The sequence below is a fragment of the Hipposideros armiger genome, unplaced genomic scaffold, assembly GCF_001890085.2.
Source record: "Hipposideros armiger isolate ML-2016 unplaced genomic scaffold, ASM189008v1 scaffold_1214, whole genome shotgun sequence".
NCBI classification, from domain to species: Eukaryota; Metazoa; Chordata; class Mammalia; order Chiroptera; family Hipposideridae; genus Hipposideros; species Hipposideros armiger.
This window is the reverse complement of record NW_017732564.1, coordinates 228,310-300,398: the sequence shown is the minus strand read 5'-3', so window position 1 is coordinate 300,398 and position 72,089 is coordinate 228,310. Positions and strand designations below refer to the sequence as shown.

Sequence of the window (72,089 nt, the reverse complement as noted above, 5' to 3'; positions counted from 1 at the left end):
ATATATCATTTATTTCTACTTCCAGACCACTGATAAACACAACTCAACTGTTAATTCAGTCTGGTGCTTTTCTTCCTACTGCTTCTTGCTATTTAGTGGTGGTGTTGGGGGCAGGGGTAGATATAACGAGAGAACTCTGGGTTCTGTAACGTTTTTTCTGTTTACTTATAATTTCAGCAAAAAAGGTAAGTGGGTCAGTCAGCTCATATGATTCGTGGAAGAGATAGGTAGGTATGCTCCGTGAGAGAGGAGTTTGCTGATATGGTCTAGAAAGGGGTTTTGAGTTATTGAAGGGTTTCACTTTTTGTGAGCTTTTTAATCCCTCGTGACACTTAAAATTGAGGGCTAACTGGAGAAGAATAAATTTCCCAAACAGCCACCATTATTGCATGTGTGTCCTCCCATATAAGCAGGGCTTATGCAGTGGGCTTACTGACTGGTTAGTGAGTTAGGAGGACAGTTCTCTCTCTGAATCAACTAATCCCACCAGCCAATATGGTTGAACTGGAGTGTACATATCACCTACACCTATTAAAAAATAAGATTGATAACTTTTTTCTTCTTCTTAAAAGTAAAGCAATATAAAATCCTAGCATACATTAAAAACCTTAGTTGATATTCCAAAGAGAGAGTTATAAGCGTAGGATGGAGAGAGAACCCTGAGTGGAGGTGGGAGGCACAAAATGGGGTACATTTCTTTCACAAATTCTGAGCTTTGAATGAATAATTTGCATTGGAAAAAAGCATGAAGTCATGGAGTGCTTAACTAGAAATCTGTTTCTTTACCCACAGGACAGAACTCCATATTTTGAAAGGTAAAACATTACTTGCCCTGAAACAAGGACAGGAGATGTTGTTTTTGATGTGCCACAGACAGTATTAACTATTGTTAAAAAACTCTTGTTTCCTTTTCTCAGTTTCAGACTCACTTATCTGAGTAGATGGGCTTCTGTTCTTACAGAAAGAGAGAACCTGTATCTCATTTTCCATTTAGGTTGGTTTGGAAACTTTCAAGACTTTCTGCCTCTCTTTCCCTATGCCATCTGTCACCGCCATCCTCAACTTCACTTTTTGTTTTAGATCTGTTCCTCTGCTTTGGTCACTAAAAAGCCCCCTTGATTGAAATTTTTGTTCCATTCACAGGTACTGGAGATGAGCCTCCACTGAAATGGTGAGAAACAAAGTTTCGTTTTTGTTTCTAACTTTTCCACTGCAGGTGACCCCCGAGGAGTTTATGAACTACTATGCAGGGGTGAGCGCGTCCATTGACACCGATGTGTATTTCATCGTCATGATGAGAACGGCCTGGAAGCTCTAAATGTATGACTTGGGGACCTGGGCCTTGGGTACAACCACGTGTCTCCAAGTGATTAAACATCAGCTCAAAACCAGGATCATATTTTGAGTTCATGTTCATCCCAGTATTTCTTCCATGTCAACACACACAGCACTTTCTAGGGCAGAAATAAGGACCCTCAGTAGTTAACTGTGACCTAACTCTCTGAGGCTGTTTCCTTAGCTCTAAAATAGAAATTCATTAAAATAAGATCTGTAAGGCTCCTAGAGTCAGGATGATATACACAGGTGTAAAATAAACATTAGGTGTCTTCCTTGGCCATTAATAAAAATTTGAATATTTTTATTGTAATCCCCATCATGTATCCAAAGTCTTTCTCTACCTCCTTTCAGATGGTCTTTTTCTAGGTGGAAGAATTCATCTGTTTTTATGACTGACTGTAAATCTTTAAGGGCTTCAGTCACAATTTGGGGACTAGAAGGAGACCACACATTGGTCTCAATTTCTTTTCTTTTTTTAAAAGATTTTTTATTAAAAATATAGCTAACATACAATATTATATTAGTTTCATGGGCACAGCATAGTTATTCAACATTTATATACTGAAAGAAGTGATCACCATGATAAGACCAGCAACCACCGACACCTTATTATGCTATCACAATAGTATTGATTATATTCCCTATATTATATATTACATTCCCATGATTTATTTGTTTTGTACCTGGAAATCTGAACCTCTTATTCCCCTCTTCCCTTCCCCCCCCTTTTCAATTTCAATTGACATTCAATATTAGTTTATATTAATTTCAGGTGTACAGTGTAGTGGTTAGACATTTATATAATTTAAGAAGTGATCCCCCTGACTAGTCTAGTATCCACCTGGCACTATGCATAGTTATCACCATATCACTGACTATATTCCCTATGCTTTACTTCACTTCTGATGACTACTTTGTAACTACCAATTTGTACTTCTTAATCCTATCACCTTTTTCACCCTGCCCCAAGCCCCTGCCATCTATCACCCCAACAAATCTAGTACCCCTCTGACACCATATGTAGTTATTACAATATTATTTAGTATATTCCTTATGCTCTACCTTACATCCCCATAACTACTTTTTAACAACCAATTTGTACTTCTTAATCCCTTCCCCTTTTTCACCCACAACCCTAACCCCCTTCCCATCTGGTAACCATCAAAATATTTTCTGTATCTATGAGTTTGTTTCTGTTCTTTTTTGCTTGTTTTGTTCTTTAGAATCCATGTACAAGTGAAATCACATTGCACCTGTCTTTCTCTGTCTGACATCCTCCACTCAGCACATAACCCTCCAGGTCCATCCATGCCACCACAGATGGCGAGAACCCTTCCCCTTCCCTGGCTGAGCAATGTTCCAGTGCATATATGTACCACCTACCCTTTATCCAATCTTCTGTCAACAGACACCCAGGCTGCCTCCATATCTTGGCCATTGTAAACAATGCTGCAATGAACATATGGATGCACAGATTCTCTCGAAGTAGCATTTTTGGTTTCCTCAGATAAATACCCAGAAGTGGAATTACTGGATCCTTCTTTGTTTCTTGTTATAGCCTTTGTTTTAAAGTCTATTTTGTCTGGTATAAGTATTACTACTCTAGCTTTTTTTTCTGTGTGTTTTTCGTTTCCATTTTCATGAAATAACTTTTTCCATCTCTCTACTTTCTGTGTGTGTCTTTCAATCTGAAGTGAGGCTCTTTTAAGTAGCATATTTGTGTGTAAGGATTTTGTTTGCTTATCCATTCAGCCTTCCCCTGTCTTTTGATTGGAGCATTTAATCCATTTACATTGAAGGTAATTGTTAATAGATATGTAGCTATTGTCATTTTATTATTCATAATTTTGATCTTTTTTCTTTATTTCCCCATCTTAAAGAAGTCCCTCTAACATTCCTTGTAATATTGATTTGGTGGTAATGAACTTCTTTAGCTTTTTCTTGTCTAGGAAGCTCTTTATCAATCCTTTGATTTTAAATGATAGCCTTGCTGGGCAAAGTAATCTTGATTATAGGTCCTTGCTTTTCATCATGTTGAATATTTTGTGCCAGTCCCTTCTGGCCTACAAAATTTCTGTTGAGAAATCAGCTGACCATCTTGTGGGGGCTCCCTTATAAGTTACTAATTGCTTTTCTCTTGCTGCTTTTAGGATTCTCTTTGTCTTTAACATTTGCCATTTTAATTATAATGTATCTTGGGGTGGACCTGTTTGGGATCATCTTGTTTGGGACTCTCTGCAGTTCCTGGGCTTGTATATGTATTTCCTTCTCCAAGTTAGAAAAGTTTTCAGTAGTTATTTCTTCAAATAGGTTTTCAATTCCTTGCTTTCTTTCTTTTCCGTCTGGTACCCCTATGATGCAAATGTTCTTATGCTTGAATGTTCCAGCAGTCTCTTAAACTCTTTTCATTTTTGTTGATTCTTTTTTCCTTTTGCAGTTCCAATTGGGTATTTTCTGCTACCTTTTCTTCCAAATCACTGATTCAACCCTGTGCTTCAATCACTGCTGTGATTCCTTCTAGTGCATTCTTCATTTCAGTTATTGTAGTCTTCATTTTTGACTGGTACGTTTTTATGGTTTCTATGTCCTTTTTTTGCTTGCTATCTCTCTGTTGAAGTACTTACAAAGTTCCTTGAGCATCCTTATAACCATTATTTTGAACTCTGTCTCTGATAGGTTGCTTGTCTCCATTTTGTTTAGTTCTTTTCCTAGAATTTTCTCCTGTTCTTTCATTTGGGGTGTATTGTTTTGTTTCCTCATTTTTGCTGCCTCTCTGTTTGTTTCTATGTTTTAGGTAGATCTGCTATGTCTCCCAGTCTTGGCCAGGTGGCCTTATATAGTAGGTGTTCTGTGGAGCCCGTTGGCACAGTCTCCCTGGTCACTTGCACTGGGTGCTCCAGAAGTGTCCCTTGTGTGGTTAGTGTGTGCCCTCCTGTCATAGTTGAGCCTTGACTGCTATTGGCATATCACTGGGTGGGATTGGCCCTCACGCTGTTTGGCTGTGGGGTTTGGTCATGTCTAAAGCTTATGGGGGCTGTGTGTGTGTGTGTGTGTGTGTGTGTGTGTGTGTGTGTGTGTGCTTAACCCAGTGAAGGGATTTGCCCCAGAAGGCTCTGATGCCTGTTGAGACTGCCCTTTATGTGTGCCACTTGTGGGGCTAATTGGGTGGTGCACTGCAGTGGTTTGAAGCCAACCTACAAGTATGTTGGTTTTGGGGCCTTTTGGGAGGGGCTCTGGTGCAGATCCAGGTCATTCATTGCCTGTGATCAGCCAGGGACTGTCTAGTAGGACCTATATAGCTATCCATGGTTGTTTGCTGCCTGTGCTAAAGTTGGAGGCATGTAGGAGAGACACACTGCAAACTGAGGACAGCTACCACCAGTACCAGGTGTGGAGTAGTTCTGCAAAAAGCCAAGAGACCCCAGGCCTGCTGCCACCTGCTGGCTCCAGTAAGGTTCAGCCACTGATAAAGCCTCATGCAGTATGTGAGTTGGGTGAGGCAGGGTCTCAAGGAGTCACTAGAGTGGGAAGAGTGTGTTCACCAGGTTAATAATGTAGACTCTGGTTTGGTGCCAGTGCTAAGCCTGGAGTTACTCAGCAGAAGTCTCAGAGCACACCCAGGCCAGTTGCCAGCTGCCTGGGGCCTGGAGCCTATGATAGTTTCCCAAGAAAAAGTATAGTGTTGGTGGGGCTTGCTTCTCTCAAAAAAGTGCCTCCAGCATTGGGGGAATTGGGTAGTTTGGGTTCCCAGTGAGTCAGCAGGGTGGAGAAGAGGAGCTCATCAGACCAATAAGATTCAGATTTGGCCTTGTGGGGGTGGGCTCAACACAAGAAAGATCGCGCCCACCTGCTGGCTGCATGGTGGAGGACTTGCTCGCATGGAAATGGCGACTGTCCTCCAGCTCTCAGCCCAAAGTAACACAACTCAGTCTGTCCCCCATATGTCTATGACACCTCCCAAGTTACTGTCTTTCCACTGGAGCCCAAGGTGAGTACTTGGAAGTGAAAGAGTCTGTGTGTGGGCCCTTTAAAAGGACGCCTGGGTTTCCCGCCACCTTCCGTCCCACCTGGATGGTTGGAATCCCCTGGTTTTCACAGCCAGATGCTGTGGAGGCTCCTCTTCCTGGCACCAGCTCTGGGTTGGGGAGCCTGGAGTGGGGCTGGGGTTCCTTGCTCCTCTCAGGGGAAACTCCACGGCCGAGATATCCCTCCTGGTTCTCAACCACCACACGGAGGTTTGGGGTTAGCCAGTTCCGCATCTCCACTTCTCCTACGAGTCTCCACATGGCTTCTTTATATCCTTAGTTATAAAACTTTTGTTCACCCAGACTTCAGCTTGATTGTTCTATACTTTAGTTGTAATTTTAATGTGCTCCCAGAAGGATGCAGGCACAGTGTTTATCTACTCCACCATGTTGGATCTCTCTCCTCAATTTCTATAACTGAATCTTGAGTTTCTCTGCCCATAGTTTAGGGAAGTCTTGGTTTGGCAAATAGAATTCAAATGACATTTTTGGGTCATTTTAAAGGCTGGTGTGAGGCTGAAGGCCATTTCCTTGAGTAACAGAACCAGTTCAAAGTGTTTCTGTGGTTGAACTTTGAGATTGGGCTGTGTTCTCTGATTTTATGTGGGACATCTTGCCCTATGAGTGGGCAGACCATATAACAAGCCTTTGCCTGATGGAATGTTCATCTCTCCCCTCCCTGCCATTAGCTAACAATGTTGAAGTTCCCACCAGCACAAGGAGGTTGGTGTGACATAGACTAGGCATAGACACAGGCATAATCCGAAGCAGGCTTGACATTTCGTGTCTCAAAGCATTCTCCTCCTAGCTCTAAGCCTTGGTTTCATATTGTTAATGTGTAAGAATCTCCCCAGCAAAGTCTTCTAAGCAATGGCAGCCCCAGCTGTTGGAAAACAGATGTTGAAACAGGTCTTGCTCTGTGTGTTCTGTGTCTGGGCCAGGGATAAACACACGGTGACTTGCAAGTCCTCTGGCTATAGTGCTGGAGGTAATACTACTCTGCCTTGTTCCTCAGGGACAGCCCTCCTTCTTGTCACCTCTATCCCTAGCTGCACTCAACCACTGGTTTGGGGACATGTATTGGGGTAATGGTCTCCTTTAAAATCTCATATGTTTAAGTGACTCTGAACAAACTTGCCGTGTTTTGTATCAGTTCGCTTGTTTACTTTTTATTTTTCAGACTTAGAAGTTGAGACCAGGATATACATTGACTTAAAAATTGTGAAAACAAGTGTTTCCAGATGAGGATTATAGCAGTCATCAAGGAGGACACCTTGCTTTTTTCTTTGTTGAATAGCTAAACTCTCACCCTAGTGACAGGCTGGAAAAGGGACTTTTTTCTTGAAAATAGGGGCCTCCTCAAAGCTAACCTTTTTGGAAATTAATTACACAAGTTTGGTTTTCCATTGGATTTATTACCTAGGCTTCTATAGAGGTTGGGAAGCCAAAAGATTCCACGTATTATGAAGAAATACATAGAAATGATATAGAAAGCCAGAAGAAATTATTAAGAAATGTATAGAAGAAATATCCATATTTTCTGCAGCCTGCACCATGCAGATTGTAGCTAAGGAGATGTCCCCAGTTTCCTGGGCATGGTGGGTTTCAAGCCTACTGCTCTAGATAGATTTGTGTCTTTGATTCTGGGTATGACTCATGCCTCTGCTTAATGGGTGCCATAGAGTTAGCATGTGATTCTGAACAAGGACAAGGTTGCAGCTATCAGCTTCGTCTTCACCAGTTGTTCTTTGCTTCCTGTCTAATTGGGGCATAGGGCACAGCTATCAGATAACCCATGTCTCACAGTGTGTTTGGCCACATTCAGTCACCTCCCTTCTAGCAGGTTTGGTTCTGGGCCCACAAGTGAGGATTCCACCAAGTCCCTTTCGCCCTCCATAAACAGGATCTAACAACCTAGTGGTCAAGGGCTACTACACTCCTATTCTGAGTCCTAGCTATGATTTCTGGCCTTGTCAGGATTCACTCATCATTTAACTCTACTCCTAGAAGCAGTGGGAGGAACAGAGAAGGATCATTAAAAAAAATAATAATTTGCTAATACTTTTCTGAGTGTATTTCCTGCTTAATTAACTTATACAATTTCAACATTAACTCCATGTGCAATTTGAAAAGTAAACACTTGGGTCAGGAGAGAAAACACAATAAAAAGTCTCTAGAACAGCTCTTGGGAATATCTTACCTATTGGGCCTGGACCCCAGACAGGAAGCAAACAAATAAATATAGAAAAGAGGACGAAATTAGCAGCTTTTTATGAAATAGGAACAATGTATGTAAAAATTCTTAGAATCAATCAGGTTTGGTCAGAACAAGCCACCAAAATCGGTACTGAATCTGGGTTCTAATTCCCTCCCAAAGGCCAACTGAGGCAAGAATGGAGAGAACCCTGACTCAGCCTCTGGTTCACATCCTGTCTGAATTCCATTCATAATGCAAATGAGAAATGTAAGCCCTACTGAGTTGAATTGTAAGCTGAAGCACAATTCTTCCAACCAGTCTGCGGGCCTGATTTTCATAGACATTCAAAACTTGATAGGATTTCTTCCCAGACCCAGATGGTACTCTGGAGGACAGTGTATGGATCTTTGTGGTTTGGTGGCAGATATAGTCACATTTCATACCCCAGTAGCAGCTTTAAAGGCAGAGCTGGGCCCCCTCCAAGTAACTGCAGATTCACTTTGCACACATCATGGTTTTCGGTTGAAAATACATCCCATCAATAATTATTGACTGAGCTACGGCGTGTATCAGGTTCTATTCTAGGCTATGGGGGTACAGCAATGAGTTGGAATAAATGTAAACAGAACTGCTAGCTTTCAAACCAAACTACCAGCCCACAGTCGTGAAGTGATCAGCGAGGAAGGAACGTGTGGATACGGAGATTCCTGTCTCTGAGTCTCATCCACCTTCTGGAGTCAGGACAGTTGGGGCCCTTCATAGGACAGTGTGTTGGGGAGCTATGTAGTCACTTTGTTGAATGTAGACAATCTATCAAGACAGCGCAAGGAGGTAGATAATTGACCTTTCCATGCAGATGCTGCACTGAGTCTCGAGAGCACAAGTAGGTAACAATTTAACCCTTATCAGGCTACCTGGGGATGCCGTCTGTTCTGCTGATGTTTAATCAAGTGGAGAGATTAAATTAACCCAAAGGATTCTTGGATGGTGTGTGGGTGCCCTCTGCTCCTCCTTGAAATTCTACTAATACCCTCTGAGTGTTATACCTTTTCGGATTTATGCTTATTTCTTTTGGACATAGAATGAAAAACCTCACAACTTCCAGTTTTTGAGATTAGTCAACAGACTTGCCTTCCTGGAAATTATAGGCTCTTCTTTTAAATTAAAACCTTGTTGAAAGGTGCAGCAGCATTCTACATTTTAGAAATGCTTACAATTCAAGGAAAACCAAAGGTGCCAAAGGTCTGACAGATTGTCGTGTAATGTTATTGATACATAATGGATTCTTTGGAAAGCCAATGTTTCTAAGCACAGTTTTACTTCTCCAAGTTGCTCGTATACGTAATGTTGATGGCGATAGCTAGTTCCTTCATTGTAACAAAAAATACTCTGCTACGTGAATCCCCTAAAATTTTGTGCTGTAAAACAGATGACGGGTGAAATCTGTTGAAAGGAACCTAAACAAATGATTGATGGGGGCTCTGAGAACACTGCTGTGTGAGCAGCATTCTTTCTGCCATCTCAGTTGGTGTGGTGAGAGGTTGTGGTAAAACAGCTCTTCCTCTCTGAGAACAGCGTGGTCTTCTTGTTTCATTCTCACACCTGCTTTGCCAAAGCCAGTATTATCCCTTAGCAAAACAGAGTGGAAGGTGCTTCTTAGGAGTACACCCCCCTGAAAACATAAGCTAGCAACCAGCAGCTGAGGTTTTCATAAGGGACCTTGCAATGACCAGAAAGGTATATTGCGTCACGGAAAGAAAATCTCAAAATGTAATGGCCTGTTTTCTTTTGTTCTAGATTCTCCTCCCTGTGCTGCGTAAATGGAATTTATGTATTTATTCTTTCTTGGGAGTGTTAAACAAACCCTAACAGCCATTGAACACTGTTGATGCAATTTCTGTTTCACCAAAGTTGTCATGAGCACCTGTGGGTTTCTAGCTACCACTTTTGTTCCCAACTCTGGAACTGTGCGAAGCAGCTCGAATGTGCAAAGGGGCACACCCAGCTCTGTATTATGCTGCCCAAATAACTGTCATTCATCTCCAGTTTCCTTCTGCTCTAGAACCAGTAGTAAATTTATGAGGGGCTCAGAGCTTGAGCACCAGGAATTTGAAGCAAGATCTGAGTACGTAGTTTGTAATCCTGTCATCAAAGACTTGAGTAACTTTTTCTTCACTCACCTTAATGCTTGGCACTCAGGAGACTGGTATTGATTCTGGGAACATTTTGATCTGTAACTTGAAAGGCTTGAGTTGCTGGCCGCTCAGGCCACCTGCGGAATTGATGATAATCAGTGCTCCCAGAGAGAGCCTTAGAACAGAATGGGGGCCTGCAATCGAGAGAAAATGACAGATGGCAGAGTGGCTTGCTTCTTCTAGGGTTATAGTGAGCCTCAGAATGCGTCCACCTTGATGGGATAAAGTGCAATGCCAATGCTGGCCATTATCAAATGTCAGGCATTACCTTAGGAAGCCTAGACCTTTCCTCTAGTTACCAAAGAAACTAGGAAACAAAACACCATTCCATAAGTTTTATGTTTAGTCGTTCCTTAAATCTCATTTAGCATTATCATTCAACATCCATTTCCTATCTTTGAAGCTGAAAATTGAATATAGTAAATTACCAATAATTCAGGCTCCACTAAGTGAGCTCATTTAGATAGAATTTGAGTGAAAATTTACTTTTGTTTCATCTATACTGAAAAAAGGTGGATTGTTAAGCAAGTCAGTAATTTAAGGAGGATTATAAGGGCTGTGCCTAACTATAGTCATGTGTTTTACAGATACACGGAGATACCTATTTGCATATAAACGTAATTAGTATGATAGTCATAAAATGCTCCCACATACCTTTTAAAACAGCCCCAGGCCAAGTTCCATTTGACAATGCTTTATTTGCATAAGTGTAACCCAAACTATTTTCTAGATAGTGAGGCATTCCTATATGTAAATATTATCTTGATAGTATTTTAAAATACAAATGGAATACAAATTATACTCAAAACAATGTTAAAGCAGAGTTTCCAAGACTATCGTACAAATTTAAAAATATTTTGTTTAAAAAGCTATACATGCTTCTAGTGGTAAATGATGAATGCATTAAAAGCAAGAACTTGTCTCTAGTGGCAGTATTTAGGGTATCATTTCTAAGAACCAGAGATTGAGACGTTTTTAAGCTACAAAGTTAGATAATGATTTAATTTATAATAGCAACCTTGTCATTTTGTCACATTATCAAACTGTTCCTTGCCATTAACTTGGTTCTGATTTAATAGAATTTCCTCAATTTAAGGCTTAAAACATTAGCTACTCTTGTAATAAAAAGGCTCATCTAGGTTTATATTTCCATTAAAGTGTTTCCAAAATATATTTTTTTCTTAATAGCTAACATGTCACATATCATGCTTCTTTAAAAGTTCATTTCCTTGATGGTGCTTTTGGATCATTTAAAAATGTTACTTGTGTGGTGTTTCAGTTACAGGTAATGAAAATTCTTTGAAAATGATAAGGTCTTGTTCAAATTATATTCTCTTGTTGCTCTTAAAAGAACAAAAGGCAATTACCCATAAAACCATTATTTTAGCAGCCAAGAATGGGGGTTTGAAAATACAACATTAATATTCTTTTTCCTGCAGGGTTGGACTTCTCCCAGCTAGCTGGCCAAGCCTGTTCCCAGAATTCCCAGCCTCTGAGCGGTGCTTCTAGGACTGTGGGGAGTAGTGTTACTCTAGGGGCTGGTGTTATGGAATAGGGGAAGGAGGTTAGAGGGAGGAGAGATGGAAACTAGCGGTTGAATCCTGCTTTTTGTATCTTTGCTCTGAACTTTATTGCCCATTATAGGAAGCACAGGGCCAACCAGGAAACACTAACACATATCCTGGTCAAACTGAGAAGTGGGGAGTGTGCCCTCTGACACGTCCCCTGTGGCTGGTCCCCCCCTGCTACTGAATGCCAGGCATCGCGTACTCCTGGGTGGCCAAGGGTCCTGGGAAGTGCCCCATTCTCTAGTTCTGTCTCTACCTATGTGTTTGGTCTCAACTCCCTTTCCCTAAAGAATTTTTATCTGTTCTTTAGCTATTAATTTCTCTACCCTACAATATTAATAACATAATAATAAGTATGATCATACAAAGGGTACTCCAGAGCAATGCCGCCCCATAGAACTTTTTGTGATGATGGAAATGCTGTCTACCTGTGCTCTCCAAGGTGTCAGCCGCCGGCTACACATGGCTACTGGGTAGCTGCAAGTGTGACTGAGGAACTCAATTTTTCATTATACTTCATTTTAATTAAATTTAAAAAGCCACATGTGACCAATGGTTATTATATTGGATAGCACAGCTCTAGGGATTTTTATCTTAATGTAAAAAGTGATGGCTTTTATGGGGGAACTGTTTCTGGCCAGGGGACAGGTGGGTCTTTGGTGTCACTTGCAAATGCCCCACCTCAGAGGGCCACCTCAGACGGCAAAGGCAAGCCAGGTTCCCAGACTCACCTGATCCAGCTTGACTGCCAGTGGCAAGTTAAATTCAATAGAAAATGTACCAGGGAGAATGTAAAACGCTCCACTATGAATCACGTATTTTGACACCATTTCCTTCTCTTTCTCTTGCCTTTTATCCCCCTCAGGTTTCAAAAGAAGACTTTTTGAACTATTATGCTGGTGTTAGTGCTTCTATTGACACTGATGCCTATTTTGTTTTGATGATGATGAAATCCTGGAGATTATGACTTTTATCTGCTAATTCCTTTGGAAATCAGGGACTCTCAAAGAATGGGATGAGTTTGAAAGAAGTTCAATGCTATAGATTTTGATAAGGTGTGAACTAAAGTTTCTGAAAGATCTGGAATTGTAAAATCAATAGATCTTCAGTCATTTTACTTAATTACCTGGAACATGTTCATTTCCTTAAATGTCTGAGGATACATTTTAAAATCATAAATAAAGGAAGAAAAGGGAGGAAAGAAGGAAGAAATGAAGAAAGAAAACCATGACATGAGACTGGGAAGTAGCTCTTCCTTGAAATAATATACTTCTTAATATAATTGTTCTTATAGGTGTAAATGTAGATGTTTCTCCACATCTTTATTTACTGTCTTGGCACCTATAGTAGGAGGTGATAATAAAGGGACTGGAGGAACATCTGTGTAAATTTTCCTGTGCTTACTTAGTTTCATGTTTCTCATGGTGAAACATTTCCAAATGAAATTTATTTTATTCTGAAATTTCGTGACTTTTGGGGGCTATTTGAATATTTTAATTCAGGGATTTAAACTCTGTAAATTTTCATACTTGCATGAATAGGGAACACAGTGCCTCTGGTGAGAAAAGCAAGGTGAGTCCAGCTGGCCCGCCAGGTTGAAAGACGGGCTTTCATGGAGTGGGCTCTCTTCCTGAATCAGCCTATGAGGATGACAGAGAATGCACCAGGTAAAGGAAGTGCCTGTGTGAACCCTTGGAGGCTTTCTGGAGCTTTAGGGTAAACCAGGGATGAGGATTTTGAAACTGCTTCTAGGAATTCATCATTTTTTTTTTTTAAGATTTTTTATTGGGGAATTGGGGGGATGGGAACAGTGCTGGGGAATTGGGGGAAAGGGAACAGACAAGTTGCTGTTGTTTTTGTTCTTCAGTCTAGTTGTGGAGGACGTTGCTTCACTGGCCCAAGTTGGCACCATCACTGCGCTCTTCCCGGTTGAGGCAGATCAGTCGACGGCTTCTGGACGGCCGCTCACTGCGGCTGCTGGCCGCTCACGCTGGCTGCTGGCTACACACGGTAACCCATGGCAACCCACTGCCACAGGGGCTGCAGCCTACGCCGTCACCGGCGACTCATGGCAGCCCAGCTCCAGGTTGAGCTGTTGTTCAGCATCTTAGCTGTGGAGGGCAGTGTCACTGGCCCTCATATGTGGGATCCGAACCGGGGCCCTCTGGCGTACCAAGCCAGTTCTTAACCATCACGCCACTCGGCCGGCCCTAGGAATTCATCTTTTGAACCCACTTCTAGGTCCCTCCACAAGGCAGGTGATAGCAGGTTTCCTGACCCATTTCTCTTCCTCTAGTTAACTACTTTCGGGTAACAAAAATGGCTGTCAGGTGATTAGCACATGCCCACAGGCCTTTCATCTTGGAAAAGGGGTAGAAGTGAGGGTGGGATAAGAGTTGGAAGGCGAAAGCTGTGCTTCTCATACTTTGATGAACATACAAGTCACGTGGGGATCTTGTGAAAATGCTAATTCTGAGTCAGAAGTCTGGGGTGGGGACAGAACTTGGGCCTTCCTAACAAGTTGTCCTATGATGTTGATGGCTCTGGTCTGCAAATAACACTTTGAGTAGTGAGAGGTAGAGAGATACCAGCTTGTACATTTCTAATGCATTTGGCTCATTATCTGCCTACCTTTGGTTGGCATCATAATTTATGATTTTTGACTGCTGGGTCATCCTCTCCTTGTTGTCTCCTTGTTGAATTCATGAAAGTATAAGGGAAATATCCAAGAAAACGTGTCTCCCAGGCACATTTAGGAGAGCAATAGCAATTTTAAGAGGCCTTGGGTCGTGGCATTTCAATTGGAGAATTTTTCATAATCTGGGACTGAATCTTACAGCCTTCAGGACTTGAAGATCTAAATTTGTCAGCCCACTGAAAGTAGGTCCATATCTTAAGAGAGACCTACATTGAGAAAGCTCACAGCAACTGATGCTAAAACTGAAATGCCAAGCCGTTAATTTATCCTGGAAATACAATTCTCATGTTTGCTGAGACCAGATTAGAGAATCTCACCTGGGTTTGAGGATGTGAAACAATCACAGCGTAGCTCTCAGTACGAGGTGGCTTTAAGCCATTTATCCCCAGATGCTGCCAAGTAGGGCAAGAGGATATACATGTGGTATGTTAGAGTAATGCTCACTGCTATAATAAATAAACCGTCACACTTACAAAAACTCAAACACAATACAGTAACTCCTCCTTTAATGTCATCAATAGATTCTGTGACTTTAAGTAATATGATGTATAATGAAACCAATTTACCATAGACTGATTGATATAAGCAATGCTTAAGTTCCTACAGCATCTCATCACTGTTGTAGCGAAATTATGTTTAACCAAATGACATTATTCGAGGACCTGCTATATGCATTACTTTTCACTAATGAAACAATATTATGCATCTGCTGTTTGTGGTCAGTGAACAGCTTTCCTCCATGTAGTGATTCCTTTTTGCAGGATTCCTGTTGTTCTCTAGGGTTTTGTAATCAATGATATTCATGTGGCTGAAGGGGATGAGTGTGGAGAATACTGAAGAGCTTTCTGAAAAGCTTTGGTCTGGAGGTGACACATGTCAATTCTGCTTGCATTCCATTTTACAACAACTAGTCATATAATTATATCTAAGTTCAAAGGAGGCCAGAAGTGTAATCCCGGGCAGGAAATCTTACTGCCAGTGAAAATCTAGTTAATGGCAGGAGAATACAAATTTTGGTTGACAACTAACTATGTACAACTTGAAATAGCAGTTGTCTTCCAATTTTTTGACAGGCATGCTTGGTGGTCTTGGTAGCCAACATGGAGTGAGATATTTGCCAAGTTGGAGGAGTGTATAACTGAGGTGTCTCTGGCCTTAGCCATGTAAACAATTGAGCAAATGACTTCTACAGCTATGTAAGGTAATAATTCTCTAATCAGCAAGTCCTGCCACTTGGGCCTCATGGCCCTATTCCAGGCCTTGAAATTTGGGCTGCCACAACACTAAGGCAATTCATCTTTTATCTGCCTCTGTGGTACGGGGTCTAGTAATTTTCCATGTATGTCTACATAGGACAGTGGTTCTCAACCTTTCACAGGGGTCACCTAAGACCATCGGAAAACATATTTTCAATGGTCTTAGGAACCGAGACACTGCTCCTCTATCCGTGTCCAGGCCCACATACAGATACGCCCACATATGAGTACCCGGCGACCCCTGTGAAAGGGTTGTTCGACCCCCAAAGGGGTCACGACCCACAGGTTGAGAACCGCTGACATAGGGGCTTTCTGTGGGGAGTTATAGCTATATCCTATCACACATGCTGAAACAAGTTATTCATGTTGGTAAATGAGAAAATTTTTTGCCCTAGAGTCAGATCTCTTCTTGGAAATCTAATTATAATTATGATGTTATTTGGTCATTGGAATCAGAACAAAGGACATGAAGATTAGAATATTTAATGAAATTAGGCTGACACTTGATTGCATTCATCTTGCCAGTGAGACCATAATAATCCTTTCCCAACAGTCCTTGGAGGGGACTAACAAAGATGCCCTCACTGACCTCTCCCTTTTTCAATGCTTCATAGCTGGCTAATAGCCCATAGGAGGGACTGTTAATTAACAGGATCTAGACATGTCAATTAACGGGATCAGGCCTGTCTCTCCTGCCTGTGGGTGATATTTGTCTTTTTAGGGTACTTTCACAGATCTTTGTTTTAATTAATTGTGTATAAAATATCACAGTAATTTTAATGTTGCTCTGAGGGTTCTCTTATATCCCTGCTATTTGGAGTGTACCTTACTATAGCTCCAGTGAACTGACCACAGAAACCAGGTGCTTTCTCGTTTCCTATTAGAAGGGAAAATTAAATCAGAAGAGAATATAACTAATTAACATGGTTTAATGGAAGCAGGTGACTCAGGATAAGCACCTAGATAGTTTCAAGATGGGGGCTGGTCACCAGCAAGATTAACCACACAATTAGAGAGTTGGAACTTTGGGCCAGCCCAACCTCTGAAGAGGGGAGGGGTGCTGGAGATTGAGTTCAGTCGCATGGACAATGGTTTCATCAAGCATGCCTACAAAATGAACCTCAATCAAAACTCTAAACACTGAGACTCAAGTGACGCTTCTTGGTTGGTGAACACATTGATGTGCTGGGAGGGTGACACACCTTGATTCCAGGATAAGAGAAGAGAGCACTTTGCATTTCCTTTCTGTCTTGTCCTATATGTGTCTTCATCTGGCTGGTCCTTGTGATTTGTATCCTTTACAATAAAACTGTAATTTGTAAGTATAGAGCTTTCCTGAGTTTTATGAGTCATTCTAATAAGTTACTGAAACAGAGAGTATTGAAAAGACCTGCATTTTTAACCAACTGGCTATAAATTCAAGATTTCAATACAGAAATCCTACCCAAATTTCCAGCCTGCCTGTCCTGTCCTGTAGAATTCAGACCCAAGACCACAACATCAATTCTTACCTGATGCTAGTACTGCCAGACTGCCCTAGAAATTCCACATTTGTCAGCTCTCATAATCTTATGAACCAATTTCTTAATATATAAAGGTCTGAAAATTAAATTTGCAAACTCATCCTAGAAAAAATGCTACATACCTCATTGGTGAATATCATTACAGTCACCTTTGAAGTATGCCCCTTGGGAAGCTATGCACCAATGCCAGCACCTAGTCCAAACTTCAAAGCAATTTTGGAACTTTTTCTGGAATGGCCATCAGAGCTGTGGCCATATTACTCTTGTCCTGATATCCTGAATGTCCTGAATGTCATCAAAATGTCTTCCTTTCAATATGTCCTTTATCTTTGGGTAAAGAAAGAAGTCATTGGGGGCCAGATCAGGTGAGTAGGGAGGGTGTTCCGATACAGTTATTTATTTCCTGGTTAAAAACTCTCTCACGGACAGTGTCATGTGAGCTGGTGCATTGTCATGATGCAAGAGCCATGAATTGTTGGCAAAAAGTTCAGGTCTTTTTCACGCAGCCTTTTCAGTGCTTCCAAATAGTAAACTTGGCTAACTATTTGTCCAGTTAGTACAAATTCATAATGAATAATCTCTTTGATATTAAAAAAAGTTAGCAACATTGTTGCAACAAGTTTGCAAACTTAATTGGCAGACCTTTGTATATTCCTTATGCTATAGTTTACATATCCATGACTACTTTCTAACAACTAATTTGTACTTATTAATTTCATCCACCTCTCAACCCACTTCCCAAATGGTAACCATCAAAATGTTCTCTGTATCTGTGAGTCTGTTTCTGTTTTCTTTGTTAATTTTTTTCTTTAGATTCTTTACATATAAACGAAATCACACTGCACCTGTCTTTCCCTATCTGACATACTCCACACAGCACAATACCCTCTGGGTCCATTCATGCTGTCACAGATGGCAAGAACCCATTCCCTTCCATGGCCAAACAATATTCCTTTATATATATATATATATATATATATATATATATATATATATATATATATATATATATATATATATATATATATATATATATATATATATNTATATATATATATATATATATATATATATATATATATATATATATATATATATATATATATATATACCACCTCCTCTTTATCCATTCTTCCATTGATGAACACCCAGGCTGCTTCCACATCTCGGCTATTGTAAACAATGCTTTAATGAACATATAGATGCACACATCTCTTTGAAATATTGGGTTGTCAGAAAACTCATGACATATTTTTTCTGTTTCTCATTGCAAAAATGCATCATGACTTTCCCGACAACCCAATAGTATTTTGGGTTTCTTCAGATAAATATGCAGAAGTGCGATTACTGGGTCCTTCTTTGTCTCTTGTTATAGTCTTTGTTTTAAAGTAATTTTGTCTGGTATAAATTTTGTTATTCCAGCTTTTTTTTGTTTCCATTTTCATGAAAGAACTTTATATATCCCTTTACTTTCCATCTTTCTGTGTCTTTCCATCTAAAGTGAGTCTCTTGTAGGCAGCATATGTTAAGGTCTTGTTTTCTTATTCATTCAGCCCTCCTATCTCTTTTTTTGATTTTTTTTTAAGCTGAGCCATCCTGCCACCTGTTGGCATCTCAGCAGCTGCTCAGCTCGGGCCGGGAATCGAACCGCTGTTGCTCAGAGCTCACACTCTTGAGCGAGCTCTTAATCAACTGAGCCACTCGGCTGGCCCCCTCCTATATCTTTTGATTGGAGCAATTTAATCTACTTACATCAAAAGTAATTGTTGATAGATATATAGTTATTGACATTTTATTATTCATATTTTTTATTTTTTATTATTATTATTTTTTTGTCTTGAAGAAGTCCCTCTAAGATTCCTTGTAATACTGGTTTGTTGGCATGTGTTTCTTTAGTTTTTTCTTGTCTGGGAAACTCTTGATCTGTCTTTCAATTCTAAATGATAATTTTGCTGGGTAGAGTAATCTTGGTTGTATGTCCTTGCTTTTCATCATTCTGAATATTTCATGCCAATCCCTTCTGGCCTGCAAAGTTTCTGTTGAGAAATCAGCTGACATTTTTATGGGAGCTCCCTTGTAGGTAACTAACTGCTTTTCTCTTGCTGCTTTTAAGATTTTTTTCTTTGTCTTTAACCTTTGGCATTTTAATTATGATGTATTAATTTTATTTATGAATTATATTTTTATTTTATATCTTATTTAGGAATAATTTCTATACCAAAAAAATATAAAATGATTCACCAATGTCTTCTAGTATATTTATTTTCATTTAAAAAATTATTCATATTTTTTACCTATGTGAAATTTATTTTGGAATAAGAAGTCAGTACTTTACTCTTTATCTACAAATGGCTAGTGTATTGTTCCAATGTCATTTATTAAATAAGCTACCTTTTCTCCACTAATTAGAAATGAATGAACTTTTTGTAATTACATGGATCTAGACACATACAGGTTCTCTATTCTAGTCCATTGATTGCTTTGTGAAAAAGAAAAAGAAAGAAAGAAAATATAACCAGTGATATCTATAATTTCTTTACAAATAATTTTGCATTTTTGACTGATAATTATTGTTTTATCTAAACATATAATGAAATTAATTTATATTGCCTTTGCAATGAGTAAACTATTAAAATCGCTCATGTAGTTAGTCTCTTCTCTGCTCTTTTCTTCTCCAGAATTGTGAAGATTTTTCTTGAGCATATGTTTTTCTACATGGTATTTAAAGAAAAGCGCAGATGTGGATATGTATATGATGTGGAAGGCTACACATCAATGATTAAATATGATTATTTCTGAGGAGTGGGCATAGGGAGTGAGGTCTTTCCTTGTTATATTCTATTTGTCTGTGTTTCTTGAATTTTGGGGAATGAGCAAGTATTAGTTTCTTAATAAAGATTCCATGAAGATTTAAAGAAGTAACTCAACATATGAAAATATAATGGAAGACCTTATGAAGTCTGTGTCATTTAGTATACTTTATTTTATTTAATCCCCTGTGTTTTCCAGATATGCAATCATTTCATTTGCCAATAATGATCATTTGTTCCCTCCTGTTTAATATTTATGCTTCTTACTTTGTTTTCTTGTCTAATTGTGTTTCCTAACATTTCTAGAACAATGTTAAATGTGGTGACAGTGACAGTGAAATTTCTTTTATATCTAAATTGAATGGAGTACTTTTACTATTTTACCACTAAGAAGGACCCTAGCTTATGTTCTGTACTTATTATACTAAAGTTTTACGTTAAATAAAAGAAACTCTAAGCATCACTCAAATCTACATTGGCAACCTGACAATTAAATTCATGAAAGTTTATTAATATGTAGAAAGAATTTTATAACATATTCATCAGTCTCAGTCTATAGCATTAATTGGACTTCTATCTAATGAAACTAATTATTCCTTTGGCTATAAAAGTAACATTTCACTGTTATCAGTGGATAACATCTTTAGCTTAATATTAAAATGTTTTCTGATTATTTTGCAGTTGTTTTTCTAAAGACTAGTACAGTTTATACTTTGCAGCAACTAATTTGTCATTAAAAAAAGTCCTTCTCAGCCTTTGCAAGTTCTCTTCTTCTTAATGAGAAATCTTTACCCAGAGCAGAAAAGACTTGGCTCTCATAATTTACAGTTAAGGGGCCCACCAAGTTAACTCAAGTGGTTTTGCAAAATTCAGCACTGAAACGTTATTTTTCAAACCTCAGGGGCTTTGCGTGTTGCTTGCATTTAGTTTTTACCACTGTCTCAAGGAGTGTTAACGTATTCCTTGGACCCACCAGGTTTTCACATTTTTCTTTGAACAGCTGCCTCATTGCAAGCTATACACAAATCCCACATAAGTGCCACAAACCATTAAAATTCAGAAGTTAGATTAGACTTAAAAGTTGACCTAAAGTAAACTAAATAAGTGAACAAACAAACTTAAATGCAGATATTCATCAGAGAAATGAAACTTGGGAAAGTTCTCTCCCCACCCCACTCCACCCTATTGTTTCCCCACTTCTGTGGTTACAGTGGTTAAGAGTACAGCTGGGGAGGTAACTGTGGATGGGGAAGACAACTGACTTCTTACATGTGGCCACCCAGGTGCCCTAGTCTCTCAGGGATGCAGTGCCTACCTCTGTCTAAGCATCCTAGCCTGGCATTCTTCCATCCTGAATGGCAACGAGGAAGCACATCGATGAACATCATTCACTAACAAGTTGATTCATTTCATGTTTATGATTGAGTGCCTTCTAGACTTTAGGTACTGTGTTTAGCAACAGGCATAAACTTCAATAAGTCATAGTCCTCTCTGCCAGAGTGTTTAGAAGCCCATAGAAGAGTCAGAAAAATTAGGTAATCACAAATCAGGATGGAGACAATAGGAGGAAGTAGAAGGTGCTATTGGATTCCTCCTTAAATTATGATACATGCATGAAATTTATTATGCTACACCCTTGATTAACATTCTCTTAAGTACCCCTTTCCTTGCAGACTAAATAAAAACTTCTTAGGTTGGCATGTCAAGCGCTTAACCATTGACCCCACCAATTCTGCCAAGTGCCTTCTCCCTCAGCCACTGCTCAGCAGACTGTCTGGACTAGGAATCCTAAGCTAAGTAGATGCCTGCAGATGGCTTCCACTGAACCACCTGCTGAATAGACAGCACTGTCCATTCTCTCTGTGAGATGCTCTGACATACATTAAGACTTGGCTGCTAGCAGGCTGACCTCTAGTGCACCCTGCACCCAACAAGTGAAACATAAATGCATCCAAGTCAGCTGTGTGTGTTCCCAAACTTGTTTAGACCAGTTGTATTTGCTATTGTAATTATATTATGCAAGCTGAGGAAATATGACTAGTCAAGGAAAGACTTATGTTGATCTATGAAAACTACCTTGAATGGCTTGAAAAGACCTGATAAAGGCACTTTGAAAGAATATTGCTAGCATAGGGTTGGAAAAGTGATGGTAAAAGTTTGGCGTGGGGGATATCTTTAAAAAGGTAAACATCTATACTTAGATTTTTTGGAAAGTGTTTGAAAGCCCTATTCCTTTAAAGAAAAAAATTAGAAAGAGTAGATGATGTGTTATGGTGTGCGTTACCTAAAAAAGACAACATGGAACTATAATCAATGACCCCTCGCCCAAAAGAACAGTTTTGGCCTTGTAACAAGAGTGGTGAATGGACATACAGACATATGTTTGTAATTAAAATAAAATGTTACAAGCAGATACATATTATTTTTTATGAAAGTACCCTGTGTCTTACTTTTGGGAGTAACAACTAGCACCCTACTGTTTCCATTTGAGACAGATAAGGAGACATCATCCGGTGTATTTGTGACCCCCTAAATTGTCCCTACCTGTCACAGCTCCATGACTCTGAACATGCTGTTTCCTCTGCTAGAAAATGTCCTTTTGGTACTTTAGGCCTAGCTGGAACACACCTACTTGTTCCATGCTACCACATTAAGTGTGACTTCCTTCACCTTACCCTGCTTGGCGCTTCTTCCATAAGGCATCGTGTGTGTGTGTGTGTGTGTGTGTGTGTGTGTGTGTGTGTGTGTGTTCTCACCCAGCTGCAGAACCATCTGCTGTTATTTATTTGGGGAACATCCCATGCTATGAGGCTTATTCTAGAAGATAAAAATGGCAGCTCTTCTCTTCTCTGCCCCACATTGCTAGGGCTCAGGAACAAGGCTAGGCATAGCTGCAATCAATCACAAGCTTCAGACCTGCCCTTAAACTGGCAACCAGAGATGCGATGTCACAGATGCTGCTGTGAGTCTGCTCTGGAGATGGTGGTGGCAGTGTGGAGGTGGCTGTTCTCAGTTTCTGGAGGTGCCAGTGGTAGAAATAAGGAGTGACTCTGTGGCCTTCATGTTTGGTTCTTTGACCCTCCCAGATAGTCTGTGAACCCTCTCGTAACCTTTAATCAATTCCTTTCCTGCTCAAATTAGCCAAAATTGATTTTTATTGCTTAAAGCTAAGGTTCCTGGTGATACTTTGCCTAAAGTAATGACATAACCTTGTAACTGTTTCTATGTGTCTTTGTCCCCATGTGATTGCGAGCCGGGAACATCCCATCTCATCTGTGCAAGCCCAGTGCCCAGAACAGTGAAAGGTGAAGCAAAGCAGATGCTCAACAAACCTGCTAATTTATTAATTTGTGAATCAATCACTTAATTGATGAAAAAGTTTCCTCTGAAAATCCAAATCCATATAATGAGGGCAAATGACACCAGAATGTTCCCATTGGCTGAGGAGAACTATGGCCCATTGTGCGTATCCCTCTATCTATATTTCTCACAGAAGACAAGTACAGTCATGGAGGGTTTCGTAGCATTTAATTAAATATGAAATGGTAACATATATCGGATACTTATATACTTAGCAGCTCTGCAAATTGTTCGTAATGCACGTGGAAAATATACCGTCAAATCAGAGACCTTCACTGTAGTGAACAATGGATATTTGTTAAGAATAACGCCAAGGGAAAACCACTAAGCTGGCAGAAATGCCATCTGATCTGCATCATTCCAATTGTCCATCCATGTATTGTCACCACCTCCCTGGCCAGTTTCATCTTGCAGCCCCTCTAGAAATGCAATAAAAACACAAGTATGCACATCGGAAACAACCCGTACTTGCCTTTCTAAATCAAATTCTCATGGAAACCAGAATGATAGGAGATGCAAGTCTCGTAGAAAATCAGTCAAATAAGCCAGGGCTCCCTAGATCCAGATGTGGTTGTTTAATTAAGCAAATTAGCTGCCTATTTACCAGTTTTCTTTTTCATTTCATGCTATACAGAACTAGTAGTTTTCATCTCTGATTTATACCTTGTCTCTGAACAGTTTTTCTTGCTTGATAAAATCCAAAAGGGCATTGATCAGGGAAAATTTGAAACCTGACATTATACATGGTCTCTGAGTATATAATCAAGCATTAGCAGCAGTTATAAGAGTATCATATTATAGGGCCGGCCAAGTGGCGCGTTGGTTAAGAGCTGGCTTGGGACGCCAGAGGGCCCCGGTTTGGATCCCACATATGAGGGCCAGTGACACTGCCCTCAACAGTTAAGATGCTGAACAACAGCTCAACCTGGAGCTGGGCTGCTGTGAGTCGCTGGCGACGGTAGGTGGGTTGCCATGGGCTACTGTGTGTAGCCAACAGCCAGCGTGAGCGGCCAGCAGCTGCCATGAGCGGCCGTCCAGAAGCCGGCGACTGATCTGCCTTGCCCGGGAAGAGCGCAATGATGGTGCCAACTTGGGCCAGTGAAGCAACGTCCTCCACAACTAGACTGAAGAACAATAGGATAGCAACTTGTCTGTTCCCCTTTCCCAATTCCCCAATTAAAAAAAAAGTATCATATTATACATGGATATTAAATGCCCCCAGTAACAGAAAGACATTTACACACTACATGAATTCAAATTATAGCCTATGCCTCAGAGCACTAAAATGGAGGGGCCTTGACTTTTCTCCTCATTTCTTCAAGAGATTGTTCATTTTTTTCAGGGATATACATTTATGGCTTCCAGTCCTTACTTAACATGTAAGCTTGAGTGATTTACCTGTCTTCTCCCTGTACCAGTTTTCCAATAAGTCAGAAATAATAACAACAAATACATCATAGGGCCTCTCTGAATAAGGCACAAGGGAGCTAGGCTGGGCATGAAGTTTCACGGGATGACCCCCTCCTGGAGGTCACCTTGGTTCCCATTTCTACAAAGGTAAAGAACACATGCCTGCCTGGTAAAAGATGTCTTCTGCTACTTCCACACCAGGCAGAGGCTGGTTTTTTTCCAAGCAGATGTGTCACTTTTATGGCATTTTTCCCTGCTCTCCAACAGAATGCTTGGAACATGCCTCCATTGTAGCATTTCATATTTTTATAATCATTTGTTTACAAAGCTATCACTTTCATTAAAATTTTCACTTAATGAAGGCAGGGTCCCAACCTTATTTGTCTTTGAGTCCCTGTGCCCAACACAAGATGGTTGGCACACAGCAGGCTTTCCATAAATCCTTGTCAAGGAAATGAAAGAGATAATGCTTATGGGAGTGCTCTGAAAATCGCAAAGCACAGAGCAACTCTATGGGATTATGGGATTACATTCATTACTAGTGATTCAGGCAAAGGGACTTGGAAAGTACAACACCCAACTGAAGAATAAGGTTATATGATTACCCTTCAGTTTCCAAACCAACAGATGACTTCTATTGGTCCACTAATTAAACTCCCTTCACAGGTGTCACAAAACAAACAAACAGAATATTAAAACATGTAAAAAACAGTCTCTTTCCCAAACTAAAAACAGAACAAAGGAAAAAAATGCAAAACATAAACAACAACGACAACAAACCCCAAATAAAATCCAGGCCCTATGTGCTTCTTTACTTCCCTGGGCTGCCTCTGCCCTGCCTGGTTCTGCATACACCTGGGGTCTGGGCACCTGTGGGAGAGGGGCCAGCTGTACTCCCCCAAGCTGAGACTGCTCAACTGCCTTGACTTGCTCTCATCTAGACTAAGAAAGGCAAGAAAACATGTTACATGTTGACATTATGTCTCTTCTGTATATCTTCAGGAATGTGGCCATGATGCGTTCACTCGCTTATTTTGACTTCATCTCCCTAATGTTTGTGGCAACAGCTGTGGAACTTGGGATGGTCTGTGGATGAGTTTGGGTTGGGGCAGTCTCTACACATATAGAAGGGTTATCTCCTCACTCATTGCTCGCATGCACCAGTGTCCAGTGGGCAGCAGGTTCTTCTTCCATCCATGGGTTGCAGCTGGATGGTGGTAGCGAGGGGCTTGTGCTCTTGATAACTAACAGTAGAAATTCTGGGCTTCTAGTTTATCCTCTCTTTGAGCACTTTTCAGAAAAAATGAAATGAAATGGGCTTGTTGCATTTTGTTGCCATCTTCATTTTTTGTGGACATGGCTGGCCGTGGTACCTCACACATCGTGAGACCATTTCTCTCCCACTTTCTTCCTCATAGCTTTTTTAGTCGGGTGGCCGAACTCAAGGGTGTCCCATTTGTCTGGGAAACTCCCAGTTTATGCATATTGTCCTGGAGTGATTATTTATAACTTCTCCTTTTACTTTCAAAAGTGACCCAGTTTTCGACATGAATTATATAGTCACCCTGTTAATAGTGAGGTTTGGTACTTGAGAGTGGGGCAGCCCCTAGTTGAGAGGCAGGAACATGGCTCTGGGGAGACTGCAGTTAGACTTTTGAGCATCAGATCTTGGTTCCACCCCTTGCTGAGTGGGGAACATGGACAAGTTGCTTCAAGCCTCAGTTTCATCATCTGTACCAAAGAGAATAATAATAATAATTGCCCTGCCTTCTGGGATGATTGTGAGGACTCTGTGAGATTACATGTGCACTAGCAAGCATTGGAGATCTAGTAAGTCCTAATAATAGGCAGGCTCATTCTTGTCCCCCTTTCGTTCTTTCTTCCCTTTCTGCCTTCCTGCCTTCCTCACCCCTCCATCTCCATCCTTTCCTCCATCCTTTCTTTCACTCTTTCCTGCCTTTTGTACCATCTGAAATAATGGAACCATTTGGGTTGCCTAAAACAGAATGCTCTTGCCTCATCTGAAGGCCACTGAAGTGGGGGTGAAGCAGTGGGCAAAGCGATGTTTCAGAATCCTGTAGGTTGTGGAGAGGGTTGCGTTCATTCGGTCTTCTCAGCGAGGTGAGGGAGAGTAGGAGCTCAGTTATCTTTGTTGGTCACAATGATTTACTGGTTTTGGTAGAAGCTGGACATGGTGACATATGCTTCTTCTTGACTTGATCCCAAGGAAGTGAGGAGGGGTTGTCCTTGGGTAGCTGGGTTGAATGTCAGGATTTCTGATTGGAAAGGAAACAGAGGGGACAGAATGCCATTTGTAGTTCCAGGGCCACCCAGCAGGCCCTGGTACCCATGAGGCTCATTGTTGCTACCTGCCCTGCAATCTGGGGACCTGGAGGAGGAGACCTCAGAGGCATCACACACACTGACATTCCCAGCCAGGCACCCGAGGGGTGCATCTCCTCTGAAAGTTTTTGGGGTGATGACTGCATGATTGGATGGCCAGTTGGAGCCCTGCACACTCCCTCCAGCCCTCTGCTTCTCAGATTCCTCTAGTTGTGGAGAAAACGTGTCTTGCAGGAAGCTTTCCACTTCTTCTCTAGCTTGAATGCCATCCACCTTATGAATCTGGCAGTCCAGGAAACTTTCAGGATTGAAGCTCACATGCAAATTCTGCACCAAAAAAGAGAAAAGGCATTAAGAGTGCACCAGAGAGACACACCACCAAATGCTCTGTTCAAGAAAATTTCTAAAGAACTGCAATAGGTTTACTAGGGAATACCAGAGATAAACCCACATGTTCTAGCTGACTCTGCTTTTGGAGGTTCTATGTTGCCTCAGGGTCTGAAGCAACCACTGACTGTGCCCTCCACCCTGAGGAGGCCTGGGATTTGTAACTCATTTTAGTTTCCTATCTCTAGAAGTTGCAGCTAGGATCTTACAAGAGATTCTGGTTTGGGGTGAACAAAAGAGCATAACTTGAGGTTCAACTATTCCTTATCCTGCAGTATCATTCTTGGCTACTGGGACACCTCCAACATAGTGATAGAAGAACATCAGAAGCACTCACCTTTTTTGGTTTCTTGCATAGTTGCTCTAGAGTTTTCTTATGATCAGGGAGACTGGGCCATATGATAGGCTTAATTCTGAAATAAGAAGACATTGACATTGATAGATCAGATGCATGGCAGAGGGAGCAGGCACAATTGATCTTTCCATTTATTCTGATCCAGGAATCAGAAGAATGAGTTTCTAGTCTTGGCTCTGACACAGCTAGGTGAGTCACCTCGGGCAGGTGCCTTGCTTTCTCTGGTCCTCAGTGCCCTACCAGTCCATGGGAGAGTTGGACCAGAGATTGTTTTCAGTGATCTACTCAGTGAACAAGACATAACAATGATATACCTCTGAGACAGAGCCCTGGAGAAAAGGTACAATGAGGCTTGGCAATGAAGTGGTTTGGTGTACTTATGAAACTAAAATTTGCCCTGCTCCTTTACTATATAGATGCTGTCATCTTATTCCTTGTCTTGACTGGCAGCAAACCTTTATCTCTTATTTTGGTAGAAGTGAGAAACAGTTTCTATGTTACCCACAGGCATTGCTTTAAGGTGGTGCTTTTCAAGCTGGAATATTTGCAATTCTTGCAATACATGGCCCCATGCTGAGGGCATCTTTCTAGAGCATTACTAACTTGACTGGTCTGTATCTAAAACATCATTTTTATGATGAAACAGTCATGGCCCAATCGTGAGATAGAATGCAAAAATCCCATGTACTAAATGCATGTACTAAAAGTCAACACTTCAAATGTATTCTGCATTTTTCATGTGTGCCTCTAGTTGCTTACACATTCTGGAGGCATGGCTCCTAAACCTTTCGGAAAAAAATTTGGGAGGGGGATTTGCCCTATATTCAGTTTATATATTTTCACCTCTTAGGAAATTAATTATGGAAAGTCACCAGTGCCTGAGGATGAGAAGAAATGTTGGGCGTATAATTCCTGAAATGCCTTATTCCCCTTTGTAGTTTTCTCATCAATAAATAGGGTTAGAGCTCTGACTGTCTGGGTCCCTGCATAGCCACCCTCTTGATTAAAGAAATTCACCTTTTTTTCCATAACACACAGGCCAAGATGACCATCAGAGCCACACAGAAGAAACTCATCATGCTGATAATTAGTAGAACAGGATTCATTTCCCCTGAAATACAAGGATAATTCTAGGTTAACAATCAGTAAGCATGAAGTGGGAGAGGCTTCAGGATGCCTTGAGTTTACTTAGTACTTCGAGCCCATTTGTTAGTTCTTGAAAGTTGCTCTTCAGTGAACAGTATGATATAATAGCTTTATGGGGGACTTTTGGCTTTAGTAAATCACACTGACTTATGTTAGCAGATCTAGAACATCTGTCACTTGAAATGTAAAAATGACCCAGCATTAAAGATATCAGCATTCCCTCCCTGACTCCCATCGCCAAGAGAAAGAAGTTGAGCAGGGAATAATGAGATGGATACTCTATCCTGCATTCCCAGCCATTTCTAGAATATGGTAGAACAGTTCCCCTCATCCCTCAAAGGGAAGGTATATGCGCATTGCGCTGAGTCCCCAGAGGTCTGCCTGAGCCATGTCCTTTGGATTTTCTGGCCATTCTCACTTCCTAGACCCCCAGGATATCTTCATTATTCTGGAAAAGGAGGCATGGGAGAGCCACATCAGTCTGCCAATCTGCCATCAATAAAGACATTCCCTAGAGGGGCCTTAGAGACAACAGCCATTGGGGGGTCCCGGTCTAATTTGATAAGCTGTAGGTAGTGGGTGGGGATTTGGTTCAGAATTATTAGTAGCTCCCAGGAGCACCCAGGGCCACAGCATCTAGACAGCTACTAAAGATCAGAAACTAAAGGTCCTACTTCCACCACTTCCTTGTTCTTCACAGAATGGGAAAAGATGGCAGGTCTTCTCCAAAGAAAATGTAAAAATGCCCTCAGGGGAGTCATCTCTTTCACTCTCACTCACAAATGTGTTTTTAAAATAAAGTTTATTGGAGTGACAATTGTTAGTCAAGTTACATGGGTTTCAGGTAATACATCATCTGTATATCACATTGTGTGTCACTCACACAGTTTGATCTTCAAAGTGCTATGTGGGGAACAGAGATGCCAGTCATCTCTCACCTGGGTCTTTGGTCTCCGGAGTTTTGAAGCGGACACTTGGACTCCATTCACTCCAGAAGCCTCTGAAATAGTCAACACCAGGGATGGACCGGACTTTAATCTCATACGTTGCATCAGGTTGTAGCTTTCTCTGTAGGAGTGTCAGCTTTGTGCTGGATAAATTCACATGCTAAAGAGCAAAAAAAGTGCCACCATATTTTTAGGATGAAGATGCTGCCCAGATCTCCCAACTCATTCAAGTCAAGTGTCTTTAGTCTTGTGGACGTTGTCTCAAAGTTCTGTCATATTTGTTACAAGAAGGAACCCTGACATGTGGAGGGGCCAGGGGCAGAATTTGGGGCAGAGACTATGAGCTCATAAATGATGTTACAAACGGTGGAGGCGGGCAGTGGTACAATGGGTCTATTCAGGTGAGCTGGGCTCTCCTGTTTGGAGAGGATATAAATCACTCCCAGACTCCCACCTTTTTTTCTATACTTCAATCTCTTCCTTTCTCTGCCCTTTCACCACCCAAGGGGAGATGAAAGGGAATGGTGAGTTTAGAGAGCAAAAAATCATTTCCCTCCGGAAAGATGCCATTCTACATTGTGAATAGCAATATAGAGACAGCAGTCTCTCCAATACTGGGTATTACCCTTAAGAAAACAGGAGTTCTATGGATTTTCTGGTAAAAAGTATGTCCCATTTTTATTTACATTTATATTAATTTGATTATTAGTTTTCATGTTTATTGAATTTATATATTTCTTATTTTGTGAAATATTTCCAAGTTTCTTGCTGATTTTTCTATTGTTAGATTTGTTTTTTTCTGATGACTTTACGACTTCCTTATAATTAAGGATATCAACCATCTGTCAATTGTAAGTGTGGCAACATAATCCTAATATTTAATTTGCCTTACAATTTTGATTATTGTGTGTACTAACATTTAAAAAACTTTATTTTTATGTAGTCATCTGTATCAATCTTTTACTTTCTTTTACTGATTTTATGCTTAGAATGTTCTTCTTTATGTCAACATTATATAAACATTCACCTATTTATTTTCTAGCTTATTTAGACTTTTCCTTTGACATAATTTCCTTAAATCTTTTTTGTGCTTTTGTTGTTAAGTGGAGGGGTTTAGGCATTTAACTTAATTTTCCCCTAAACAGTTAATTGATTGTTCTGGCACTTTTTTTTTTTTCCCGAAGTCCTTCCTTTCCCCACTATAATTGCTTTTCTCTTGGTGCAATTTTCAAATAAAGACTGGAAGAGGGTAGGATCAAGTGCAGTCCAGTGAGTGTGTGTGTGTGTGTGTGTGCATGTGCGTGTGTGCATGTGCGTGTGTGCATGTGCGTGTGTGTGTGGGTGTGTGTGTAGGGGGTGACAGAAGAAGGGAGATGATGGTCTGGGGCAGGCGTTACACTTCTGTAAGCAGCATAAGGTAGCCTACTGCAAACAAAGCTGATCCTTGTCTTAGAAAGGAGAACGGTGTGGATAAGCAGGCACGCTATTTGTCTTGAGAAAGAGAACCTTTCATCTGTTTTCTGTCCATGTGGTGCAAAAAGGACGGAAGGTAAACCAGTGGGTTCAAAGGAATCCGACAACCTGGGACACTCTACCTTTTCCCCACCACCTCCCCCAAACAGATTGCAGGGGGCAGCCAGACCATTTCAACCACAGTGAATCACGAAGTCTAAATAACCCCCCAGATTATAAAGGGTGAAAATGTAGTGGTTATTCAAGAACTAAGGATTCAGACTTAAAAAACAAAAATGAAGAAAAATATTTTTCCTCCTCTCCTTTTTTACTCCTTTATTTTGCTCTCACAACTTCCATAAACCAGACTCAGTGATGTTTTTGCCTGATTTGCCTGTGAGAGCAGTGCTAAATGTGCTACTTTTTAAGGCCCCAAAATAAAGAGGATTGATTTGGTCTTGACTTATATTGTTAATCCATCAACCTAATTTAGAACCATTACAAAGACAAAAAATAGAGCAAGAAATAAATAAAAGCAGAGCTAGAGCAGGACTGGGCTAGAGACGATCCAGGTTTTGTGGGACTCGAAGCTTATACACTTGGAAGCTTCTTTCAGTAAAAGATAACATTTTGAGTGTAAAATTGCTAGTGGACCTCCCCAGTTAAATGTACCTCTGGGACAATAAAATCTATAATATTAAGAAGTTTCTATTTTATAGTTTTATATGTTTATATATTGTAATTTATATATATGTATATATATGTATATATGTATATACATATATATATTTGTAATTTATATATGTAATTTATTTATTAAGCACACTTATATATACATCTTTATAAATGTCATAATCCATAAATGTAGTTGTTCTACATACCATCCAGTCATTTTCATTGTTTTCCTGGCGGTAGGCTATCTCATGGATTAACTTTGTTACATAAGTCTTTTGTAAGTGCGATGTATTAAATGTCACCACAAAGTCATTTGCTTCCTTGCGATAGATGACTCTTAGGTCAAAAGGAGCCTCAGGTTTAACTGGAAAGGAAAAAAACAGGGCAGTCAAGGAAATAATTATAATTTTTAAATTTCATCTATCCTGAAAATGACAGTCATGTTCAGAACACCATTTCTTCTTCCTGGATCAAAGCCTGACTACGTTTTTCAGCCTCCCTTGCAGTTGGTTGTGGCCTAATGAGCCGTATGAGTGGGAAGTGATGTGTATCACCTCTTATCCTGGCTCAGAAACCCCACATGTGTGACCCTATGCCTGTTCTATTTTCACCACTTGGAGTCAGATATTTCAGATGGAGCCCCAGGATGAAGATGACCTGAATAGTGCTTGGAGGACTGCAATTCACAGGTTAGAAAGAAATATTAGCAAGAAATAAACTTAGGGTGTTTGAGCTATCATATGTTTTAGGGCTTATTTGCTATAGCAGCTGGTGTTACTCTTACACTAAAACACATTCTCTTTGCTTTTTGAGTACTTATTATTAACTAACCCCAAAGCAGGAATATTTAAACTTCGAGTCTTCGTTATTCCAATAAGATCAGCTATGATAAGCTGGGAGCCTTGCACCTCATGTCAGCTACGTAGTTGAGGCTGGGCACCCTGGCCCTGGCTCAGAACTTCCGGTGGGACCTCAGGCTGCCTCCTCTTCAACCTTGTTTGCATTAACTCTACACTTTTCTCTGGCCTCTTCCTTCCGCCTGCCTGCCTGCCTCACAGTTGCAGTTAGGGTCACACACACCTTATATGAAATGCTGTTGGAGGAATACAGGTATTACTTCAGGCAGAATACACCCTGAGAAAGGTATTGAGTTCCTCGATGAGCATGTGTGTCAGGGCTCCTCCCCAACATTGACTGGGGGGGCCTCCCTGTCGTGCGTGGCCTCTTAGCTGATCTTTCACCAAAGTCTTGGAGGGTAGTTATCGAGGGACGGGGCAGCCACTTTTTTGCATGGCTGATCTCAAATAGAGATGAGGGAACACCTAAGTTAAAATCTAACCTAAACCTCTTGTTAACAAGACAGTGTGGGCTCATGAAACTTTCACTTGGTAGACTGAGCGGGATTCTAGGCAGTCTAAGCTGGGCTTTAAGACCCATTTGCTGACCCAGTAAAATGAACTCACATTGGGGCGTTTGGCCCACTTATTATCATCAGTTTCTCATAGTGGTGTCTGCCTAAGTTTCTCCTGCATTGCCTCAGAGGTACTGCAAAGAAGAGGAAGTGGCTCCTTCTTTGCCTTTGGATGTCTTGTGAAAGAAGTTGATCCTGTTTTACCATTGTATACACTATGAAAAGGGAAGATGCCCTGAAAGGAAGCAGGGGCAAAAGGGATGGGTGTATAGAAACAGACCAACAGAGAATACTGTCAACCTTTTTACACCTGCCAAGACAGTTCTTACCCTTTATTCAAAGAAATAATTAAGAGTCACGTTCCCAACAAAACCTCTGACACTTGAGTTCCTTTTCCCATCCCCATCTCCCAAGGACTCTCAATGAAGGAAGAACTAAAGGAAGAATAGGCTAAGATTGATATGTATCTACTAAGGGCCAAGCTACTTAGGCCATTTCCATCAACAATAATTCATCTCCACTCTGCTGATGAGGAAACTGAGTCTCAGAGAAGTTGATTAACTTTAGTTCAGGCCCCTGTAGGGTGTTATAAGAGGATTTAAATTCAATTCTGTCTGATTCTGATGCCCACTCTTCTTCATTTAACTTTTGTTTCTGGACTCTGATATGTCCCACTGGCTTGTCCCCACATGTCTGCCTCTAGCCCAAATGGTGTCTCTGAATGCATTCGAAGACGGTGCTTATTCCTCGAGCAACATTTTAAAAAGTTAATTTATTCTTGCACACCCTGAACAATTATATGAATTTAACCTGCCAAGAAAAGTGGGAAGGCAGGAAGCTGTCCCTGTGGCCTTGTTAGGGGGTTCACACCTAAAGAAGGGGAGGTAAATGAGAGAGCAGGTGGTTGCAGGGGAGCTCTGGCTCTGAGGTTCAATAAGGGGCATCCAGTTTAAATTCAATTAAATAATAGTTCCCTTAATGAAACGTCACATTAGGAACCAGAAGAAGATGCTACTGTGAGACACACCTTTACCACCTCTTATCCTGCTTGCCCAGGGGTGCTTTCCAAAGCCCCACGGTGCTGACACCACCGCTTTCCCAAGGGTCCCTGTTACCAGCAATGTGGATCGCCTGTCTCTCTCCATTGCCCCTCTGATGAGACATGTCAGGTTTGCAATCAGCTGGGTGGTACTGAATGTGGACTGCAAAAAGCCCTGGGCATGTGAGATCTGGGGGTTGTGGTGTCACCTGCAGCCTGTGGGTATGCTATGAGGTTTCACATGTTTACTCCCTGGAACACGTGCAGACCCTGTTTACTGGTGTGGGTTTCTATAGAAGAGGCTCTCTCCTGATGCTCCAGGACTCTGTGGAAGGACTAAAAATCAAATCTCTACCCTCTCTGCCTGTTCTCAGAGAGCGAATATATTGATATTGGGTTGTCAGAAAAGTCATGACGCATTTTTGCAACGAAAAACATAGAATAATACATCAGGATTTTTCCGACAACCCAGTATATTTGCGATGTAAATGGTGAACCTTTAGATACAGTGCTCTTGTGCAGTGCACGAACTGAACATCCATCCATAGCAGTGTAGTCTTCAAACGATCAAAACCTAGCTTGCTTGTGTTGTATACTCAGAGATACCTTGTGGTTGTCATCCCCACCTAGACGACACTCACACCAGTGGTGTCTATGTCTCCTTCTCACTACCACTGCTTTTTTACAAGATAGTTGTTCACATACGAAACTTTTGGTTTATTCTTTATTTTACCATCTTAGTGAAACAAAGCTGAGATTAGATTCCAAGTTTCTCTTTGTTGTCTCTAATGAATATTGCTCTCATATTTAATTTTATTTTTGGAGGGTGAAGAGGGATGTTGAGAATAGGAAGATACAGAACAATATTATTTAAAACCAGCAAAGAAATTCATCACTTCAATCATTTTAAATAGCTTTTCATATTTATATAGTTTCACTTGTAAATCTCCATAGGTAGAATGCAGACAAGTAGTTAGTATTTTATTGCAGTGGTATATCATAATTGCCTTAGACCTTCTCCAGTACTAGGGTATCTCTGAGGTTTTGAAAAAGAACCTTATTTTCACCTCAGGGTCATAAATCTTGTAAGTAATGGAAGAAATATTTGTGTCTATAGTCCCAATCTTTTTGAGTGTTTTGATTTACTTGCCTGGTAACCAAATAGCATATTGGTAATTAATATTGACTTATAACCAGATAATTGAATGGATTTACTAATTCATGTTATTATATATATGGGTATTACATAGAACCAAAGAAAACATGCAGATGAGTTTAATAATTCAAATTATATTTTCTTTGAAATATAGTTATCATTTTTTTTGGCAAAGTATAATATGTGTATCTTAGGCCAAATCAGATTTGGCATCAATCCTCAAAAATAGGCCTTTTAGAAATGTGTGATGGTAACTTCATGTGTCAACATGGTGCCCAGTTGTTTGATCAAACACTAGTCTAAAAGTATGTTTTTTAAAAACACAGCTAATATTTAAAGCAGTAGACTTTGAGTAAAACAAAGTTACCCTCCATAACGTTGTAGGCTTCATTCAATTACATGAAGGCCTTAAAAACAAAGACTGAAGATGCCCTGAAGAAGCAACAAGCCTGTCTGAAGAATGCAACATATACTAGAAACACCGGCTGAGTTTCCAGGCTGCCTAGCTCACCCTGTGGAATTTGGATGCAAGACTAAAATATCTACTCTGACCTGAATTTCTAACCTTCTGGCTTGCCTTACAAATTTCAAACTTGGCAGCCCCCACAATCATGTGAGTCAATTTCTTAAATCTCTTTCAGAGGTTTATTTATTGGTTCTGTTTCTTCTGGAGAACTCTAATATAGAAGGCATATTTACTTTTTAAAGTAACTTGATGATTTAGCTAAACACACTCAGAGTATGGTAAGTGCAGGGGGAGAAGACTACATGAAATTCAGGAGAAGGTAGGGTGAAGGACAGGAGGTGGTGAGGAGGGAGGAGAGGAAAGGACAGGACATACATGGGTGGACGACAGGAGGCCCGGCTCTAGTTAGACACTTTGTGTGGTTGACCTCTTCTTTCAATCTGTAGGTGCCAATCACTGTCATTCGTAGTTGAGTTTGAAGAGCCTCCGAATTTGCTCACAGTAAGACTTAATAGCATAAGCGTCAAAACTTTCATTTATTTTAAAAATTATTTATATTAGACAATTTCCTATTCTCTATTGCAAATAGCTTTCATGATTTGTCTACTTTTAAAATCCAGAAAATCCAGAGAATATCAATGTCTTTAGATATCTGAAAAATGGCAACCATACCCCCATGTTCTTCTTACCTATATTGAATATCTTGATTTTTCTGCAGGTTACGATCTTTCTTCTAAGCTTCACACATACTTTGCTGTCTCCAATCAGTAAGAATTTATCTGTCTTGAGGAGATACACGTCTTGCAGTTTACTAAAAGTCAGACACTTTACAATCAAAAGGGCCTCACTGCAGAAACAAAAGGGGGATCTGTCTTAATTAAAGTAGGAGTTCCTGTATAGAATGGAATGGTATCACACGTACGTTTTAGTTGTTTGGCTGCAGCTCTGTTCACAGGTGTGTGAGTGGGTAGGTGCATGCTCAAGGGGGAGAAAGAATGAAAATAATGTAGCTTTTTGCTGTTTTTACTATCAGTGATGATTTACTGAGGTATTAGATGCAACTGAATCTAACATAGTCAAGCATGTTCATGAAAATAATGGAAAATTCTCATTTTTAAATAATTGATCACTGAAAAACAAATGCTTTATTTAGTTGGGAAGGTAATTATGTCTTTTGATGTGTTATAGGAATAAATTGAAGAAATAAACCTGGAAAGAAACATTGACCAAAAATGGGTTAAAGGTGATAAAATAGTCTAAAAGATTATATACATAAAACCATATATATTTAATAGGTAATTTAGGGCTTTTCATAAGTAATTTTGACTGTGCTCCAATTTTAGATCATCAATAGGTTTTATACAGCAAATATTATAACATTATTGTGACATTTATAAGGTATGTAGATGTAAAACGTATGACAACAATAGTTCAAAGGATAGGATAAGTGGAACTTCATTGTTGCAAATTTCTTATAATTTACACAAAATAGTACCATATTAAATCTAAATAAGCTCTGATAAGATTGAATATTATAATCTTTAGAGCAATCACTGAAAAGAGATATTGAGACTGGCCAAGTGACTCAGTTGGTTAAGAGCGTGAGTTCTGAGCAACAGAGTCACTGGTTCGATTCTCACATGGGCCAGTGAGCTGTGCCCGAGCTGAGCTGCCTCTGAGCTGCCTTTGAGCTGGAGAGAGCATGTGCTCTTAGCAGCAAGGTTGCCAGTTCTACACCAGTATGGGATGGTGGGATAGTGGGCTGAACTCTCCCTCCCCCCGCAACTTACCTCCCTCCCCCCACAACTAAGATTGAACACAGCACCTTGAGCTGAGCAGCTGCGAGTGGCCTACGGGCAGCCAGATGGCTCTGTGCAACAAGGTTGCTGGCTTGACTCCCGCTTGGGATGGTGTACTACGCTCCCCCCTCCCCCATGACTATTGGGTTGTCGGGAAAGTCATGACGTATTTTTCTATGTTTTTCAATGCAAAAATGCCTCATGACTTTCTCAATGACCCAATAGATTGAAAGTGGCGAGTAGACTTGGAGCTGAGCTCGCGCCCTCCACAACTAAGATTGAAGGACAACAACTTGGAACTGATGGGTCCTGGAAAAACACAGCGTGCTGCTTCTCCAATTCCCCAACACTGTCCCCCTCCGTAACTCCCCAATAAAAAAAAAATAATAAAAATAAATAAAGAGCTATTGCTCCAAAGTGAAAACAAGGAAGAAACTGAATATTTCAATTGCTCCATTTGTTTCAAAGAAATTAAATTTATTATTAATAAACTCCAAAGAAAACTCTACCTCCAGATGGTTATATGCTGGTAAACTCTGTCAGATATATAAGAAATAGTGCCAATCTCACATAAATTTTTCCAGGAAACAGGGGAGAAATGGACCCCTCTCAGCTTATTTTATGATGTTAGCTCAACCCTGATACCAAAAGCTGGCAAAAAAAGTATTATAGAAAAGAAATTTACAGGTAAATTTCCCTGAAGAATGTAGATGCAAAGTTCCTTAAGAAAATATTAACACATTGATGCTAATACATAGTGAAAAAGTAGGATGTATCCCAGAATATCAAGATAGGTTCAACAAAGATCGATCAATATAATTCATATTAACAGAATAAAAGACATTATCTGGTCATCTCAAGTGATGCAGATAAAACATTTGTTAAAATTCATCATCCGTTTATGATAAAAACTCTCAGTAGACAATTAATAGGTGGACACTTACTCAACCTGATAAAGGGCATTTACAAAAAGTCTATAGTTAGTACACTTAATGGTGAAATTGTGAATATTTTTCCCTAAGATAAAGACAACACAGGGATACCCACCTTCACCATTTATATTCAACAGTATGCCTAGCCAGTGCTAGACAACAGAAACAAAAGGCACCTAGATTGGAAAGGAAGAATAAAGACTTCCTTTATTTGCAGACAATGTTTGTTCACATAGAAAATAATAAAAGATTCTCTAATACAATGATAAGAACTAATAAAGTGAATTCATCAAGGCCATTGTACAAAAGTCAATTATATATTCTATAGGCTAGTTTCAAACAATTAGAAAACTGATTTTAAAAATAACAGCATCATTTATGATAGCAATAAAAACACAAAATGCCTAGAAATAAAATGAATAAAAGATGTTTAAGGCCTTTGCAATGGAAATTTCAAAACAGTCCTGAAAGCCATGAAAGGGGATCTAAATAAATGAAGTTACATTCATGGATGAGCAAATTCAGTAGTAAAAAGATGGAAAAGTTTCCCAAACTGGTATATATAATATTGATCAAAATCTCAGCAGTAATTTAAAAAAGTTGACAAGTTGATTCTAAAATTTATGTGGAAATACAAAGAATAGACAAAGCAACATTGAAAAAAATAGAACAAATATGAAGGCTTTAGTGTACTTGATTTCAAATATACTATAAAGCTATGATAATAGCAGAAAAAGGAACCTTTGTGTAAGTTTGCTTACATGAAAAGAATCCTCATTAATCAGATATTTAAAAAAATCATAGGGAACGTGTTCTAGAAAGGTTCTTTACTACCTACAACACAGAATGTGTGTTGGTTTCTTTGGTGAAAGGTTCCTTACTACCTACAACACAGAATGTGTGTTGGTTTGTTTGGTTTCTTTTGTGTGCACTTTTCTCTGCATGTGCTCAAAGTGAGCCCTTTGGAAGATCATTCCTGGACTCAACAGAAAGAACATGTCTGTATGGCTTGAGGTGAAATGGGCATGGAGTTAACATCTGAGAACTCCTCAACTGTAGGTGCAGAATCTCACCTTTGGGCTGCTGTGGTCTTTGAGTGACTGATTAAGCTCCATTTAAGTTTAATTAATTGGCTAAATATGCTTATTATTTGTGTGATATTACTTAAAATTACCCTTCCCCCCAAAATATTGCTTTTTCATAACTTATGTTTTAGGAGCATATGGTTGTTCTGGCTTTGGGGTGTGTGTGTGTGTGTGTGTGTGTGTGTGTGTGTGTGTGTGTGTGTGTGTGTGTAGTTTCCAGAAAATGTATTCCTTTTTGGGCTCGAGTAGAGAAAAAGTAAAAAGCCAGTATTTAAGGTAAGCTAAATGGATTACAGGGAAGAAACCTGGGAGCAGTATCAGATGGAAAATTTTGAAAATGGCAACACTCTCATGGTTTGATAACTAAGGATAAAAGGAGAGAATTGGAGCAGAATCCAATTTCTAAATTTTAGGTAAACATGTAATTGGAGAAATTAGAAGGATAATGGCTTTTAGTTCAATCTTTGAGTTTAGAATATGTTTGTAAGTCAAGTATGTGTGGAATATTCAGCTACAGATCCTTAACATATAGTAAATTTCTGCTGGAAGTTTAGGAAGACTCTAAAATGGTATTCTCAGTTCATTTCCACTTTTGGGAGAATGAGATTAACGAGCAACAAAAAAATGAAGATGACCATGTGGCTAATCTTATGAACCTGGGCATCCTTTTAAGGGCTCTGAACTCCAGGAGCTTCTGTATGTGTGTATGGGGTGGGGAGGGAGAGGAAGGTATACCATGCCAGGAGACTAAGATAAAACTATGACCTACGGTAGATAACCTTGACACTAATCCTGGCTTCAGGTGATTGGAGGAAACTTAGGGTTTCCCCATGAGTAGTTCAACTCAATTCAATCCAATTCATTTCAATTCACTTCATTAAATTAAAGCAATTTACTTGGCTGCTAACTATATACACTGCTAGAATTAGGAATGTTGTAAGACTACAGCCCCTGTCTCATTTGGTTATTTGACACTTGAAATATGGCTGGTCCAAACTGAGATGTGCTCTCAATATGAAATGCACACCAGATTTTGAAAATTGAGTATGCAAGAAAGAAGGTAAAATATCTCATCAATACTTTTTGTTTATATGGATTGCATGTTGAAATGATACTATTTTGGATATATTAATTTAAATTAAATATATTATTCAAATTAATTTTACCTATTTTGGTTTTTTTGTTTGTTGTAATATGGCCACTAGAAAATTTAAAATTGCTTTCTGGTTCACTCATTTGTGGATCACACTGTATTTCTGTTGGATAGAGTCATTCTAAGGTATTTGAGGGGAGGAGTATCCAAGTAGTACTATAAGCTAACAAATTTGACCCTGTGAGACCTTCCCAGGGGACATCAACCCTAAGCCACTCACACGTATCTCCTTGTTTTGAAAATAGGGAAAGACTGCTGGGAACCATAGCACCTGATTCTTTATCCCACCTTCACCTTTCTAAATTTCTTGCCATCTTGTATAATTTAGCATGATGGTGAAACAGATACTTACATGGAAATAATAAAAACAAAACCCAAAATAGCTTTTATTCCTCATTTGGCCCTGAAAGACAGAATCTATCTGAAAAACATGGAATGACATTAAAAGTTAATATGGTTTACTGTAGGAAGAACTACATTAACAACACTTGACAGTTTTTGCTAGTGAAGCCAAGTATGACTTAGATTTGGCAAGGTGCAGCCTGTGATGTTGGTGGTAGTTGATGCAAACAAAAAATGACATATTTGAAGTGGTATCTGTAGGCGGTACATGGGAATGCCTATGGTGCCCCCAAGAATGTGGAACTAAAGGAAATATGATTGCTTTCTGAGAACTGACTATAAAAATTATGCAGGGCGGCTGAGTGGCGCGTTGGTTAAGAACTAGCTTGGGATGCCAGAGGGCCCCTGTTCGGATCCCACGTATGAGGGCCAGTGACACTGCCCTCAACAGCTAAGATGCTGAACAACAGCTCAACCTGGAGCTGGGCTGCTGTGAGTCGCCAGTGATGGCGTAGGCTGCAGCCCCTGCTGCAGTGGGTTGCCATGGGCTACCGTGTGTAGCCAGCAGCCAGCGTGAGCGGCCAGCAGCCGCCGTGAGCGGCCATCCAGAAGCCTGCGACTGATCTGCCTCGCCCGGGAAGAGCGCAATGATGGTGCCAACTTGGGCCAGTGAAGCAACATCCTCCACAACTAGACTGAAGAACAAAACGACACCAACTTGTCTGTTCCCCTTCCCCCAATTCCCCAATAAAAATCTTAAAAAAAAAATCATGCAAACACCTAAAAAGCAGGGCCCCAAATTCAAGTACAAATGCTGTCTATGCAGGTAACCTAAATGAGAAAAGTGGGTTTAACTTCAGGACTGAGATGTCATTCCCCATTTATAGAAGCAACTGGAATTATGTTCAGCTACTTTTTGCCGTATGTGATCAGTATTACCAAATCTGATTTTTAAAAAGATACCTAAATCTTTAAATGCTGGCAACTAATTTTTAAAAATTAACCACTTTGGGATCTAAGCCAAATAAGTCTATTCTTAAAATCAACAAATTTCTGTTTTGTTTCTATATTTATCGAACAACCTTTTGATCACATTTTAAATAAAAATCAGACTACTCTGGAAGAATTAAGAACCATTTACAGGTACTGACTATATGCTTGACACTAATCTTTCTATCCCAATGCAAGGCAGTTGTTACAATCAGAGGCTAAAAGAGCTAGTTGAGAGTTGCTGTTGGAATTCCAATCTAGGTGCCTGTTTCCAATACTTCTACTTTGTCACTCTAGGTACCTGACAGCTGGTTAAAGTTCTGGGGAATGAAAAATTTTCAGGTCCCCCAGTAAGAGTAGATTCATATTGATATGCAATCTTCTGTCCCTCTTCCCCTGAGACACCAACTCTGTAGGCCCTGAGCCTGGTATGAATATTTGGGTCGCTATGACAGTTGTATCTGTCAATGAGGTAGTCATTTGGAATGTTAGTAATCCACGTCTGTGATTGGGCTAATCCAAGTTCATCCCTGAAAGATGGATCCATGCGTTGAACACTAAGTAACTTTGTTTCTAAACCTAGGAGACTGGCAGCCAGATCAGGCAGGTAAGTGAATCTAGGAAAATGCCTCAGTTAAGCCCTATGGAAAACAGCATATGGTTTCTATCAACAATCCCACTTGTGTAATGACTTAAGCAGACTGTACAATTTTCAATGATTTCTAGTTTCTTTTTTATAAATTTATATTAACAGGGTAAAAAAGCTCCAATAAAGCTAGTTTCATTGTGGAAAAGAAACCCAACCTAGCCAGCAAATATAGCACTCTGTTTAAGTGAGTCTGAGATACGTTGCCTACCCTGAACCTAGGAATTCCTCCAAACGCCCCTCAACGTTTAGGTACCTTTATGAAGCAGCTACTCTCCCGAAGCACCTAACCTACCAAGGAGTTCCTATTTATTGTTTTACACTGAAAATATGTCTTAAGACAATTTCTTTCCAATGGAAATATCTGAATCTAATTGAAAAACCCAAATGAAGGCTATAGATAAGTTAAAATAGGGAAGGAAATATCAAGAGACTTGTTAAAGGAAGTAGGCAAGTTTGTTCAAGTGGGCAAGAAAGTGGTAGGTGCCGAGTGAGTGAAAATGGACAGAAAGGTCAGGCTATGCCTTCTCAAGAGAAACCACAATGATGACTGCTGTCCACCAGTCAGCTGGTTGGAGAACTCAAAGTCAAACCTCTGTGTTGGAGGGGGTTTTGCCCATAAAATGACCACATTGTTTGAGTTGTTTGGCTGTTTTAGTGTAGTCTAACTGCAGCATAGATTCTAGACATGGTAGGTTCCTGTTCTTTCGACATATTTTATTCCTGGAAAGTGTAGTATAGAAGTGAACTGACAGAGGCAGACAGAGAACACACTGTGGACTTCAAGGCCAAGACCATATTTACCCAGTGACTACAGCTCCTGAAAATGAATGTAAGACATGGAATTCAGGGCTTATCTAGGCTCCGTATTGTGGGGGGTTGACTGAGTGTCTACAGAATTTAAAAAGCCCTCTTTTACTACTGGTGGGTCTTGGCTCACTTTCCTTACTAGAAAACTAACTAAAATTAGGTCATCTGTTAAGAATTTGGAGATAGCCACAATTCAGAATTTGATGTCAGAGTATTATTTTTTTGAATCACCGGAGATAGTAACCCTCAGCAACAAGAAATGATTTATGGAGGAGGGAGAAGATAAAGCTCTCTGAGCTCTTTACCAGACTTTCAAAACAGAGACTTTCTCTTTTTCTTTGCCTTTTCTCTGAGGCCTCATGAAACTAAGAGCTGATTTATGCCTGTGGGATTTTGAAAAATTGGTATTGAGGGTATCATCTAAAGTCAAACTGTGCCAAGAAGTTGGAAGTTAGGTCTATGTTCATAGATTTTAGACTTAATGCCTCTTTTTCATTAATTGTTACATACTGGATGTGTCTTCTAATTAAAGTATTAAAGCATTAAATTATTTAGTCATCACAACCTTCTTATCAGGTAGTATATCTCATTTAACAGGTGAAGAAATTGCAGCATAGATAAGTTACATAACCAGCTCTAGGTTAAAAAGCTAGTAAGTGCTGGTATTGGGATTAGAAACCAGGCAACTCTGCTCCAGAGTATAACTTGAAAACATGAAACCATCTCATGTCAGGCAAAGAGATTTTTGAGGAGGAGTGTCCTAGGAGAAGTAGGGTTTAAGTTCTGCTATGAAGCCAGGAGGGATGTGGCATCTCCCAGATCCATACCGTCATTTGGCTGCAGCAGCAGGACCTGAAAGATGAACCCATGAGTTTCTTTGCCTAAGTCTTTTGGTGAAGGTCAAGGAGTTCCACAGAGTGTTTGGAATTCATTCGATTGTAATATTTGATAATTAGCCCCCATCCTTCCTTTGCCACCGTGGCTGCACAGCACACAGAAAGAGAGACCGTGTATTTCCAAGCACCCACTGAAGCCACCTTTCCTCACCATATTTCGAATTCCAGATTGGTGCTGTTGACATCTGGATCATCAAAAGCACAGTTTAGCAAGTGCTGGGATCCATTCACTTCCAACTGACTGTAGCAGGAGAATGAGTAGTCGTCTAGCTCTGCATCTTCAAGGTCTCCTGGAGAGAAACAAAACTGCAGCTTTGTAATGAAGCACATAAGCGCATCTTTTTAAAATCTGCAGTGACTTTAATGAAATGGCAGCCTTTGGGGGGCAGACATAAAGAAGTGATTATAGTTTATCTAAAGAAGAAAAGGTCAAGGGCAAAGACAAGAAACAGTTTTCAAAAACCAAAACCAAAATCAAAAGAAAAAAAACCCCAAAAGAAATCCAAACTGAAACAAAACCTAAGGAGCACAGATTTTTCTAATAAAAAACAACAACAGTCATCACAATTAATAAAAAACCTCCAAATAGTCCTAAATATTTCTGCCATTGGGTTAGTGCTTTAGAGATCTAGAATGAAACACTAAACACAGTCTTTCTTTTATTCAAGGGGCAATTTCTTCTGTTAGCTTGTACATTTCAAGTAAGAGATATCTTATCACCATGACTTCATATGCTACCTAATGTAGCCTTTGACTTTATTCCTGGGCTTCATTTATTCCGTCCCAAGTGTTTTTTTGAATGAAAGAAGATGACAGCAGTTTTATAGTCAGAAGTTCACTTTTTTAAGGGGTAGCTTTCCTTTGCCTAAATAGGTGTCCCAACTAAAAGCACCATTAATTATCTCCATTGGGTGGATATTTATTTAAGGCACTTTGCCTTAAGCTATTAACTGAGGGAAACAGAAAAAAAATAGATTTGACAGGGCTTAGATCTGGTAGACCTTTCCATAAATCTTATAGATGTTGCTTCTGTGCTTATGGGTCTTCTATAATATAAATACCATATCTTGTAGATGTTAGCAAATTCTAGAAGTATGTGGGGAACCAGGAATTTTTGCAGTCACTTTTGGAGAGCACAATTTGTCACAGATAGTATTCTATTTCTTAGACTGGGTTGAGGCCTCCCAGTTTAAATAGACATTTTGTATGTATATTTCACAATATCTAATAGAGAAAAATTTGTCAGCAAATATACTCAGTTTGGGACCTGAGAAAATCCAGAGTAATCAAAGCCATTCTCAGAGGGCTCCTGTGTGAGCCTGACTGCTTCTAGGTCTATCAGTACTAGGGATTAGATGCTTCTAGGGCTTTAAATTGGATACAAAACATACTAAAATTAAATCCCTGTTGAGTGTCCCAAAGGCCATGGGGTCTACAGACAGCACCACCTTTATTTAAATAACCTGGTAGGTTGTGGGAAAGTTAATAAAGCTGGTTGTGCGTGGACCAACCATTTGAGTGACTGGTCAGTTCAGTCAAAGCAACAAATCTCAAAAGCCACATCTAGACAAGAACTGTGGGTACTGCTTGTTCATTCTTGTCTTCTAATTCGGAAGAAATTAGAAGACATCCTGTGAACATTCCAAGAACACACCCAGCTCTCAGTTCTGCTCCCAGCAAAGTCTTCTTATGTAATTTCAGTAGGTTATGTTTCTCCTCCTGAGGACAGCTTTACATACGAGGGTCAGCCCACCATGTAGGGTTCACATTTCAGCATATTCATTTCTAATCTTACAGATTTACATCTTGGTCCTTAAGAGCTGGCACCTTTCTCAATGAAATGGTTCTGGGCAGTTTTAGCCTGCCCTTACTTGGCAGTCCTCATGCTGTCTTGATGTGTTTCTGTTCTTTGGACCTTCTACCCATCCTATACAACAGAACCTACATTATGATTTGGTTCTAGACATCCATGGATCAGCTTTGTCTCCCAAATGCTTCAACATACATAGTAATCCAGAGAGAGAACAGTATAGGAGACCTGGCAACAGAAAAAAGCACTCCCACCATCTGCCCTCAGCCATCCAGTCCGGCAAAATGAATGTGATGCATATTCTCACACAGTATGCAAACCACTGGTCATGCAATGAAAGTGGCTGTGTTTTAAGAAGCAGTTCGTTGGCTTTTCAGCAGGTATTTATGAGAAAAGTTGCCTTGTAACCAAGAAATATCCCCCTCAACAACTTACAAACAGGATGTTCTACCTGCTTGGAGCTGAAAACTTTATAGGTTAGAATAATATACACAGTGGTTGAGATCCCCAGCACCAGAATTGGACAGACGTGGGTTTAAATCCTGGTTTTTCTGCTTTGTAGCTGTGGTCCTCTGTCAGGTTACTCAACCCCTCTAAGCCTTAGTGTTCCAATATGTAAATTCATGTTTTTATGAGGAACCACTGACCAATTACAAAGACAGCTTAGAATGCAGTACGCATTCAATAAAGGTTAGCTATGACTATTATTATATTTTTCGAGAAATAAGTAATGAAAAGGTAAAATCAGAACTCTAATTCTGAGAATATGAACATGAGACCTTTGGGGCTCCTTTGAAAAAAAGTTCTACGTCAAAGGCGTTAGTACTACAGCTTCGAAATTACACAGAGCTTTTGAACAGTGAGTTAACCTATTATTTTTCAAATGCTCACTATCTAAGCATATTTTACAATTAAAATTTATTTTTTTTGGAATGTTTGTTGTAGACAAGGTCATGTAGTTTAGAAGTCTTCCTACTGAAAGGAATTAGTTGATTAAAAGTGTAAGAGGTTTGGATATTTTAAAAGTAGCCCTTTCTTCTCTTAATCATCCTTGTGGTTATCAGAGAAGTAACATCTTTCAACAAACAGCAGCTGATGATTTTACACCCCACACTGGATAGTATTTTGATGTGATCATGCAGATGGGTAGTTACAGGTCTCATAAAAAAATCCTGAAATTTAAAAAGTTGAAGTGAAAACTCAGCTTTCAATTAGAATTTTTATTTCTTTTAAAAATAGTGTGGTCACCAGGAAGAAGTAGAAGGAGTATAGATACTATACTTCAAAGAGTAAGATGTATGTGTTTCCTGCCAAGTGTCTCTCGTGCAAACACAAGGTAACATTTACCATGGCATAATGATTGCCCCATAAAGTGAATCATACATGGTCACAGTGTAAAAAATGTCAAACTTATGAAAATCCCTGTAATGAAAATATTTTAGGGATTTCCACCTTTAGTAGTTGCGTGACTTAAGTGATCTAAGCTGAGTCATTAAGCTGATGTGTTTGATGTCTTTGATAGAAAAACACTTTTTAACTCTTAAAGTGAAAGAGTCTAATTTTCAGGAAGAAATTGGAGGTCCAACTTCTCAGGTAGCTCTGGCTGCTTTACCTTTGTCTACAGTTTTGTTGTAATTACAATGTATTTATTAAGTAGGCAGCATCTGCCTCTAAGAACTGCAATTTCAAAAATCCCAAAGAGAATTATTATATGACAGTAAATTTGTTGATATGGAGATGATTAAATATATTCCAGTGAGACAGCTCATTCAGATCTTTATTTAATTATTCACTAAGAATCTCAAATGAATCTATCAAAACTAAAGTACTTTGAAGAAATTCTCAAATATGCATTAAATGTCAACTGCAACCTACACACTCTTTTGGGTGCTGGGGATATAGCAATGGTAAATGCAGATAAAGATTTTTGTTCTGGACATTATTTTATCATAAAAGCTATGCTTTTGGGACCTCCTAAAAAGCTAAACAAAACAAATCTAGCTTGATTTCTTAACACGGTATAACCAACAAGCACAATCATTGCATCTACATGGGTGTTCTTTTTGTAAGAGCAGAGACATCGACCAACATTAAAATTCACATTTGGAAAGTCAACTGCATTTCTTCTTGATGATTCTAAGACTTTACAAACCACTCTCAGTACTGTCCCCTAGCCCTCTGTCCTGTGGTTAGAACATACAAAATGACCAGATATGTGGTAAGCTCTCAAATTCCATTCCAACCCAGTGCCCTGCTCAGGTCTATCAGGGATCTGAACAACCTAAAGCACATGCTAGATAGAATTGGCAATCCTAAAGAAAAGTTAGAAATGACTCACCATTCTGTGCATAGCCACTTTCTCCAGAAACGACTTGAAGTAAATAGAAAACCATACCAAAAGCTGTACCTAGAATTGTCATTCTGAGAGAGAGAAAAAGAGGAGAGCAGGCGTGTAAGCCTATGTGTAGGAATGAATGAGAGAGAGAGAGTGCGTGCGAGAGTGAGAGAGAGACTTAAATCTACAGCTTTAGGGCTTTCTACTTATTTAACCACAGACAGGGGGAAGTATAAACACAGCAAAAAAAGAAGGCATGTGCCAGAAACAGGAAGTCAGAGTAAAAATATTGCTGCTGTAAGCAGAGATAGAGGAAATGAAGGGATAGAACATTTAAAATTATTATACCTCTCTGGTATTCCTGGTAGCCCCCAAACTTACTGTGCTTATTTCAGAGTAATGTGGTAGATTTAAATCAAGACTCAGACTATTTCAGACTAGAGTGTGAATCGGGCCCACTTTAAAAGAATTATGAGACACAAATCTAAACCTACAAAACTAATCAATTGGTTGTCAGGGGTGAGTTTTGCTTTAAAGAAAGATTCTGCACTTAATGAAGTAATTTGTTGTAGGTATATGTTAAATAGTTTATAACCTTCAATCTCTGAACACAGAGAGTTCTGTTCTCTTTGTAGCCTTAGGAGTTACTTATACCTTACCCATCACAGTCGGCATTCAAGAATGATTTGTTTAAGAGGTGATAAAGTATGAGTGAGGGGGCAAATGTGGCCCATCACCTGTTTTTGTAAATAAAATTTTATTGAAACATGGCTGCTTTTGTGCTACAATAGCAGAGCTGAATAGCTGAGTCAAAACAATGTATGGCACACAAAGTAAAATCTTTACTATCTGGCCCTTTATGGAAAAAGTCTGCCGATCCCTTGTTTAATGGTTAAAATAGTTATTTTCTCCATCAGGTTAAAATAGGATTCTATTTGTGAAAATCTGATTGCTGCACAGATTTCAGGAGCATGTGGTCCATAGAAACCATACTAGTACCTATATACATATGTGGGGCAGAAACCTGAAGCAATGACAGATAATTCAGACTCTCCCTACACCTGTCAACCAATCAAAATTGTTCTCAACATAGCCTCATGGTTAAAGTAGTGATGTTTGTTAAGCCTGGCTGACCTCTTGGTAATTGTTGAATTTTTGTCTTTAAGCCATTATTAGTGTTTGGAGACAGAGGTTGAGAGCAGTCCTGTCATTAACAGACAGAAATGACTCCTGAAGGACATACCTCTGATCATTAGATGAATAATCTAACCTGAACTTAGCCATAAAACTCTACTCTCTTGCCTCACAGGAGCGCTCTTCTAGAAAAAAAAAATGCAAATCTAAGATAATGAGGACAGAGATGCTGAGTGGACAGTGAGTTATGAGGTTCTGTTTGATTCATTGTTATTGGGTAAAATTGGTCCTATGGGCCTGTAAAAATGGTTAAATTAACAAAGATAATATCCCCTAGAATATAAAACAAAGAGTCTGAAAGCTGAGTGAGTTAGCTTGTCTCAGCCATTACAGTTATGCAACGATCTCATAAAATGAGAAAAGAGGATTTGGAACATTTGGAACAGTCTTTGGGAACCCCCCTTCAGTGTTGAGTCACATCCAGAGATGGCGTGCCTTATTTATAATGTTACACTCTGGACTACAAACTCAAGGGATATTTCAGAACAAGAAGATAACTGAATGGGAAATAATCTCTCTCCTCCATCTGCTGAGGCCTTCTTTTGGCATTTTCAAACAAAAGAGTGACAATTGGTGCATCAGATGGTAATTCACGTTCTCTTTTCTAATCTTGTTTGGAAAGCTTTGTTAGAAAATCAGAAGCCTGATTCAGGAAACTTGGTAGGTTTTATGCGTTGAGCTGAATATCCTTTCAAGAAAGCTATAATTATAAATTTCCATGAACTAAATAAGTGTTCAAGGAAAATCACAAATTATATCTATCACCAACGCAGGTCTCATGAATTGCTCACAGATTGTCACTCCGTGGGTGAGCAATTGGGTCATGTCTCTTTAAATACTCTTGTTTATCATTTAAGTGGACTATCATTTTGATTGTATCTCTTTCCTTTAGTTGTGAAGATGTAAAAGAACAAAGCCAAGACACAATATTTTGGTACAGCATGTGCTAGTTTGCTCAGGGGATTTCCACTGGTGTGCTTGCTCTCTTTGGGTGGGGCAGGAGATGCCAAAGGACCTCAGAGAGAAACCTAGATGAAGCGTGAGGAGCTCAAAGAAATGAGAAGGCTCATTAGTCCTTCTAGAAATCATGGGGTAACAATGGTGTCCCCTTCACTTTCTTCACCCAGGGCTTGTTAGTCCTTCACAAATTTAAATAAGCTGAGGAAGAACAGCCTCGCTCCATCTGTTCCCCAAATGAGAGACATTTACTATATTGCTTTGCCATTATTGTCCATGAGAGAAGTGGAGAGATAAGAGAAGCAGATCAGGAAATATGCTCAGGACCCCTGAGGCTCCAACTGAGAAATTAGGATCTGAGCACTGAACAGTGGGCAAAACAAGTCATTAGATGCAGAAGTTTAGTTGGAGCACCTTCTCTTCTCTCATCACTTCCTTTCATCATTACTTTCTCTTCTTTTTTATATGTTGCTTTCCTTTAGTTTCATGAGTTGCTATGATGTGCTGAATCATAAAAAAGAAAAGGCATTTGATTGTTTCTCATGTACAACAGAATACAATGACCTGGTGAGGCTTCCAGGATCAGTGGGTCATGTTCTCTCCTTTCTTCCTTTTTTTCTTTGGCGATGGTTCAGACTACTCATTAAAGAGACAAAGCACATAAGGAAGATTTTTCTCTTTATTTTCATACTGTAATAAATTATGTTTCCTTTGTATATAACTGGTAGAGCCCAAATGAGCTCAGACAAATGACCTTTAAACTAGATTTGAGATTCCAGAATGTTAGCGTAGGAGGAGTGTATACACTCTACTTGATTGTTTGTTGTTTGTTGACTTGGTAAAAGTCCACCCCAGGATGTCCCATGGTTTCTCTCTTTTTCCCAATCAGTTAAGGACAAAAATTTCATTTCCATCCTTAACAGAAATTATAATAGAAAGTTAGTAGAACAGATACCAAGGCATTATCTCTTTCAGCACCTTGGGTAACAAATTGTTTCAAGAGCAAAAGTATTTCCCTGAGTCAGTTTTTAGATGAGGCTTATAAAATAGCCCTTAAAACATTTAATAATTTGTCCTAAATGAGACAGATTTCAAAGTTACTCACCTTAAGATTGAATTTTGAAGGACAATAAAGTGAAATAATGAAAACTACACAACAGTAATAATGATGGGCAGAATCTGTTACTATAGGAATATCCTGGGTAAAATCTGATATTTGAAAAATACTCGAAAAGTTCCAAAACACATTCTACAAAATCTGTATTAACTGTGCCCTCCTTCTATTATCACTTACCTTCTTTAATTAACAGATTTTATCCATAACATGGAAAACAGTCTTCTGCTGGAAAAAAGAAATCCAGGCCAGCTCACAGGGTGACTGGGGACCCCCAAGAGCTATGGGAAAAGAGAAAAAAAAGCATCCAAGTTTGTCAAGTAGGTGAGGCTGGCTCTAGGGAAGCCTAACCTTGCTCTAGTCCTCAATGAATTGTCTTTAGTATTTTATCAATGTGTGCTGAGTCAGTCTCTGGGGTTCTAAGGGGGAGTCCCAGCATCGTGAAGTTTCATTTCCAGGAGTATGTTTTCCTTGTTGTGGCTCTTTTTTCATTTCCCTTTCCTCCTTCCCCCACGCCTTCAGCCCCATGCCTTGCTGTCGGCTTGTGTTCTTTTGGGGCAGAGTTTGAAATGTCATAGTTGTTTTGCCTTTACAAGAGTTTAGTCTTTGTCTTTGGCTGTAACAAAAATGGAGGTCTTTGAGTGTCAACGGTTCATTCTCTGCTGAAGACATTTCTGCCAGAAAGCGAGTATTTTGATGTCAGGACACACTCCAATTTCAATAAGAATGTGAACAATTGCATCCATTCTTGGGGAAAGTGGCATGATTACTTCAATGGCTGCAGATCCTAGTGCTTTTGTGGGCAGCTGGAGAGGCGTGTGTCTATCTGGAGCTCACAATCTCTCTCTCTCAGGCCCTTCTCAGCAGACAGTTCATGGCAGGATCCTGCTCGCAACCCTAGTGTCAGGCACAGAGCCCCACAGAGAAAAATCTGGATTAAGTGGCACCATCCTGGGCCCTGGCCTATGGCCCTGCACAGATTTCCTTGCCTTGAGGTGAGCTCCTAATTCTCACAGAATACTTTCTGAGGGACTGCAATGTTGATTGCCACAGCTGCATTCAAACCCAGACAACTGGGAAAATTGGTAAAAACCCTCAATTCTACTTCATATTCTCCTGCCCTCTGAGAACCCAACACCTCTGTGTAAATTGAGTCTTCAAGAACAGCATTGGTATCCTATAATACCCTATAATTTCCCAACCTAAATATCTAAATAGGCAAAGTCAACATTAAAAGTGACCCTGAGTGATACTGTTCTTGAAATTGCCACATAGAAGCAGCAAGTGTTCCTAAAAAAAAAAAAAAGGGAACAAGAGGTCTGTTTGTTGCCAGACTACAACACTGGGCAGTCACTTCCAGAAACTTTTCAAGAAAATGGGAAAATTGTACCTATGTTTGCTTACCCTCTTGTAAACCTTTTACTTATCAGTCTCAGGAGACTTTGGAATTTAACATAGGATTTTTTCATTGTTGTTGTAGTATGTATTAGTTAGGCTATGCTGCTAAAACAAGGAGACCCAGAAATATAGTAGTTCTAATACAGGTGCAAATTTACTGCTCTCTCATAGTAGATGATCCATGGGGTAGGCAACTCCATGAGTTCATTCAGTTAGGAACCCAGCCGACTTTTTCATTTCCTAGGATGTTGTTCTTGTCTATGTATTTGAAGTTAGCGTTCAGCACCATGATCTCATTGCAGTCCTTAGGAAGTAGATACAGGAAAGTGAAGAGAAATCAGTTTTCTTTTAAAGGACATGATCTGAAAGTTGCATATATCACTTCTACTCTTATCCTATTGGCCAGAAAGTAGTCACCATGGCTACTTTAGCTGCAAGCGAAAAAGGAAAATGTAATCTGAAAAGGAGTAACTATGTCTCCAAACAAAACTGGAGGTTCTATTAGTAAAAGGAGAAAGGTGAGAGTGAACGTTGGACAGAACAAATAGCCTCTGCAAGGTCTGTGTACTCAGTAGTTATGCAAAAGCATGCCTCATGAAGGACATAGGCAAAAGTAGCTATCTCCATCTGTGAAAGGAGAGAGTAGGCATTTGACCTTGGGATTAAAGGATATGAAATGACCTATTAGGTGAGTGGACCTAGATCTGGGCAGAGTGAAGCTTACACTTGGCTATTGGAGAAGTAAGACTTTTAATATTTATACCAGGGTCATTTTCTCTGATCTCATATCTCTGATCTGAAGAGGCTTTAAAGAGAATCAAAACCCTCAAGCCAGAGTTCCAACCTGAATACTCCATGAATCTCCTGAAATCTAAGCAATGTATGGGGGTTAAACAGTCTTTTTCTTTCATTAGATTCTCAAAAGGGACTGTTACCCGAAATTTTATATTCTAATATGTTGGCCCTGGGGGAACACCATGTTGAAGCAGTTGAATTGTCATCATGGGGACCATGGACTATGAGAGACCCAGGCAGCTGTGTCTGAGACTCTTGATTTGTGTTCTGTGTTTTGAGATACTGAAGGATCCTGGCCAGTCATCTTACCTCATTCTTGGCAGGTGAGGGGAGTTATTTCCAACACTGCAACTCAAGCATTACATATTTGTTCTGGTCTTTACCTTTATTACTCAGGAGCAGATAGAAAAGCTGTCCTTTCTTATTCGATCCCCAGTGACTGGAAGGAGGTTGGTCTTGCTCCTGGAGGCTTCTCACCATCTTCTTTCTAAGCATTGCCTGGGCCTTTTCCAAAGCAACTCCCTTCCTCTCTACAAATAGCATCCTCGGGCCGGCCGAGTGGTGTGATGGTTAAGAACTGGCTTGGGATGCCAGAGGGCCCGGTTCGGATCCCACATATTAGGGCCAGTGACACTGCCCTCTACAGCTAAGATGCTAAACGACAGCTCAACCTGGAGCTGGGCTGCTGAGAGTCGCCTGCGACGGTGTAGGCTGCAGCCCCTGCTGCAGTGGGTTGCCATGGGCTACCATGTGTAGCCAGCAGCCAGTGTGAGCGGCCAGCAGCCGCAGTGAGTGGCCGTTCAGAAGCCGGCGACTGATGTGCCTCGCCCGGGAAGAGCGCAATGATGGTGCCAACTTGGGCCAGTGAAGCAACGTCCTCCACAACTAGACTGAAGAACAAAACGACAGCAACTTGTCTGTTCCCCTTCCTCCAATTCCACAGCACTGTTCCCATCCCCCCAATTCCCCAATAAACATCTTTAAAAAAAAACAACAAAAAAAACATTCCTCAGAAAAAAAAAAAAAAAAAGCATCCTCTACGCCATAACTCTGCTCAAATCATTCCCTTTCATAGCTAAACTCTCTTCTACTGCTGGAAGCAAAAAGGAGGGGATCTTTTTCTGCCAAATGCAGAGGGGTAAAAGTGGCAGGGGCAGGCAGGGACCTTTAGACTTCGGACTAGTGCACATCTTGTACTTGCTTTTTCACTGAAAGGACTCTGGGTTTTTCCAGTTCACTATGGGAAGCTGAATTTTGTCTGCGCTCATCATTTTACAATGTTTCCCACACAGGCAAAATCTTATTTTAAGTAATATCTCAGGTCATTCTGGGCAGTGTTTTGTGCCCAAGTTTTCAGAGGGTCGTTCACAGGGACCACCAAAGGAGGCAGGAGGGAAGAGGAGGCTGAGGCAGCGTGCTGTGGGTCTAACTCCAGAACAGCAATGTTTTCAAAATGTTAATCACTGCTTTCTCCCTGCCCCTGCCCTTGCGTTTTACCTCTCTGTTTTGCTCTTCTCACCCCTTCTCCTCATATAAGAGCTAGACATTCTGAACTCTGACTCAGGGCAGAAAGGCACCAGTTGAAAACAGCTGAAGAAAAGAGTCTCTTCCTGCTTCTGAATTGCAAAAGCCTGAGCCTTAGAGGCGGTGAAGAGGAGAGAGTCACAAAAACAGGATAATGAATTTTTCTGACTCCTAAAGTATCACTCAAAAGGGTTCATGTTGGAGGATAAGAGAATGGAGAGAAGGGATGGGAAAAGAGGCCATGTTCCCAAGGCCAAGCAGGAGTAACTGGGAGAACATGGGTGGAAAGTGATAGAGCCTCCAGCCTGCAACCTGTCTGCCGGTATCTAGAAGCTCCTTGCAAGATGAACCAGAGCCTCATCTCTCCACTCTGGGGGACTCTACACATTGTCATAACTCAGAGCTCTGCCAGGCATCCTTCTCATGGGGCCAGTGAGGGTTTTATTTCAAAACAGCCATCAATTTCCCCTTCCACTGTCCAACAGGGACAATGCTCTAATATGGTCTGGCTTTTCCCCCAGTGAAGTTTCAGGTAATCACTAAGTCCATAGAAGAAAAGTATAGCTTTGGACATTTTCAGATGGGGCTGGAAATAGGGGGAAAAAAAAAAGCCCTGAACTTGAGTTAGATCAGAGGGAGGCAAACGGAAGCAAATTGTTTATAAGACTTCATTAGGAAATCTAAACAATGAAAAGAAAACTATGCTTCCTAAACTCCTTTTTTAAAAAAATATTTCCCATTTAAGAAACCTTTAAAAAAAAAAAAAGTCCAATTCCACCAAACCTAGAGAAGGGGATTTGCGACAGATGGTTGAAGACAGGGAGTCAGTTTTGGTAGTTTGTGTTTTTCTAGGAATTAGTCTGTCATGTAGATTATCTAATCTGTTGGCAACAGTTGTTTATAGTATTCCCTTGTAATCCTTTTTATTATTGTAAGATCAATAGTGACGTTGTTACAGAACTAAAGGAGGTTCAATTACCTGCATGCATCAAAGCCAAATGAGCACGAACAGGAGTTTTCAACAAAGAAAGCAAAGGTTTATTTAAGGAAATGGCTCCAAGTTTGGAGACACAGGTGAGCTAGTGCCCAAAAGCCTGGCTCTCCATGTAGCTAGGTCACAGATTATATGGGACAAAATCACAAGACACCTTGGGTTAGGGTTTCGGGGTGGTGCTGGTAGCTGATTTGTTGGAGGTTAGGTAAGGGTAATACATCATTTCTTCATGTCTTGAGGACAATTCTGAAGTCTTTTCTGGAGTTTCTCTGTTTGGTCTCATGGGAAAGTAGCCAGGGGGTCGTTCCACCTTAGGGCTCAGGAGCTGAAACATAACTTAGGGCACGATGTTCTCTTGAGCTGCAGAGGTCAGGACTGTGTGACCATTAGTTAGGGCCAGGCTACTGTCATCTGCTGCTTCGGGGGTTGCTGATTATGGGGGAAAGGCTAGGTCTCTGAGGGGCATGGAAGCAGGGGGATATGATTTCTAGAGCTAGGATTTAAAACTAAATTTAATCAAAGTTATAAGGATGCTCAGTTTGAATGTCTCTTTCATTTCTTATTTTAGAAATGTAAACCTTTTCTCTTCTTTCTGGATCAGTCTAGTTAATTGTTTGTGTAAATTTTGTTGATATTTTCAAATGTCTTTCTAATTTACCATAGGTATATATGTTTAAGAAAATCATGGAGAGGAGAGGGCAATACCTTATTGAGAATATTCCTTAAAGCCTCATTCTTGTATCTAGTTAGGGAAAGTATTATAAACAAGAGTCATATTTTAGTATTCTAGAATCTAGCTAGAATCATAGCACAAATACAAGAAGAGATTAATTATAGTTCAGATGATGTGACTTAAAGAATTATGTTTTTTTCTTTTTTTTCCCTGTCATTTATTTATTTTTTCAATATTATTTTATATTAATTTCAGGTGTACAACATAGTGGTTAGACATTTATATAATTTTTTAATCATGTATATATCACATTGTGTGCTCACCAACCACAGTCAGTTCTCCTTCCCTCACCATATATTTGACCCTCTTTACCCTCTTTCAAGGAAGAATGCAATGCAGGTGGGGCTGGCTGCTTGTGAGACAGTGCCTCTAGCATTGAGAGAGTTGGGTGGGTTGGGGTCTCAGTGAGTCAGCGGAGTGGAAGTGGAGCTCATCAGGCCAATCAGATTCAGCTTTGGCCGTAAGCCTAGTGAGTGGGCTCAACACAGGAAAGATGGCGTCTGCCTACTGGCTGCATGGAAGCAGGATTCCACACAGGGAAAATGGTGACTGTGCTTCAGCCCTTGCTCTAAAAGCCACACACCTCAGTCTGGCCCCTGTATGCCTCTGACACTCCTCAAGTCACCGTTCCTTCGCTGGAGCCTGAGGTAAATGCCTGTGAGTGAAGGAGTCTATGCGCGGGCTGTTTAAGAGGATGCCTGGGTTTCCTGCAGCCTTCCATCCACCTGCACTCTCAGAATCCCCACTGTTTTTCCAAGCCAAATGTTGTGGGCGCTTCTTTTCTTGGTACCAGCACTCTGGGCTGGGGAGGGTGGTGTGGGGCTGGGTCCTTAGCTCCTCTTGGGGGAACCTCTGCAGCCAAGATATTCCTCCTGATTCTCATCCACCACACATAGGTGTAGGGGCCATTCCACATCTTGCTCCTCCTACCAGACTCGGCGTTGCTTCTTCTTTATATCCTTAGTTATAAAGCTTCTGTTCAGCTAGACTTCAGATGGTTCTCCAGGTTGATTATTCTATAGTTTAGTTGTAATTTTAATGTGTTTATGGCACAGTGTTTATCTACTCTGCCATCTTGGATCTCCTGAAGAATTATATGTTGTTCATGGGACTCCAGTGAGAATGAGCAAAAATTGCTCATTTCACACTAAGTAATAAACTCATAGAGGTACACAGGTTATGAATATCTCTATTCTTTGAAATGGTTTTATTCCCTGATAGCTACATGGTAGAAAACATATTCGACTTATAATAGGACACTGAGGTGTTCTCTCTGAGTCTGAGAAATTGGACAAGATTAATGTGTGGTTGAATGAATGGTGGCTGGCTGTTTAAGGGCCTGGTGAGGGGCATAGGTGGTCACATGTGGCTAAAACATGTGTAAAACAGGTTGTAGTATTTGTGGACAGTTGACTTGCTTTGTTTTATTTAAGAAAAAAAAAAGGCTGATGTGTGTTGTGGGGAGAAATATAGGAATGGATACAGAGAACTTGAGTAGCCAGAGAAGAGATATGGTGAGGGACAAAAGAGAGAGACACTGAACTGATAGAAGAACTGTCATATGGCACAGACATTTGGGTAAATTGAGAGTCTTAGGCTATGTTATAGTGTGTCATACCAGAAAAGAACTCTGCTCCAAATTCCCAAGAAATTTATAGTAAAATTCATATTTGTTATCAGTGCCTTTATTTTTAACTAGTGTGTGTGTGTGTGTGTGTGTGTGTGTGTGTGTGTGTGTATGTGTGTGTGTAATGTAATGTAACTAGTTTTAGACTGACTGCATGGAAAGAACAAGGTTATGAAAGGTATTTGAGGGTCTTCATAGAACTCTAGGCCTCTGTGCAGGTCCTCCTGGAACACTGGGAGAGGGTAGCATGGGCATTACCTGATTCCTCTATAGTTATTACAGGTCTCTTGTTAATTTTTAAAATATATTGAAACTTCTCTTAAAATTTCATTTGAAGAGAAAATTTCACTCTTAAGATCTTTTGGCTGAAAAACATGGAACTCGATGATTTCTAAAGTTATTTCTGTGGAGTTACAGAATAAATGTGAATAGACTAAATAAAGAAATCAGAGAAACACCTGATCTTTTAAATTCTAGCAGTTTTGTTATTAACAGTAGGTAAAGGAGAAACAGGTGAAGGCATTGAAAACACAAGAAGTGAAAGTTTAAAGTGTTAGAGAGGCAAAGTTCACTTCTGCAACTTACTAACCCTGTCTCTCAATCCTTCAGACTTTCTTCTTTGTCTAATAGAAGCTTTGGCACTGCTTTTCCCTTCCCATCTGCCCTTCTTTGCCCTTTCTCTTGTTACCTGAAGTGAAACTCTGAGGTTATAGCAGTATCAGTAGCCTATTAAAGGATCCAAGAAGGTAAAACTCAACAGTCCTCTCTTCTTTTGACTGTGGTGTTTAATATAGTCTGTCCTAGGCTCTGGGCTAAGAGAGAGAACAGCCCATAACAACCTTATATAACAGAAGCTTCCCGTAACTGATTCTTCAGATTAACCAATTGTCTCTGTTTCCTCTAAATTTATTGATCGATATGATGGTAAGTTGACCAAGGCACACGCTCTGACCAGTGGAGTTGTTTATTTACGAAAGATAAATTATATTGGTCTGCAAATTTGTTTATTCTAGATGTACTTGTAATTGCAATTACCCAAGTTAGTTAAATACTGCAAAAACAGATGTATTATTAAATACAATATAAAAGTTATTATTTCTATGAAGACATTTGAATTACTTTAAAAAAGTTGATTCATTCATTGTATTGAAATATTGCAATCAAAGTAGGTATGAGAAAATTGTTAATGATTGGTAAGAAAAAAATCATAAACATCTAAATATATTCTTCACTCAATTTCACAAGTATCATTAGTTTATTAGTTTATTTAAAAGGAATAAAAATCACTTCTCGGCCTTTTGGCTAAGGTCAAGTGTAAAAGGAATAAAAATTAGAAATTATTGGATGAGTTCTTATGAGTGTACATGGAAAACAACATCAATGTAATAAGAGGACCTATACTCAAAAAGAGCTCTTAGTCTTATATTAACATACTGGTAAATTAATAGACATTAATTTGTTTTAAGTAAAAAATGTTTAGGTTATGATTTTTTAATGATTCTACTTTTTATTCTATTATGTTCAGTTAATTGACAATTCCCACTCCTGACAAGATAGCAGAGCTTCTGCAGTAATAGTTTTTGTTGTTGCTTACTTTGTATGAGCATTTATTTTATTTATACCTCACTATCACCTGTTAAAATGGTAGTATTGTATCATTTCCATGTTACAGATGAATAATAGGAAACTTAGAAGTATTAAAAGACCTATTCAAATTTATACAACTAGAGTATCCATAGCAAGAAATAAATAAATGAATAGATTGGAAAAATAAACCTTTTCTCTACACAACATTTTTTTTCTTTTTTTTTAATTGGGGAATTGGGGGGATGGGAACAGTGCTGGGGAATTGGGGGAAGGGGAACAGACAAGTTGCTGTCCTTTTGTTCTTCAGTCTAGTTGTGGAGGACGTTGCTTCACTGGCCCAAGTTGGTACCATCATTGAGCTCTTCCCGGGCGAGGCACATCAGTCGCCGGCTTCTGGACAGCCACTCACTGTGGCTGCTGGCTGCTCATGCTGGCTGCTGGCTACACACGGTAGCCCATGGCAACCCACTGCCACAGGGGCTGCAGCCTACGTCATCGCAGGCGACTCATGGCAGCCCAGCTCCAGGTTGAGCTGTTGTTCAGCATCTTAGCTGTAGAGGGCAGTGTCACTGGCCCTCATATGTGGGATCTGAACTGGGGCCCTCTGGCATCCCAAGACAGTTCTTAACCATCGCGCCACTCGGCTGGCCCTACACAAAATTCTTAAATTGTAATATTTATTAATTCATTAAAAAAATTTCATTGAGCAATAGTTAGGGACTAGATCTAAAGAATATGCAAAAATCTAAAAAATATATATGCTCTCAATATAGAAGGATAAGGCAAATAAAGCAGATAACTTAAATACAACATGGGAAATGCTAAGTGCCATTAGCGAGCTCCAGATCACATGAGAGAGAAGTTTTAGGGTGGTGGAGTGAACCTGGCTGTGCAAGTCACTCCTCTGAGTCTCAGTTTTCTAATTTAAAAAATGCATATAATAATGCTTTTTGCAAAGATAGGAACCTTAAAGCATTCAGTAGGAACCTGACATATAACAGGTATTCAGCAAATAGTGGTTATTATTGCTGGCTGGGCCATCAGATCTGCTTTCTTTGTTGTCCTCTGCACCTCTTTTGGTCTGCTTCCTGGCTCCCTTTGTTTGAATCAATGCAAACTGGGCTCCTTCTACGCGATCCCCAAAGTCAGGCAATTCAAAATAAAAGCAGACAAATTTTTGGAGGTCACCCCAGAATGCACTAAGCCTTCCCCCTTTCAGCCTCCTGTTTGGGTGCTTTGCAGACACAGCCCTCGAACATTGTCTCCCAAGTTATCCTGTTCGTAGAAGGCTGGGGGAGATGGGCAACTGGGAAAGAAAGAACAAGACTGCTCACTCTCTGAAATGATTAAAAAACCCCTCATCTTTCTGATGGAAGGAGGGGTACGAACTAAGCAGTCTTCACTATGGTCTGCATTTATTTCAATGCTTTTATGATAGACAGATATTCCCTACATTTACCTTTTTTTCTTATTTTATGTAAGTTTTTATTTGCCCTTCACTTGGCAAAACAAAACCAAACCTGCTTTTCATTGTCAGTCTTCCAGTACGTAGATACAGGGCTTTTTTATTTATTTTGTTTCCCTTTGTGTTCCCATCAATTTTGGCTCATGATTGCTCAGAATGTTTTCTTCTTTTTGGTCATCACGATGATAATTAATCACTGTGTTTCACATTTGCAAATGAACTGAGAAATGGGATCCAAAAGTATATTTCACTGTGTTTATAGTTCTTTGGAAACTCAAAATTTCATCACTTGGAAAATTAAGTAAAAAAACTTAGTTAAGATTAAAAACAGAATGTTGGAAGTATGTGCTTAATACTAACCACCGACTCCAGACAAAGGCTTCATCAACTTGAATAGTGTCATTTCTTCAAAAGTTTAGTCATAAACATCACTTTCAGTCTTTCTCTGATTAACACTGAAAAAAGAAACCAGTGCCACTACCCCTTTCCCTCAACTTTCTAGGTAGATATTTTGCAATTATAAGAAATGTTTGTTTATGAAGCAATTGAGGGAATGGCTATGATGCAAAGTAAGAATCCATTCTGAATTCGTGCAGGCAATTAGGAATTGCTATGACCGTAATTGAGGGCGACAATCATGAGTACTTTTATGAAAAGAAAAGTCTGATAGTTCCCAGTGGCAAATGGAAAGAGCCCCAGGCAGGAGAAATACAGCTCATAGTAGGAAAGCTACCAGTGAAAAAGCAATCCACGGAAGGGCTGTATTGCAGTGAGGGAGGGGCAACTCTTAACAGGCTTATAATTAGCAATAGCTCCTACAACAGCCAAATGAGTAAAGGCATATGCATGGGGCACATTATCCTTTATCATTATCATCATCATCATCATCATCACCACCACCATCACTGCAACTACCTGCTAAGCACCTTTGTTTGCTTTTCCTTTCTCATTTAGTTATTACAACAACCTTACTTAGTAGGAAACTCAGACTTTGAGATTTTAAATAACCTCCCAGGGCCATACTGCTGTTTTAAGGAAGATGCAGGTCTGTGTCATTCCAAAGCCAGCCTCTTAACTGCCATGCTCATCTGCCCCAAAGAACAAAACTTGGAGATGATACTTTGTGGGGGAGGTGAGGGGGACAGAGTCTGCTACCCCCAAATATGCCTTTTGGGATATTGGCTATTTTAAGCTGGTTATTTTTAATAAACAAAAGACTCAGGAAAAACCTTTGACTTTCCTCCTAACTACCTAAAAGGAACTTAGACAGAAGACCTGCTCCGGGAGGGAGAATTCATCATAGATAACTGTAGTTTGCTACAAACTAGTGGGTGATCGACAGGGAGGAACCTGGCAAGGTCCATTTGTTCAAAGCCCTCTCTGTGTCCTGTTGTTCAAGATGGCCCAGCAAACATTTATTCACCAAACATTTGCTCTTCGTCTCCATGTGAATTGCCTTCCTGCCCTTCAAATCCAAACCACAACCCGTTTCCCTTTAGTTCCAGAAGAGCATCTAAGCCTCAGCTGCCCAGTGTATCCTCGGGTCTCATATTCTTATGGTGTCCCCACATGTAGTATTGCATTTGGTTGTTTTCTCCTGTTAATCTGTCTCGTGTTAATTTGGTTAGTAGCCCAACCAAAAGAACCTAGAAAGGTGGGAGGAAAATTATTGCCTGTTCCTACACTTGGCACGAGCCAAACTCTAAAAGTTTGGACCTAGAAAAGATTCTCCCCAAACCAACACAGTAAAAGGAAACTCCTCTATCCTGTCTCAGAGAAAAACACTCCATAGCTGCTTTTACTCTAATGCTGGTTAGTCTTCCTGTACTGAACAGCTACACACTTGAGTGGTTTCTCTGCTACATTCCCATAGCCTCCTGGCTGCTCCTGGTAATGAGGACACTGTTTATTAGGTTGTGTCCTTCACTAAGTGAGGATTTCCTGAAAGAAACCTTGATGTCTTGTCCATTTCTTTATCACCATCATAGTGCCTGGCACACAGTTGGTTCTCAATCAGTATGGAGAAAATGAATACATGGCAGAATATTTATAGTATTGATTGTGAAGTAGGAGTCACAGAATCATAACTGTATGGTGCTTCATTAGGGGTCTTCCAGTTCAATTCCTCATAAACGTGCACTGAACAAAGAAAGCTTGCAAGTTAAGCTAATTCCTTCATGCAGCGTCTTAGGCTCATGTTTCTTTTGTTGAGCTCAGTAAACATCAAGAATTGCTACTCATGGGTTTTCAGAGGAGCCTTCACATACATGGAGAGCATTACTAAGTTATATGCAAATCTCAAATCCTTCATGTTTTAATTGCTGCGTCATCTCCCAGCCCTTCAGCTATCTGCATGCTTCTCCAATGTCTCTCCAAGTTCTGCTTCTGCTTAGTTCAAGGTCCAAGAATGGGATTTGGGATGCCAGCAAATGTCAGTCAGCAATGACTCTTGAGAGCTCTACCATATTTGGTAGAATCTGGAAAATACTCCTGCCCCTTCCATGAGGGCAAACATATCTTGATGTTATTTCAATGAAACAAACGAAGAACAATTTTTCAGATTTTTCAAGGACAAGGTCACTTCTTATTTAAATTGCAAATGGGTTGACTTCAAGTTTAAGAAGATTAGTTAATCAACCAGGCTCAGTATGCCCTGGCATTCTTATTTCAATTCCCAACTAAAGCAAGCAAGCCATCATCCTAAATATGTTTTTGCCCATTTTCTTCCTCCCTCATTGGTCCCTTCCCTGTTTTTGTTGCAGACAACACACAGTTGGCTCAGTTCTGGTTGGCTGCAACTATTCCTATCTTGGTTATCTTGCAGTGAGTTACTATATCAAAGAAGCAAGATCTTAACCATTGCAGGCGGCATCTTGATGTTTCCTGATGATTTACCAACTTGCTTGCTGAGCAACACAAAAGGTGTTCAGGTAGGAAACTTGAGAGAGATTAGGATTTCCTGTTTACATAGTTTAGACAACAGTTCTATCTTGACACAATGGCTTTTATTTTTACGATCCACCAGAAGTTGGTTTTGTCTTTGCCACTTTAAAGTAGCAGTGGGCTCTGAGACTGACTTCAAACAAGTAGGATTTGATCTTGTTTTCCAGGTAATAAAAACACAATAAAAATCATGAGCCAAATTTGAATTGAAATTAAAAGGATTTCCTGCCTTCATCTTCTGCTTGATTTCTGAAGTCCAGTTCATCCTAAACCCTTTCTTTCTATAGACTTTCTATCTTTTGAGCAGTTAGCCAATGTATGATCTAAGTCAGCACTTTAGGCCAGAATCACGTTGATATCAATTTTTGCTTACGGATACACATTGTGCTTGAACAGATTGTGGGAACAAAGAGCTTTGTTTATTCTGACACTCTGCTTGTGGTTTATAGGTGTTAAAAACATTTTCCCCAATAAGAGAACACCCAAAATTTATGTAATTAACACTTTGGCAATTATTTAATAAAAATGAATGTATGAATGTCTTGGTAATTCTGGAACTTGTAAATTAATGTTGGACCCTCCAAAAGCTTAATTTAGTGCCATATTGAGTTGTATTTCCATGTGTCCTGAGTAGAGAATATTTTATGTATAGCAGTGTTTCAGTATCAAAAACCTAATAACCAGGTAATGTCTTATATGATATTCAAAAAACAAACAAAAAACAACAACCCAACTGGCAGATAATTTAATTAGGTCCTACAAGCATCTTTTTAATTCAGAGACTAAAGAAAATTTATTCAGGCATGATTCATCATTCTAGTAAGATAAATTAAACTGGTCACTTAAGAGGAGGTAAGAGTTGGCTAAAGGAGCAGTTTGGTTCTTAAGGACTGTTCTTAATGAATCATTAAGAATACTCAACGAGGAAAAAGAAGAATATGGAAAAAGATCTCTATCTGAAGAGCAGAGTAGAATAGAATTTTGAGTAGCATTTTCTATCATTTTGCTTCAGCCTGATTGAAGAGGCAATTCCATAATGATTTTAATTCATGTTCCCTCTCAATCAGTGTTTCGGAGAACCTTATATAATTGGAAATAGGTCAGCCAGTGTTGGTAAGTGATTTGCAATTGTGCAACACATGCCCATCAAAGTAGGTCAGGTCAGTGTCCTGCGAAGCACAGTTCTACTTGTGTAAGTAAGAGCTCCGTTCTCACAACAAAAATCAATGTAACATTTGAAGTTAGGGTTACATAGCCCTCCTTCCAAAGTGATGAATTATGAGTTGCAATCCTTTCAATGGAATTGGGTGGAATGACAAGAGCAGCCAGTTAGTCTTTAATCCCGGAGAGACACAGATAAGACAACCACAGTAACAGTAAACATCACCCTTTAAACACAAAATATTATCACTGTGGTGCCAAATACTTCAGGATTCAGGTAAATTAGGTAATCTAGAAGGATGTTTAATTAGGTACTATCAATAAATAAAACATTTCCTAGGTCAATACATGATTTTAAGAAAAAACAAAAAACCCAAGCGGGTGTAATTAAAATAAGAACTTATTTTACAAGTACTTACAGTTATTTTTAGAACCAACAACATTTATATGTGAATTAATATTGTTTTGTTTAATGCAATTCACCAAATAAAGATGACATTAATTGTAAGATTCATTCCAACTTCAGAGATGCTAACTTGTGGGGGGGGGGAAGTCCATCATATGAAAAATGACCTTTGATCAGGGAGCACTTTTTTTTACCCTAGTTCCTGTAAATGCATGTCTTTGATATTTATAAGCAATAGAATTATACTGCTTAGAGAATAGTATATTGCTTATTTTTGTCCTGAATTCATAAAGCATTCCCTATTGAATCATACAAATTAGGTACTATGCTATGAAGTTATGTCATGGGGGCAGGGTGGTACTCAAGTTGCAAAGCACCTGACTTGTGTGCCCCAAGTCTTATGTCTCATCATGGCGTGTCCCTCCCATTCAATGTATCACCCTATACTCCCCTGCAATATTGTTTGGCTGCATTTCTAGGAACCAGCAATAGCTCTAGAACCCTGAATTTCTAATTGACCTTAATATTCTTAAGACGCTGGGGAGGAGGCAGAATGGGACTTCATCTCCCTGGTGCCTTCTTATCCCAGAGAGGTTAATGCCTTGCTGGGGAGGGATGGGCCTGAATATTTACTGCCCAATGGCAGTTCAATATTTGGCTAGAAGGGGAACTTATGATGGATCAGAGGCTATAGTTCTCCCAGTTGCCTTGGTGATGGCCCCCACCATCTTATTCATACAGGTCTGAGGACTCTTTGGTGGATGACATTTGGTTCCTACAGATGGAAGTGAGAGGGACACAAAGTTACTTGCCAAAAAAGACTGAATGTTTACCCCTGGTAGGCATCTGAAGCCCTTGGAACACCAACTTTTGCAGACTTGCCTTAACAAACCATAAGTAGACAGTGTGCTACCCATTGACACTATTGTGAGAAAAGTTAATGAAGGTGACAAGAAAAATGACAAGGAAGACTGTCTTTGTTCTAATCCATGGCTAGAAAGTTCTTCTAGGCTGGAACCATCTCAGAAAAGAAGAAAGCAAATAACAGATATTTGCAATGTCTGGATGTCTAAGTACTTTTCAATTTCTCATAAAAATAAACATTTTTGGTGATGTAACTGAACATATTAGATTATGTATTTGTTTAGGTATAATAGCTTTGCCATTTACATCAAATGAAAATCTTCTGTATTTGTAGAGAGAAAGAGCTAGAAGCCTATGCTCTGCTCCATTTCTGAAATGGTTAAAGTATAGCCCTGGGCTACAAAACCAGGACTGTGGCTTGGAAACAATCTTTGATATTATCTAAAAATCTTCAAACAAAATGCAAGTGTGGCCATATTTTTTTTCTAGCTGATGTGCCATATGTGTATTTTAAGTGTCTGTCTGATTATGCTCAGATGTGGGTAAGTGGTGGGGAGGAAAAAATAATGTTTCTTAACTCTGCGGATAAAAAGACTTCAAATTAGGTGCGTCTCACATACGTTGGTAACCTGCCCCACATTCTGCACCATGATGTGGGATAGATACTGCTAATTTGGTGTTTATTTCTTCGGGGAAAACAAGCTTTGATAAGACAACGCTGTTACAGACACATGGCAATTTCTGAGCTCTATGAAGGAAAATTGGTGATACCTCTCCATGAAGACCTCAAGGGGATTTAATCACAGTTATGCTGCCCACCCTTATGAGCAATTGATTTTGGGACTCCCAAATCCTGTCCTCCTTGACCATTATTGAGATATCAATCTTCACTCTCACTTTGTTGTTGTTGATGTTGTTTTCTGCTGAAAGCAATCAAACTAGGAGGTACCATGTAGGTAGGTATCAATGGGCTGAGCAAGGATTCTCACATATTCATACCAAAATCAGTTTAAGGAAGTTAAGAGAGAAAGGCCATGCTCTGAGAACACTGGTCTCCTCTTTTGTCTTAAAATGTATGTATAGTTTGTTCGTGATGCCATACATGAGTGTTTGTTTAAATAAAAATGTTTTTTCAATTTCTTTATGCATAAACCTGCTTATACGCATACGTACAATTTTATATGAACATGATAATATCATATATACTATTTTAACATGATTTTTTTCTCATTTTCTTATGTTTGCCCTTTTCACCCACAATCACCTCCTACTCCCTAAATCCATGTTAATAACTTAGTGTGTATCTCATATTTTTCTACATGTTTATAGAATCACATATAGCATATACACATACATGTATATACACATTATACATATGTGAACATGCATACATATGTATCTAAACACTATATATGTGGGACCAGCCAATTGGCACGTTGGTTAGAAGTTGGCTTGGGACGCCAGCTCTAGGCAGCAGGGCCCCAGTTCAGATCCCACATGAGCGCCAGTGATGCTGCGCCCTCTACAGCTAAGATGGTGAACAACAGCTCTACCTGGAGCTGGGCTGCTGTGAGTCACTGGCAATGGCGTAGGCTGCAGTGGGGCTGGCTGGTAGCCAGCATGAGCTTTTGTGAGCTGCTGTGAGCCGCCGTGAGTGGCTGTCAAACGGCTGGCGAGCGACTGCCTCACCCGGGAACAGCGCAATGATAACACCAACATGGGCCAGTGAAGCAACATCCTCCACAACTAGACTGAAGAACAGAAGGACAGCAACTTGTCTGTTCCCCTCCCCCAATTCCCCAACACTTCTCCTCTCCCTCAATTCCCCAATTAAAAAAAATCTAAAAAACAGCAACAACAAAAAATAAAACACTACATATGTGTAAGCTCACACATACATAGGCATTTAGTTTTTTTGTCTTTTAATTTACCAAAATAAGATCATACGTACTTCCTTGAATCAGGCTTGACTCATTCAGTGATACCTTGTGGACATTTCTCTTAATTGACTTGTTTCCTCTGAAGTCTCTCCCTCCCTCCCTGTCTATCTCTTTCTCTCTCTTTTTTTTAATGACTGCACAGCATGGCATTGCTGGGTTAAAGAATGCAAATATTTTTAATTTTAATACGTGTTGTAAGATTGCTTTCCAAAAAGCATGTATTAATTCACATTTCTACAAAGATGTATTAGAGTAAATATAACATTCTAAATACTTGCTATTCAATGTGTGATTCATGGAACATTAGCGTTGGCATCACCTGGGAGCTTGTTACAAATGTAGGATATTAGCCTGACTGAATCAGAATCTGCATTTTAATAAGATCCCTGGGTGATTCATACATATTTTACCACTTGAAAATCACTGTTTTAAACCACTTGCCATCTGTGTTAAATTGAGAGGGGGTATATTGGTCAAATATTTTCTGTGGAAGGAGAATTAGGAAATTAGTAATAGCAGTTGATTCTTGGGTGGAGAATTGTGGGACTGGCAGACAGGACTGAGATGAAACTCGTTTTTCACCATAGATTTGTATTTTCACCAAAGGGGGAAAAAAAAAATCCTGGCAGGAGTGGTGATGCCCAGAGGAAGGGGACAAAATCAGTGAAAAGTTAAAAATGGTAGATTCCTCAGTGGCCAACCTCATTTGTTTGTGAGCACATCAAAGAGCCAAAAATACTTGGGCAACATTTCTCAGGAGCCTAGTGGTTCTGAGGGAGTGGATGCATGCAAGGGGCAGAGAATTTTGAATTATTGCTTTTAATGTAAAACCATTTAGATCCATGAAGTGGAGACACCCGGAGAAACTAGATTTAAAAGATTCATATATTTTAAGCTTCAGAGCCTCTCCAAGTTTCCATATACTTTCAATTTAGCCTGCATGAAAAGTTTCTTAAGAAGAAGTTGTTGGATGGTTGAGGCAGAGGGGGATTCTTGTCCTCGGAAGATTTCCAGGAGCCAGCAGGGCAGTGAGACTGCTCAGTGTCTAACCCTCAGCCAAGCTGCCTGCCCTGTTCCTTCAGACCGCCCCTCATCTTCGCGTCAGCAGATCTAACAGGGACTCTGAAGCTCACAAATTCTGTGCCTGCTTGCCAGCTCTCTGGTTCACGAGAAACCTGAAAACTCCTGTATCTCAAGAAGTTGAGTGGGTGGTAACATTTTTAATGCAGTTTCCTGGTGTTGGGAAATCGTATGTTAATTGCTAATTTAACTCTGGGATGATGACCACGGTTCATACTATGGGAATGTTACAGAAAAAGTTCGAAAGTTCCCTGTGACACCGACTCACTCTGTCATTTGACATTTGCCCTGTCAAATGTTCCCTTGTCAGACAACCTCGATTGACATCATTACATTCTCATATCCTCAAAAAGCAAACTGTGTTGCTAGGAGAATTTTCCTTTCCCACCAAGTCTCTGAAACTGAAGTAACTAACAGGACATAGTTAGCAGTAGTGTCAGCTGGGGCCCCTGGGCTGCCGTCTCCCTCGGAATTTGAGGGTGGAAAGTAATTATTAGATTTGCAAAGAGTGGTTCTTAACATTTTTTAAACAGATAATACATGCACATGGAAAAAATGCAAGCTACTCCCTCAGAACCACCAATCTCCTGAGAAATGTTGCCCAAGTATTTTGGGAAATCTTGGGTGGGTGGAGGTCATTCTTTTATGTGCTCACAAACAAATGAGGTTGACCACAGAGTCCTTGCCATTTTTTACTTTTCACTGACTTTGTCCCCTTCCTCTGGGCATCACCACTCCTGCCAGGAATTTTTTCCCTGCCGAATATCTTCTTTCTCCTCGTGGCCACCTGTCTCCAGCTGCCTCTGGGACACTGGCACCCTGGTGTGTATGTGGGGTGAAGGGGATCGAAGCTGCAAGTAGTTCTGGGTAGGAGAAAAGAACTTTGTCTTCTTTTGGTGTCACTCTTTTTTAAAGGTACCGTGTCTCAGAATTTTGGCGAAGTAGCCCTTTCAGCATGTACTTGCAGTCCCATGTCTCCCAGGGCCACGGGCATGAGAGGGTTTTACCAGAAGGCAAACCCAGGTAATACAAAACATGCTGTGGCTCTGACATTGTGGCTGAATCTAGCTGCTCTAGCTCCTCCTCAAGGTACATTTGTCTCAGGATTTTATCTTCTGCATATGGGCTTTTGAGTCTCAGATTAAGTTTATGTTGGGGTTCCTACTACACCCCCAGCAGAAACTCTAGGGTCATGAGAAATAGTAGTTAGTTGTCTGACCGTCTCTGGGCCCTAGCACCTCAATAAGAAGGTTGCATGGCTAACCAGATACCATGTACTCAATTCTCGAGGAATTTCCAGGGGCAAGGGACCAGCCAGGGAGTCATTGGCCCCACGGCAAGGGCAGTGCTACCTGGACTTCAGCCGCTTCTCGCTGTCTCTAGTGTGGAAATGGAAGTCAGTTTCATCCTGTGGGAAAATGCAGCACCCATCATATCCCAGGGAAGTTGAGGGAGAGCGGACTGTGCTCCAATCTCAGGCCACCTGATGCCGCAGAGCTTCTGCCCAGGTGCATCTCAGATGTAAGGATGTCTGGTGCTGCTAGGTGGGTGCTGGGACAGGGGTAGGGAGCCAGAGGATGGGAGGAGAACCAGGGAGTGCTTTCACCCAGAGTGCCCCTAGAATTAGTAATGAACTTTTCCAAAGATACATTTTTATTTTCATGAAGTCCGATTTCCCTACAAAGGAAAGGGGACGTGATGGTGGCAGTGAAAGAGGGCAGGGTGATGGGGTGAGTATGGCAAATACGTCTT

At 40.0% G+C, this 72,089-nt stretch overlaps 2 protein-coding genes across 7 annotated transcripts in view; one reads left to right on the top strand and one right to left on the bottom strand.

The window, feature by feature from the left end:
• CAPSL (calcyphosine like) overlaps positions 1 to 20,210 on the top strand; it is a 45,390-nt gene extending 25,180 nt beyond the window's left edge. The window contains exons 5-7 of one of the 6 annotated variants that reach the window (XR_002122784.1): positions 1,217 to 1,320; positions 9,358 to 9,685; positions 12,189 to 12,812. Coding sequence is in view for 5 of the 6 variants with exons in the window: in XM_019632966.1 (XP_019488511.1) it covers positions 1,217 to 1,318 (102 nt within the window). In the remaining variant the exon portion in view is untranslated. Of the gene's footprint in view, positions 1 to 1,143; positions 1,484 to 9,357; positions 9,686 to 12,188; positions 12,813 to 19,478 lie in introns of those variants that run through there. The other 5 variants (XM_019632970.1, XM_019632966.1, XM_019632968.1 and 2 more) reach the window with 5 other exon arrangements.
• Positions 20,211 to 25,381: 5,171 nt separating this feature from the next.
• On the bottom strand, positions 25,382 to 48,746 carry IL7R (interleukin 7 receptor). Its single transcript, XM_019632973.1, has 8 exons — positions 48,559 to 48,746; positions 44,562 to 44,700; positions 36,447 to 36,604; positions 31,892 to 32,049; positions 29,550 to 29,718; positions 28,483 to 28,576; positions 27,448 to 27,523; positions 25,382 to 27,050 (listed from the first exon to the last, which is right to left on the bottom strand). Exons 1-8 carry the CDS (start codon positions 48,638 to 48,640, stop codon positions 26,547 to 26,549), a joined length of 1,380 nt encoding a protein of 459 aa, XP_019488518.1. The 5' UTR covers positions 48,641 to 48,746; the 3' UTR covers positions 25,382 to 26,546.
• Between the last annotated feature and the right edge of the window lie 23,343 nt (positions 48,747 to 72,089).

Excerpts from the sequence above, each read along its gene's own strand:
- IL7R (XM_019632973.1), bottom strand. The coding sequence starts at position 48,640 with ATGACAATTCTAGGTACAGCTTTTGGTATGGTTTTCTATTTACTTCAA. Across the intron at positions 28,577-29,549 it reads TCCGGAGACCAAAGACCCAG|GGGAAATGAATCCTGTTCTA; the intron begins GTGAGAGATGAC and ends CTTGTATTTCAG. Across the intron at positions 27,051-27,447 it reads TATGCAAGAAACCAAAAAAG|AATTTGCATGTGAGCTTCAA; the intron begins GTGAGTGCTTCT and ends TTTTTGGTGCAG.